Genomic DNA, 67,648 nt, shown 5'->3' with positions numbered 1-67,648 from the left:
ATTCGAATAGCGAATTTGAGGTGTTATGCGAGGGTTTAGGGTCTGATAATGTGTAGCAGAATTTTCAGTTTAGCTAAGCGCACAGACTGGGTGCGCTGAGCGAATGGACTTTAGCTAAGCGCACAGGCTTGGTGCGCTGAGCGAATGTGAGTGAGTAAAATCCACTGTTTCTGTTATTCACACAGCGAGTTTGGTGCGCTGAGCGGCTTGCCCAGAACCTGTTTTTATTCTTTTTATTCCTATTTTCTGATAACCTTGAACTATGTTTTGATTATTAGAATGGTCTAGAAGTATCTATGATAGTGTATGATCAGTGAGATTATATGTTTGGATTCAATGTGATAGTATTATGGTATTTGGTTGTTCATGTCTTCAGTTAAGTTTCAAAGTGACAGTATAGTTGATGGACGTAATTCCATGGATCTCAAAGGGAGGTTACATGGTGGTGCCCTTAGTAAGTTTAGAATGAATGCAAGAGCTTAGTCTTGGGGAGTATCCTGAAACTCCAATGGTCTTTCATTCTCAAGTAGAGAGGATTGATCCATGTCGTGAGGAGTAGCAGGAAGTCCTAGTCTTGGGTGCTTCCAGTATGACCCAAGGTGAGTGATAACGGACTAACCTCGTGAGTGTGGTAGGGTGAAACCCATTGGCAATGGCTTTGCAAAGCAGTAGAAGCCACCACGAGTGCACGACCCGCCGACAATCATTCTAAGTCCGGACGAGTCAAGTTTAAAGTATAACATGTTATGATGTGTGATCCAGATTACTTGAATTAAACATGAATGTTGTGTTATTGTAATAGTATGATCTTTGTATATCTAGCTCACCCTTGCTTTTGTGTTTGTCTGTGTGTATATTGTTTCCTCTTTTGCAATGATCACATTAATGGTTTGAGCTTAGGGATGCAATCTTTTCAGTTGGCTAAACGGGAAGTTAGATGAGAAGTTTGAAGTGTAGGTTGTGCTTTTGGTCCTTCAGGTGAAGAATTTTATTCTTTGCAAATCTATAGTTTGTTGTATCATTATCTATGTAATGTTCATTTTAGTAGTTTCATATTACTAAATTGGAATGTTACAAATATAAAGATATATTCACCATATATACTTGTAGTCTTATTAAATTAAAGTAATTATTATAATATTTAAAAGAATTAGTTTTACTAAAATTTTCTTAAGTATGGAATGAATAGATTTGAAGCATGTTTAGTTTTATAAAATGTGGAATACTAAAGATCATTATATTTAAATTTCAGTTATTATATAAAATTATTTTTCTTTTAATATGTTTAAAATATTGATATACTTATTTTAATTCTACATATGTATAGATGATTATATTTATTTTAATATTATTTAAATCATTCTTACTTTTTAAATATTATTTTAGTAAATCATAATATACTTTTATCCTTTAACTTTGATTAGTAATCCAATTTATCCTCCAATTAGATATTTTGTTCTGAATGAATTTATGTACGTTATTAATTTATTAATTCATTAGTACGTTCCTTAATCATCTAGTATATATTCTCCAAATACCAGATATACTGGTGTCATTATGTTTTTTTGAGAATAGGGTCATTAATAGCATATAAAAACAATATTAGTGAAGAAAATTAAAGTTAGTGTAGATGATTAAAGTAACTTTGGGAAAAGAAAGAGATAATTAATCAAAGCTAAAACATAACATGATTAAATTATATCACATCAGTGTCAACAAATACTTATGTTATATTTTATATATAGTTTTGAAAGATTTGTTTATATTTTTACAGAATTAATTATACATTTCTTTGACTAATTTATATTTACATATAAAAGTAATGTGAAAAAAAAATTTAATAGAAATTTAAAGGGTTCAAATGATTGTAATAATTTGTAGACTTACCATTCTATTTTTATTATTTCTATTTTTTTATTAAATATAACTTTTTTATTATTTATTATCTTTTTTTTACTTCGTTTCAATGGTCTCTTATCTACTTTCGAAGTAATGAGAAGACAGCCAATAATAAAATAATATAGATTGAACCAAAATTTTTTAAATTTCTATGTTGTACTTTTTTTTTTAAATTAAAAAAAAACGTAACTTGTTTTTTTTTAGAAAAAGAATAAAGTAAATCTAATTTTTGCTTATTTTTTACACTTAAATGAATATATATTTTTTGTTGAGTAATGTATTTAACTAGAGTTAAAATTTATCCGATGTATTTAACTTTAGTTAATTTAAATTTAAAAATTGTTTAACATAATGAACATTATGAAATTCAAGATCTTATCACTATTATGAAAAAAACTTAATCAATTATTCTTTGAACTTTACCTTGTTATCATCAAAGATACCAATCAACACAGGCCACATACTTCCACAAGCTTCAAAAATAATTTTAGGTCAAACAAGATTTTGTCAAGAAGAGAATATGATCACCTTTTGTTTTGTGGGATAAGACCATTTTCTCTACACAATTTATAACAAAACAAAAAGTGCAATAATTCTCAATCAACCACAACATAATTTCTTGTATTTAAAAAAATTACAAGCTTCCAAAACATGATTTTTAAGTTTGTAGGAGCCTTTAGTCCAATCTGCTGCACAAAACAGAAGAAAAAGATAGACCAAACACATAAAAATTAGATAAAATGATAATTGAGTTAAAATGGGATTGGCCCAACAGTGGTCACAACAAGATCGAGGGTTCAAAAGCCCAACAACACAAACTGAACATGTGAAGAGAATTTGTGTAGATATATTATTTGTTATTAATATTTATAATGAGAAAAATATATTTTGACATACATAAAATTTTTAAATTCATTTAATATATTTTTTTTAATATAAAAATTTATTTTTTATAATTATTTTATATTTATATTCTGTGAAATGAATGTAAAAATGAAAAATATTTCATTTTATTATTTTATAGTAAAATCTGAGTGTGAAATAGGTGTAGAAGCATGAGGTTTGAAAAAATTCATGGCAGACATAAGTAGGTCCTAAAGATCCCAACTTACATAGCTTTTGGAAAAAAGTTTATTTATGGCAGCCATTCATGGCAAACATAATAAGCTTGTGCTTCTATCACCATTTTTTAATTATATATATATATATATATATATATATATATATATATATATATATATATATATATATATGCATACATAATGTTATGCCCAACTAGGTTTTCTTTTTCCAAAACACCTTTTATATGTTTTCTTGTTACATAAATCTTTATATTTAGTTCATGGTTTTTTAGGAGAGATTACAGATGTTTTATATTAAATGTAATAAAAAAATTTAATGTAATTATCTCTAATAAAGTCTATTTTTTAGACATTACAAGATAAAACCAAGATGACAGCAGTTATTAATTCACGTGGTTAATTTAGAGCAATTAATAATTGACGAACAAACCAAAGTGACTCTCCCTTTCAATGGAACAATTTTTATTTTTGTTTTCCTTTTCAAACTTCAATTCCTTAGTTGTTATGATTACAAGAAATAAAATATTGGAGTCAATCTTTTCATGGATGCTGTTCTGCACACATAGGTTAGGCTCGCCGTCCAACTTATTTGCCATCATTAACAATATTTTTTTTTCTATTTATATATTTTTATTGTATACATTTTTTCTTTTCTTTTTCATCCTTCTCAATTATTTAATTTTAAATTAATTCTAAAATTAGTTGTCCACTATCGACTTTGCTGTGGTTCAATTCTATTCTACTCAAATTCATCATTCTTAATGTTTGTTTAAGAAGCTGGTTTTGAGAGATAGATTTGAGGAAAAAAATATATGAAAATAAATTTGTTTGGGTTAAGAAAGAAAATAATGAAAATTTTGAAAGTTTATAAAAGTTCACAAATGATGGAGAGAGTTTAATAGATTAAAAATAAATATTTTAGTTCATGATTGAAAATTTTACGTACACTACGTAAAAAGATAAAGTTAAAAGAATATTATAATTGATAGATTGGAAATTTTATGTAAATTAAAAATAAAATTAATTTAAAATATATAAATGAGTATAGATTTTATTTTATAGTAGGATTGAGTTAAGTTTAATTTTTTTTTAAAGATTATTTATTTTTTATTATAGAGAAAATTAAAAAAAAATATTATTATTATTATTATTATGATTATTGAAGTGTATTAGGATGATAAAAATATTTATGTTTTCGAGTATCTATGTATAAAAGTGTGGTGAATAGTTGACACTTGTAAATATTTATTATTTGTAGATAGTGAATAGTAAGTATTTTATGAGTCGAGTGTTTATCATATTATCCATATTTACATGTATATGCAAAAAAGTTAAAACAAAAATTTAATTTATATTTTATAAAGTTAAGTTTAATTAAAAATAAAATTAATTATATTTTATTAAATTTAATTTAATTAAAGTTAAATTTTAATTTATATTATATATATTTTTAAATATTCATAAATATTCATGTATATTTATAAGTTTTTAAATAGGTTTAAACTCTTTATTTATGTGGGGTTTTCCAATTGTGATCCCCTTTCTTATTAACATCTCCAATTGAATCATTATAAGTGGTAATTTGAATCAATTGAGCCATTGTCCTTAAATTGAATTAACGGGGTTAAACTTTAAACGTGACATGGATTAGGCCTTTATGTATGGAATTATGTAAAATGTAATAATGTAAAATTAGGGAATTCTGAAATGGGATTCAGGGTTCAATCAAATTGAATTTGGGATTCAATTTGGGAAGCAAAGAATGGCCCTGTGTGAAGGCACTGAGTCCTTGCTTAATGGTTTCACTTCCAATATCCACAACCTCACTGAGAAACGATTTCTTATCCTGAGAAGGAGCTTGATAATTGGTGTTTCCAAACCCTTCGATCCGTCTATTGAGATCAGCGGAAGCAGAAGCTGAAGATAGTCTCTTGAGCAGAGATAGTCTCTTGAGCAGTGTCTCTAACAGCCTTGTTGAGTGCATTGCCTTTCAGATGATTCAATTGATCCTTGTATTGTAACAATTGTCGAATTACCACTGAATGTCTTTGCATTTCCCTTCTAAGCTCTACACCACACTTTCCAACCGCATACTTGATCAATTTCAAAGCCTGTCAAATGCAAACCAACACAATGATCAGAATCTAATTTCAATATATTTTATATTCATATTCCAGGGAATAGTAATAACAATGATAAGTTAAAAGCTGCATGCTTCCCTTGTTTGACGAGGCTTTTATTGTCGAGGCGTTTATGGACGAATTCTGAGAGCTCCTTGACGATCCCAAATTCAATTTGATTGAACCCTAAATCCCATTTCAGAATTCCCTAATTTTATATTATTACATTTTTACATAATTTCACGCATAAAGGCCTAATTCATGTTACGTTTTAAGTTTTAACTACGTTTAAAGCTTAACTTCGTTAACTCAATTAAAGATTGTAATAAGAAAGAAATCAAAATGGGAAAACTAGACAAGAATTTAAACCTTTTAAATATTCACATATAATTTGTAAAGCAAATATCTAAAAAAAAAAACGGATAAGAGATTACATATCAGATGGAGTGATTGGCATCTCCATGTACACTCATATTTACCTAAAAGTGCACATAAAGTAATTTTGTAACCTCAACCATGTTAACGTGTGTATCTCACTTTTTTTTTCTCAAAAGAGGCTTCTTAATTTGCAAATTTCGTTTAAAACAAATGAACACGTCACTCACTTTCTTTGTTCGTATATAGAAAATCACGGGTAACAAAAGAGAGGCTAAAGATTCTTAAAAGGGATTGCCTGATAGTGTTTTATACTATTCAATATTTGAACCTTTATTTCCTATGACCTCAAAAAAAACTATTAATAATAATAATATTAATAATACTTTTCATTACCTGAAAATTTAGCTATTTCAATAATTATTGATTTTCACAAAGCTCAAATTTGAGTACAATTTTTTTTATTAGTCTAAACATGTCACTATGATTTTAGAGTAACAAAATTTCACTTATTAAACTACACATATAAACATGTCAATTATGGATGCGAAATGTTATTCTTACAAGCAATTTAAGTTGTATTTATTTGAAAAAATAAATTTAAGAAACTGAATGAATGAATTTGAAAAAATTTAAAAATAAATAAAAATTATATTTAATAAGTCTTTAAGGAAAAAATATAAAAAAAGAAAAAAAATATGAAAAATAAAATAAAAATAAAGATGGTTTAGTTGAAGAAATAAAAAATTGAAAAAAATATATGATAACTTCATCTATGGTTAATTTAGTGGAATCGGTTATAGCATAGGACTTGATGGAATCAAAATCTAAGCTTTTGGAATCAGTTACGATTTTGGTGAAATCGGTTACACATTTTTCATCTTCAACCTCATCGTTTTTTTTTACCGCCATAGAACCTGTATTAACACTTAACATCACTTTTGGGAAGCTCTAAATACTCGAAAGGAGGTTCTTCTTTGCAATATATGGAATCAATTACAGCAACATGAAATCGGTTCTTTCTATTCAGATTTTCTTCTGGCATGCATTCACCTCAACCAAAAATTCAGAATAAAAGTATATTTTCATTAAAAATACTCTCAAATCATCGTAGTTAAAGTAAGATACGAAAATGACTTATTTCTACAAATTATCACTTTCAAATCATTTAAAATAAACGCAAATTTATCTGCAAAATCTGTTTGTATCAATTTTTGTAAATGGTAATTTCCAGCCAAGGGAGTCTAAACGAAAATTTAATTGGATAAACATCTTCTGTTTTCTACTAGTTTTATTACTGTAAGTTTAAATCTTGATTTGAAAGGACGATTAATTGATAAATATTGAGAGAAAGAAAAAATATATTATTTTAAAGAAATAATAATTTTATGAAATGAAATTTGAATACCTATTTTTTATTTACAAAATTTTTAATTTAAGAATACAATCTGATTTGCGTTAATTATTTTAAGGCTACAAATTAAGGTACTATAAAACTATTAGAAAATTGTTCCTAACAGAAAAATTAGAAAATAGTCTGAAAAAATTGAAAAAAAATACTTATAAATAGTCTGAAAAAATTGAAAAAAAAAACTTATAAATAGTCCTCAATCTTTTAATTTTTCAAAAACTCTGACAAAGGTTAAATTATCTCTTTCTCATATTTTTTTAACCAGAACTTCATATAAATATGATTATGATGACGAATTTGAAACTTACCAACAAAATTACATTTAATAGTCACCTCGGATTCATACATTTTATTAACACATTTTAAAATATTATTATTGTTTATTCAAAATTACATAATTGATATTCAAATTCTAGAACCCCAACCAATTATGAAAATATTATGGAACAGTTAATTTCGTCATTATTTGTGAGTTAACGAATCACGCACGTTAATTACTCTAAATAGAATCCATACTTTTTAATTTTAAAAAAGTAGTTTTTGTTTTTTTAAATAAAGTGAAAAAGAACTTAATTTGGAAGATTCGTCTAGCTAGGAAATCTGATGTGCTTATCAAGATAAGATTTCCGGATAATTTTCTTGATAATTCCATATCCTGATCATCAACAAACTCAAAATTCATCTTATAATTTTAGAAAAATGCTAATGGAGTTCAGTATTTTAATGCCATTTTTAATTGAAAATAAGTAATTTTCTATATAACAAAAACCTTACTATAATTATCCATATCGCAAATTTAGGAAATTGTTAATAGAGTTCAATGTTTTAATCTTATTTTTGATTTGAAATAACTCTCTTTCTTCACTAAGAATAACAAGACTTTCTTAAAATTGTAACAAAATAATGAATAAATCATCCATGCAACCATGCTCATTTTTATAATATCATCATGATCTGTTGTTATAATTTTATTGTTAAACTTTACATAAACCTACTTTTAAAATTATATTAAAAACTTTGCCGTCTCCTCATAGTAAGTATCGCTTAACTTTTTTTTTTACGAAAAGACTAAACAAATTTACTAATTAATAAATAAAAGAGGATATTAGTTTTACGAATTAACTATATTGCTTTAAAAAAATCAAAATGAAACCTGTTAAAAGTATCAATAAAATTTAATTAACAACTTGGTGTGGGATGGAAGAAATATAATTTTTATTTAATCAAAAGCATAATAATTAAATAAGTCAAACTGGATATATTTGATTTGTTAACATTTCACAATAATATTACTATTTTATTAATTTATATATTTAAAATAAAACAATCACAAAGTATCACTTACTGTTGTAAAAAATGTTGTTGAGAAAAGATTTTTCTTTTTAACTTCTCTTCTTGTAACTCTTCTAACTATCTTCATGTAGTTACCTTTTTCAATCATGTTTATCTTTTTTTTTTCTCTTAATTTTCTCATCAGATTTCTTACTTTCTAACATGTTCCTTCCATAAACCACCAAAAGGGGTTTTTTCTGATCCTTTATTTTTCCAACTCAATCTCTTAAATATCCTCTTAATGGCCCCACAATGAGTTGCAGTCAGAGTCTAGCAAACTTGTTTCAGAAGAACACAATATGACCTTGCTTTTAAGGATAGCATAGTTTTACCTGAAAAAGAGTGAAGAGGTTTATGATGTTCTTGTTTTTGTTGCTGTAACATCTGAGATTTAACCCACTTTTAATCGTGATGCATACGTAGGACTCTTATACCTTCTGTTTTCTGTTGGAGATAGACACTGACATGACAAAACACGCTTCTTTCTTCCAAATCAACCCTCTTTGACTAACCACTTATGTAGTATAAATAAATTGCCGTATCCTTTGCTTCACTTCACTCTTTCTTTCTCTTGCTTCCTTTTCTTTTCTCCAAATGGAAAAGCTCCCTCATTTACTATCCATTTTCCTGTTCATTGCTTTACACTTTCATGGAGGAAAGGTTGTAGCTTTCAAAACCCAAGACGGATCAGAGGAATGGGGATACGTTCAAGTCAGACCCAGTAAGCCACTGCTTCACAATTTACCAATCTGAATTCATGGGGACATACCACATGATAACACACTGCAATTTTGTTTTGTTTTTTTTGTGTTTTCATGTACTTTTGGGTTGTTGCTGTTGTTATTTAGAGTGTGTGGAAAAGGAGTTTAGAGTGATATTGTATTAACAGTTGCAAATTGTTTTGCCTTGTTGTGTTGTTATTGTCATCACAGAAGCACACATGTTTTGGTGGCTTTACAGAAGTCCCTATAGAGTGGAAGATCCCTCTAAGCCATGGCCAATTGTTCTCTGGTTGCAAGGAGGACCTGTAAGTGTTACTGAATTTGATTCTGTGATATGAGCAAAAACATGATTTGAGGTTTTCAAACATTGAGCAGGGTGCTTCAGGGGTTGGAATTGGAAATTTTGAGGAGGTTGGGCCTTTGAACACAGACTTGAAGCCACGGAATTCCACATGGTTGAAAAAAGCAGATCTACTGTTTGTGGTAATAATCGTGAAAAGAGTTTCTATGAACGTTTTTACTCTGTGGCTCTCAATTGTGTTAACTCAATTTAATGCTTCTGATGCTGTGAACCATATAGGACAATCCAGTTGGAACCGGGTACAGTTTTGTGGAGGACAAAAAACTGTTTGTGAAAACAGATGTTGAAGCAGCCACCGACTTGACTACATTGTTGATTGAATTGTTCAACAAGGATGAGAAACTGCAAAAGAGCCCTCTGTTCATCGTGGCAGAGTCATATGGTGGCAAATTTGCTGTCACTCTTGGTTTATCTGCTGTGGAAGCTATAGAAGCTGGGAAATTGAAGCTTAGACTTGGAGGTAATCTTCTCTTGAATCGTGTGCATCTGTCTGATTCTAGATTGGTGTTTTTGGACGAACCTAAAAGACCAATCTCTCAAAACACTACAAATTTATTCAAGGAACTAGTTTCTTTCAATATATGCCTTTTCATATACAAATCTCTGATCATTTACATAAGGAGAAAGGTAATTTACCAACTTTACAGCTCATTATGTTGGTGGCTTTGTCTTCAGTTTATGATGATTGAAAACAGTTTTTACTTGTTACTTGGATTAAGAGTGAATTTCTCTTTTGTTAGTTAGGAAATGAATCAAATGATGAATCGTTTATAAATAATTTTAGAACAGAAGAAGCCCAAGAAATTGCTGATTTGGGGTAACTATTTTCCTTTTGTTTAGGTGTGGCATTAGGAGACAGTTGGATCTCCCCTGAAGATTTTGTGGTACTCACAATAAATAGAATTTATCTGTCCACCAGTTTTTGTTGAACTTTCAAAGTTCTCAACATTGAATTCACTATTGCAATTGCAGTTCTCATGGGGTCCTCTCCTTAAAGACCTCTCACGACTCGACGATAGTGGCCTGCAACAATCAAACAGGTAAAATCTGTTTTCCATCTTCTCAAGTAGAAACAAGTATGCACATTACACAGATAAGAAGAAAAAATGAAAACTGAAGTAACATTCTATGGAATGGTGATTTTCTGTGTTATCTAACAAACCCGTTTTAGAGATCAGTATTGCTGAGAGGATCAAGCAGCAACTTGAGGATGGTAAATTTGTTGAAGCCACCAACTCATGGAGTGAACTTGAGTCTGTGATTTCCATCAAAAGCAACCATGTGGTAGGTACCATGATGTCTTCATTCAACATTTTATTTATCCTTGTTTCCTGTCTAACCGACATTGTGCTTTATTCTCTACTTACCATTACTCCTAAAAAGTTCTATAACTCTTTGTTCACTTCAGGACTTCTACAATTTTTTGGAGGATGCAGGAAGTGACGATGTTGCAACATTGGAGTTAGCGTTATATAAAAAAATATCAATGAAGAGGTACTCCAGGTATCTCACTTCCTTGAGGTCAAGGTCAAGAACTCCTGGTGGTGCTGATGATCTTGATACATTACTAAACGGTGTCATAAAGAAAAGGTTAAAGATCATCCCAGAGAATGTCACGTAAGTTTTCAGTTCTTTGACAACAAAAGGGTTCTCCAAATTTCACTGCAAACCAATCAAATGATCACTCACTTGGCTTCTGTGCTGACAGATGGGGAGGGCAATCCGGTGCTGTTTTCGATTCCCTTGCAGGTGATTTTATGAAACCAAGAATCAATGAGGTAAGAAGAAAATATAAACATTAAAACAAGCAGAGAACTATGGTTTTAACCTTCAATACAAGTAGATGTTATCATGTTCACAATCATACCATAAACCCATTTGAGCATAAAATGAGTTTGAATCTCATTTTATAATATGATTTTCTGATATTGAATTAGTCCAATTTACATTATATAACCAAACAATTCTCATTTTACAAACTAATTTTATAGGTTTAGATTAGGTTTAAAGTATAAGTGGGTAGTTTTTTTCATTTTCTTTAATAAATATTTAATGTTCTTGGATTTAAAATCTCCAGGTTGATGAACTGCTGGCCAAAGGGGTCAACGTCACAGTGTACAATGGGCAAGTAAGGTTCCTTTCCACAACTTTCATTGATAGTTTCTATGATAATTAATAAGAATTGATGATATTCATGATTGGATGATATATAAAACAGGTCACCCTAATTATTTAATTTAGCACTTGTTCCAAATTAATCAGATTATTGTGTATGATTGATTGTTTTAGCAACTTTGTTTTATCCTTGAAGTTTATCCAAATCATGTGCTAGTTTTTGTGTTTTAATATAGTTAACATCATATTGTGTCATTATTGCAGATTGATCTGATTTGTTCAACCAAAGGGACTGATGCTTGGGTTCATAAACTGAAGTATATTATGCATCTCTTTCTCTCCTAATTTATCTATCCTTCAAGATTGTCAAGATTCATAACAAACATGGAAGTTTTTTAATGTTTTTTCTTTCTTTGATCATTGTTCTTGTTATAGGTGGGAAGGGCTTAAAAATTTCTTGGCCAAAGATAGAACACCCCTCTACTGTGGAAGTGACAAATCAACAACCAAAGGCTTTCTTCAATCATATAAAAATCTATTCTTCTATTGGATCCTCAAAGCTGGCCATTTTGTAAGTCAACCACAATTACCTTTTCCTCATACTTTTTCATAAATGTTTCTGAAAAAAATAAAAAATAAAAAGCAAGTTTTGCAGAAAATTATAATTAATTATACATTAATTTAAAAATTATTTTATTTATTTTCCTCTAATTAATTGTACTTTTTCTTCTTTGTGGTTGACGTAAAGATATAATATAAGGAAAATGCTACTTGGATTTTTTTTTTGTGTTTGAATTTTAGTTTGTGTAGTTTCTTCATGTATTAGTTTTCTTGAATTTTTATTCATCTTGGACTTCATTATTATTATGGCATAATTAATTCTTAAAGAACCAAAATTGGAGTGAAAATATATGGATAAAAATTAATGTAAAAAGAAAAAACTAACTTTAAAGTCTAAAATCCAATTCCTTGTAATATTAGAGGTTCACTTTGATATTCACATTGACTAATAAATTTTAATTTACCATAACTTTCTTTGCTCAATTGTTATCTTGAAAAACAAGTAATATGTAAGAAAATCAAAGTAGGATTTATTGGAATTAATAATTTATTCTAACCATAGATATATACATATATAATCATCGCAAAAAGTCAGAACAATCAGTGTCATGTTTTGTACATACAATTGGAATTGTGAAACCCTAATTTACTTGAAATGTGTGTTTTTTCTAAAAAACAAATAGCTTCTTTGCTTTCAATGAGAATCATCTTAGGATCACAATTTCTTTTTTAAGAATCAATTCATCTGTAGCTGTCAACGCAATAAATTTGCTCCCCAAGATTCCTTATTCTTTTTTCTTTCTTTATCTTTTAAAAAAATTTAATTATTTTTCACGTGTGTGATGTCAGAAAATTGAGGTATCATCTTCCTTATGCTTTTGCTTTACTTAAAAACACAATCTCATTAAAATAACAATCAAATTTGCCAAAATTAGTGTTTTTGTTACTTCATCTGTCTTTATCATAAAAAAAAAACATTAACATTTTTTAGTTTTTATTCTTTTCTTTGCTTTAAAAAGTTACCTTCCATACCTTTTTGTTTGATGTTTTAGTTAAAAAAATTATCACATTAATTGTTAGTTTGCACAATCAATGAAGCATTAAATTTTCCTTTTCCTGATCACTAGTATAGACATTAAGCATTTATTACTGAGAGAAAATAGAAAAGAAAATTCTCTCGCATGTACTTGATATTAATCACTTGAATTAATTTGGTTTTGCTGAATTTTTAATCGAAAAGTATCCTTAACAGAGTATTTGTAGTTTTTTATTTTCGTTTTCCTTTTTACATCACAAGAAAAATATATATATATATATATATAATTGAAGATAAGGTGAAAATGAAAATTAAAGTGATAGAAGAGAACTAATATTCTCTTTCATTTATATCTTCTCGAAAAAAAGTATCCAAGTGATTCTTTTATTGGAAATTTTGAATATAAATTAGTTAGGTTTTTTATAATATATTTTTATTCTTTCTGTTTCTTTAGCCTTTGTAATAAAGGGGTATTTTTTGTGTTTCATTTTAAAAATATGAAGATAGTATAATATTCTCCTAGTTATATTTTTCTTTTCTTTTTTATTACGTTTTGCAAATTGTTTGAATATTAATTAAAAAATTAAAAATTTATAATCTATCACTTATTTAAAATTACATTACAAGTATTTTCCTTTAATAATATTTTCACGTAATAGTAAATGAAAATTGTTTTTTAGAAGTATCAATTTAGGTGAGATATCAAATAAATTATATAATGATACTTAATATAATTTTAAAAAATGTAATCGATGTTTTGAAATTTGAAATTGTAATTTGTGATCAACATATACTATACAGGTATGAATATTCTTTTAGAAAACCCAAAATATTTGATAAAAACAAGTTATAAAAATAATAGATAAAAATTAAATTTGTAGCAGATACATTTATGATAGTTCAGGATGAGATTAAATGGGATGGTGAGCATTTTATTACAACTTTTTGTGGGAAACAGTAGTGTCAGATTGTTGAGTTATGAGATCCAATGACATTGTCTGTTCTGAAAAAACGAGATATGTGTCTATGCTTCACTTATTTTGTCTCAAAAAGAGTACAGTGGTTTTTAATTTGTTTGCATATTGCTTCAGGTACCCACTGATCAACCTTGTGTGGCACTAGAAATGGTGGGTGCAATTACACAGTCACCAGCCACTTGACATTTCCATGGAAAATAAATAATAAGATTACAGTTTGGAAGATGGAGCAGGGTACAAAAAAGACCCAACAAACAAACAAACTAGAATAGGATCAAGCATTGGATTGCAATAAAGAAATCAACTCATTACACTGATGCTATTTATTGTTAATTTGCTTTACCATATATCTCTTTGTCTAATGTCTTTTATTTTTCATCTAATCATATCTATAAGATCTAATTGCGTAATTAATTTAATTGATACTGATAATTTTTTAAAACTTATCCTTGCTCTTATTATATTTGTAAAATGTCATCCTTTACTATTTTAAATATTAATAAATAATTTAAACAAAAAATAAAAGTCATATAAAAAATATAATATTATTAAATATTCAGAATTATATATATATATATATATTTAATATAAAATATTAATAAAGAAATTATAATTATATAAATATCAAGCAAAAATACAAAATAATAATTGAATAAATGTTAAATGATTATTAAAAAGAGTATAAATGAATAAGTTACCAAAATAAAGATGAAAGAAAAATTAATATAAGTTTTTAAGTTATCAAAGATGTTTTAATAATTTAAAATAAATTTATTATTTTATCTATTATTAGGCTATTATAGGATTATTTATTAATCTTTAGTACTTTGAGATTTATATAGTTCGGGGTGAGAAAGATGTGATGAAAGTTTCATATCCATCATGAATAAAGTTAATTTACTGAGTGATAACCTATTTTAAAGTTTAATTCAATTTATTAAATTGAATTTTAAAGTAAAATTTACATTCATTTATATATTATAAATGATAAATAGTTGACGTGAGACTTTCAATACACTCTTTCATTACTGTTTAACGCCTGAGCGCCACCGCGGAGCGTCAATTTAGAGGTGCAATCACGTTTGTGTGCCTCCGACGACGTGAGTTTGGACCTGTTTTATGTTATTTTTATGAACTATTTAAGGTTTTGGACGACCTAGGCTTCAGATCTTTTGACAGAAAAAGGCGTAGAAACACTCCTTTCATCCCTCGGAGGTAGATTTTGGATGCGGAAGCTCCGATCTTCAACTTTTAGGGTTTTATCTTCCATTATTTTCCATATTTTCATCTAGTTTCACGATGTCTATGGTGAAGAGACTTTAATGAGTGATCATAATAGTATGATAACGGTTGAAATAATAGATCTAAAAACAATAAATTTTGTCGTGATACTTTAACACATGAATTTAATACAATATTAAAAAATAAATTTTAAACTTAACTCAATTTCATAAAACAATCTTATAAAATAAAATAAAACTTACATCTATTTTATGCATTATAATCTAGACCTATAATATGTTAATATTGCAAATATTCGTGAATATTTTCATCTTCATTTCTAATTTTAAAAAATTAAATATTATTTATATTCATTATTGAAAAGAAATTATCAATAAGACGAATTCATAAAGGAAATATATGTAAAAAAATAAATTTATTTGTCATCTCTATGAAGCTCGGGCTTTACTTTGAACATCCTGAAAGGAACTAGACAGATATATGGTATCTAATATCTCACGAATTCCAAAAACAAGAACAAAGGTTTTTTCTGTCAAGGGACATAGTCAGGACCACTCTTATTGATTGAGGCCAATTTACGCTACCTGTCTTTTATTTTCTTATCTATTTCTTATAAGAAGTATCTCACCATTTACCTCTACCAACTTATATACATGTGTCCATAAACAATTACTTACTCTAAAAGTTGTTATAAAGGTATAGATAACACTCTGACTTTTTTTAGCATAATGCAATGTCTTAGATTATCCAATTCACCATTTTTCTATTTGGGATCAATTCATTATATAAATACGCATCATCCTTTCAAGTCGAGCTAGGTCACACTTAGTAAAATGCCTAACTCTATACAGAATGATCTTGAGTCCATGACTAGCTATACCACCAATCTCATGACATTATGAATCACACTCTTTCAATTCCTTTTCTATTCGTGTTATAATAACTCCTTTTTTATTTCATAACAACAATGAGTAGTTAAATAATTTTTTAAAAAAGAAGGGACATAAATGCTATTAATTAACGTTTTTATAAAACTATACCATTAGGATATTTCATTATTGTGAATCATTTCATGATATTGATATGACTAGAAAACAAAGTATACAAGTAAAGAGATAATATTTACTTCAGAAATTGATTTTGTAAACTTAAGTAAACGTAAATCGGTATTAGAATTTATCTTCACAGCTATGATTAGGTCACTCGCTTCTGCATCGAATTTAGACTTTTGTGCAACTTCCTTGTTCTTTATCTATTATCGGGTTATACACGATGATATCCTTTCAGAACAGTATTGTGTAAGTTTAACTCCTTGGCGCAACCAAGGAAGTTGAAGTTGAAGTTAGCAGTATAAGAAAGTTCAAGTAGCTCTTCTTTTATCCCTTTCATTCTCTGTGGCCTATGGGCCACTAGCTCTTTGCTTATCTTTTGTTCCCTCTCACTCTGTATGGCAAAATTTCTTGAAGAAGAATAAAGCACCCATCTATTGTGAAAATGACAAGACCACCATGGAATTTGAGATTGTCTCCTCTGTGTAAGTGGGGTGCTTTTATATCTTAATTATTTATTTTATGTCGAAACTGGAGTCAACAAACAAGTTAGAACAGGATGACACAGAGAGAAACAACAACTCAGTGGAAAGAGATAACAGTGTTTCTTACTTAACAAATAAGACTCCTTAATATTTTCATATTAACTAATTTTTTGAAAAACCAATATAGTTACTTGATGTTACTTTTTAAAGAGTGTAACATTACGTTGGAAAAAAAACCAATTTAATGTATTCAAATTGGTATCTTTCTTTTTTGTTAACGTTTCGTCCTTGTTTGTCGTTTATCATGCAGGGTCATTCTTCTTTTACATCCGCAAAATCATATATAACTTTTTAAACTCGAACGTACATTTGTCTTTCGGTTTTCTTCCTAAATAAGAAAAACAATTACTTGTGATCGGATTCGTCTTGAAATAATAGTGTATTCCTTCAAATGTAAAACGTTCCGTTAACGTCTTTTGTTAAGAAAATGTTTTAGGAATATTTTATTTTTAATTTTAATTGAGTTAAAGTTTGTTCCTTATTTTTAGGATTTAGTTAATTTTTTAATTATGGGTTAGAGTAGTGGATTAAAATTAGGATAAAAATATTAGTGGGTAATTACTTTTAAGTTTTGAATATTGCACCAGTTTCTTATTATTTTGAATTAATAATACAGAAGCATTTTAGCTTCAAGCGTGTTACTGTTTTTATTCTAAAAAAACCAACAATTGGTATCAGAGCTTTTTTCTCACAAGACCTTTAGAATGGATTCTAAAACAAGCTTCTCCCAAGCAATTCTTCCAATTTTCAATGAGGAAAACTATGATCTTTGGGCAGTTAAAATGGAGGCTTACCTAGAAGCTTTAGATCTTTGGGAAGTCATAGAAGAAGATTATGAAATCCTTCCACTGCCTGACAATCCCACTATGGCCCAGATAAAAAATCATAAAGAGAAGAAAACTCGGAAAGCAAAAGCAAAGTCATGTCTTTAAGCTGGTGAGGGAAGATTATACTATTGAAGTGATACATGCCTTCCAGGCCTAAGAGCAACAAAAATTGGTGAGGGAAGATTATACTATTGAAGGTGCTCTTCTAGCCGTGAGCCAACAAGCAAAAAACTACAAGAAGAATCATCCCGCCAGCAATCAAAGCAGTGCAAATAATTATAACAAAGGAAAGGGTGAAAAGAAAAATTACCCTCCTTGTCAACACTGTGGCAAAATGGGTCACCCTCCATTCAGATGTTGGAGGAGACCAGATGCTAAATGCATAAAGTGAAATCAACTGGGACATGAAGCTGTCATTTGTAAGAACCAAAATCAGTAGCAGGAAGAAGATGCTCAAATTGCAAATGAAGAGGAGGAAGATCAACTTTTTGTTGCAACTTGTTTTTCAACCAATGTTTCAAGTGAATCTTGGTTAATTGATAGTGGTTGTACTAACCACATGACCTTTGACAAGACACTCTTTAGAGATATGAAACCAATTGATGTCACCAAAGTCAGAATAGGCAATGGTGATTATATCTCAGTCAAAGGAAAGGGGACAGTTGCAATTACAAGTTGTGTAGGCACAAAATTTATTTTCGTTCCAGAAATTACAAAAATATTTTCTATGATGGGCAGGCATCAAGGGGTTGTTTAACACTGTTAAAATGTATTAAGTTTATGTTGTTGTTTGATGTTGTTTTGTGTGTGTACCCAACTTGAGAAGTGGGTTATATTGTGTCATTGTGTTCTGTAATGGTATTCTATATATATATATATATATATATATATATATATATATATATATATATATATATATATATAATACCATAACCTTGTAACTTACACTTTTCATATATGAATAAAATGTTTTAGTGTTTCAACATGGTATCAAGAGCCAGACCCAGTGTGCCACGACTGTCGCCGCCAGTTTCCGCCGCCGTCGATGCTATCATTGCCGCCGTCCACCGTCGCTGTTTGTCAGGCAAAGTTGAGGGTTCGATTCACCTAGAGAAGCGCGACCCAACCCTGGTGGCCGCTTCCTCAGAAACCTCCACACGTTCCTCCATGCGCAGCTTCTCTCTGATCTACGCCGGCCACCGTCCGGCCACCGTCACGGTTTTGACCGGTGACCAACGGATCTGGATCGTCTTCTCGAGCGACGACCAACCTCGTCGGAGTCAAGAGCAGACTCCTCTTCACGCGCCGCCACACGCCACCTATCTCCAGCAAGTTCCCGGCGCGTGGTCCTCACGCGCCGCCTGTTTCTGGCGAATCTCCGGCGCGTGTTCCTCACACGCCGTCTTCTCTGTACTGGGTCGACACTGCGCCATTGCAGACAGTTTCGTCGTAGCTTCCTCAGTGTGTTTTGGCTCTTGCTTCACTGGTTTGGTAGTTGTTGTTTGCACCTAGGATTTTCTCCCTTAAATTTCACACTGATGAGCTTCATTTCTTAGTATGGTTGAAGAGGGATTCTGATTTCCCATAGCCATAAGAACTTGATTCTTTTTGGATCCTACTCACAAATCTAAAATGACATCGTCTACTAAAACTAATGTCTCCTTATCTCTGCCACTTCAAGGAACGAAACTAATGGAGGATGTCATGGTAGTCGAAGTGGGTATGTGCAATGTTCAAATGAAGAGTATCAAGAATTTTTGAGATACAAGTCTGACAAATCCACTGGCCATTGTCAGTTTCCTTTAGTGCCAAGTGTGTCAAGTGCACGTATCTCACAATCTGCGGAATGTCAAGGTTCATGGATTCTTGATTCAAGTGCCTCAAATCATTTGTCTGGTAACACTCGTTTGTTTTCCTCCATTACCTCTCAAAAAGTTCCTCAGTTAGTTACTATTGCCAATGGATCCAAATTGACATCTCAAGGAATCAGCAAAGTGTCTTTATCTCCCTCACTGAACTTAAATTATGTTTTGTATATTCCTCATTGTCCTTATAACTTAATGTCCGTGAGTCAATTGACACGTTCATTAAATTGTTCTATAACCTTTATTGCTACTTCCTTTGTCATACAGGAACATGGTACGGGTCGTCGAATTGGAGAAGGATATGAGTCAGGAGGATTGTATTTCCTAAAACCTACCTCTTTTGTTTCTTGCATTTCAACTTCATCTCCTAAAATTTTACATGATCGTTTGGGTCACCCAAATTTGTCTAAGCTGAAGTTGATGGTTCCAAGTCTTAAACACATTCCTGTCTTAGATTGTGAGTCTTGTCAGTTAGGAAAACATGTTAGATCTTCTTATCCAAAGAAATCTAAGACACGATGTAAGTCTATTTTTTCTACCATTCACTCTGATATTTGGGGACCGAGTCGAGTTACTTCCTTTGGTTTTAACTATTTTGTAACCTTCATTGATGAATTTTCTCGATGTACGTGGGTTTATCTTATGAAAGAGAGATCTGAACTTTTAGCCATTTTTATGTCCTTTGTTAATGAAATTCAGAATCAATTTGGAAAGACAATTAAAATTCTCAGAAGTGATAATGCTAAGGAATATTTTTCTGCTGCATTTTCTTCATTTTTATCTTCCAAAGGAATTTTACATCAGTCAACATGTCCTCACACTCCACAACAAAATGGCATAGTTGAGAGAAAGAATAGACATCTCATTGAAACAGCATGTTCCCTGATGTTAAATACTAATGTTCCTGTTCATCATTGGGGGGATGCAATCCTCACTGCCTGTTTTCAAATCAATAGGATGTCGTCTTCCTCTCTTGAGAATAAAGTTCCTTATTTTGTTAATTTTCCAAATGACGCCCTATATCATATTCCCCCACGTGTATTTGGGTGTACATGTTTTGTCCATAATGTTTCTCCTGGTCTTGATAAACTTTCTCCCAAGTCTATTAAATGTGTCTTTTTGGGATATTCTCACATTCAGAAAGGATATAGATGTTATTCTCCCTCCACAAGAAGGTATTATATGTCTTCTGATGTCACCTTTTTTAGGATACACCCTTCTTCTTGTCTTCCAAGGAAGAGATGCTTCCTATACCATTATGTGATCCCTTGGTCATTCCCGCTTCTCCATCTTCAGCTCAAACTCAGAATGCACAAGATATTGTTGAACCACCTTCCTCCTTGCCTGAAGGTCCTCGAGACTCAGCTCCTTCTCCATCAGATTCCTAGACCATGGATCCTTCAAGTTCATCCTCCTCGTCCTCTCTTGACTCAAATCCGGCTTGGCCTATTGCTCTTCTAAAAAGTATTCGATCTACTCGAAATCCTTATCCTATTTATAATTTTTGAAGTTACCATCGTCTGTCTCCTACATATTTCTCCTTTGTTTCCTCCCTTTCTAACATCAAAATTCCTAATAATGTTCATGAGGCACTTGATCACCCTGGATGGCGACAAGCCATGATTGATGAAATGTAGGCATTTGACAAAAGTGGCACTTGGGAACTTGTACCTCTTCCTCCTAATAAGAAACCCGTGGGATGCAGATGGGTATATGCTATTAAAGTTGGTCCTACTGGTGCCATTGATCGTCTTAAAGCTCGTCTAGTCGCAAAGGGATATACTCAGGTTTATGGTCTCGACTATTGTGATACTTTTTCTCCGGTGGCCAAAATCAGTAGTGTTCGTCTATTTCTTGCCATGGCTGCCATTAGACAGTGGCCACTTCACCAATTGGATATTAAAAATGCCTTTCTTCATGGTGATCTGGAAGAGGAGATATACATGGAGCAACCTCCTGGATTTAGTTGTGTTGCTCAGGGGGAGTCTAAGTTAGTTTGTAAATTACGTCGTTCACTCTACGGTTTGAAACAATCACCTCGAGCTTGGTTTGGTAAATTTAGCCATGTTGTGCAACAATTCGGATTAAAACGATGTGGGCATTCTACTCCTGATAAATGTGTTTATCTTATGGTTTATGTTGATGATATTGTAATTACAGGAAATGATGTTGCGAGAATTGCTCAATTAAAGGATCATTTGTTCAACCACTTTCAAACCAAAGACTTAGGTCGGTTGAAATATTTCCTTGGTATTGAAGTGGCACAATCAAAAGAAGGAGTCATCATTTCACAAAGAAAATATGCCCTGGATATTTTGGAGGAAACAGGTCTGACAGATTGCAAGCCCATTGATAATCCTATGGACTCAAATAAAAAGTTAATGAAAGACCATGGTGAACCTTTCTCAAATCCAGAAAGATACAGAAGGTTGGTTGGAAAACTAATATATCTCACCATAACAAGACCTGATCTTTCTTATCTAGTGGGAGTTGTGAGCCAATTTATGCAAAATCCTCATATTGATCATTGGAATGCCGTGGTACGCATCCTTAGATATGTAAAAGGGAATCCAGGTCATGGACTGTTGTATGAGAACAAGGGAAGTACTGAGTTAGAAGGATATTGTGATGTAGATTGGGCTGGTTGTCCGAATGATCGAAGATCTACCACATGATATTGTGTACTCCTTGGAGGGAACCTTGTATCATGGAAAAGCAAGAAACAAAGTGTTGTTGCTCGATCTAGTGCAGAAGCTGAATACCGATCTATGGCCATAGCTACATATGAACTTATGTGGATCAAACAACTCCTTCAAGAATTAAAATTCTGTGAAAACAAGCCTATGAAGTTGTATTGTGATAACCAAGCAGCTCTTCACATTGCCTCCAATCCAGTGTTCCATGAGAGAACAAAACATATAGAAATTGATTGTGATTTCATCAGAAAGAAGTTATTGTCCAAGGATCTCATTACAGAATTTGTCAATTCTAATGAACAATTTGCAGATATTTTTACTAAGTCTTTAAGAGGGCCTAGGATTCAGTTTATATGTTCCAAGCTTGGTGCATATGATTTATATGCTCCAGCTTGAGGGGGAGTGTTAAAATGTATTAAGTTTATGTTGTTGTTTGATGTTGTTTTGTGTGTGTACCCAACTTGAGAAGTGGGTTATATTGTGTCATTGTGTTCTGTAATGGTATTCTATATATATATATATATATATATATATATATATATATATATATATATATATATATATATATATATATATATATATATATATATATAATACCATAACCTTGTAACTTACACTTTTCATATATGAATAAAATGTCTTAGTGTTTCAACAAACACAACCCTTCACTTTGTGACCATGTATGAAAAAAAATTAATACAATACTCGTGAAAAGTGTGATAGAAAAATTATTTAAAAAAAATAGAAATAAACTATTTGTGTATAGCACTAGATTTGCGACTCAATATGTAATCTATCCTACCTGATGAAACAAGTTATCGTCATTGATTTACTTCTTTTATAATGTAGCATGTATTTGAATCGACCTACTAGAAGATAATTACTTCTTTCCAGTTTTCTACTATTTAGTTGAAAATAATTTAAATTTTCTGAAATATACGTACATCTAAGAACAAAAAATTGATCTGTAAAACAACACAACTGTCCTAAGAATATTGATTATAGGTTTCAGTTTTGTTGATTTGAATATACTAAGATTTAGAGATATCCTAATCAATTGTAAAGTTATTTTGACTTTAAAGTTTAATTATTAGTTTGTATCTCTATTTGCACCTTTTTTACGTTTTTTTGTATATCTTAGGGATGAACTGTTTTAGTTCTTACACGTGCACTCTCAGTCATTTTAATCCTAGAAGTCAAGTGTCTTAGCTCTTACACGTGCACTCTCAGTCAGTTTAATTCTAGAAGTCAAGCATCGCAATTTTTCAACAATTGTTATGTTTTCACAAATTACAACAAAAGCGAGAGCAAGAGAAGAGAAGTTGGCTGTAGGTGGCTAACAATATTATAACAGGTTCAGTTTTGTGAGATTCACCAGTAACAAAAGGAAGTTAAAGAAGGAACTAGACACTGTCATGACATCCCAAGGTTTAGAAACAAAGATAAAAAAGGGAGTCTACAACACAAAATGGTGGCTAGATCTTGGAAAATAACATCTCTACGCAGTTTGGGAAAGGAAAGGCCAAGGGCAAGTTTAACAAAAGAAAAACTAAGCAAAAGCCACAAGGAGAAGGTCCAGACTTGCACGACGAGGAGTAGTGTTAAGGAGGAAAGGTGGAAGGGGCAGATACGAGTGTTCAAGTGAAAGCCAATGTTGATCTCATCAATGGATGATGGGTCTCAAAAGGTTGTAATCATACCTGTCTCTTTTAGGATATGTAGAGCATATTTCTTTTAAAAGATTGCAACACCTTTTGACTGAGCTTACTTCAATACTTAATAAGTACATAAGACTTCTAAGATCCTTAGTTTGAAAATGTTTACACAAGTGATCCTTTAGCTGAGATATTTGGTTAGCATAATTTTCTATAATGACTATATCTTCAACGGATACTATTTCGTAGACACATTCTCCAAGAGGTGTGACACTAAAAGACTAAATGATTTGTTTCACAAGATTTCAGTCCAAAGGTTTGAACAATGTAGCTAAATTGTCCAGACCAAGCTCATGGTAATTGCTTGAGATCATAGCGAGAGCAGTGCAACTTACAAACCAAACTAAACTCCCTTTGAGCAACAAACTCAAGAAACTGCTCCAAGTAAACATTCTCCTCCAAATGACCATGGAGAAAAGCGTTTTTAATACCTAATTGATGAAGTGGTCAAATACGCATAACTGCCAGGACAAAGAAAAGATGAATAATAGTCATTACAGCCACGGGAGAAAATTATCATATAATCAAAGTCATAAATCTGAATGTATCCTTTGACAACTAAGTGTGCTTTAAGACCCTAAACTTCACCATCGGGGCAAAATTTAAGAATATAAACTCAGATTTTAAGCCTAACTCAACGCACAAAATCAACTTGTAAGAAAATGTTTACACTAATTTATATACTATGAAATTACCTTATCTCTTGCCAGTGATGAACTTCCAACACATCCTCCTCACATCGAGAAATATATATATATATATATATATATATATATATATATATATATATATATATATATATATATATATGAAACATGAGACTAGACATTAATGAATAGTCTAATAGTGGTCCAATAATTGGTGGAATAATAGACTCAACAAATAACAAATCTTGCTAGGATAGACTTTAACGCATGACTTTGATACCATATTAAGAAGTTGAATTTTAGTCTAACTCAACCCTACAAAACTGGCTTGTAACGTGAGATTTGCACCCACTTATATACTATGAAATCATCCAACTGTCTTCTTCCCAAGTGGAAGGTGAACAAACTCCCATGTGTTATTCTAGTCAAGGTCTTCCCAAGTGGAAGGTGAACAAACTCCCATGTGTTATTCTAGTCAAGAACCTGCAATTATGAATTGTTGCCATCCAAAATAATCAAGTGTTTATTTCGCATTTTTGGGAATAGTAATAGAAGACACAAATGATATAAAAGACCAATAGGAAGGAAACAATCCTATGATATCCAAGAAAACTATAAATGGGATGTGGACTACAATACAAACGAGTACCTTTTGGAAAGACAATGGGCCAAGATGAATCATCGGAGCTAGGACTCATGGTATTGAGTGACGACAGAGAAGAACGTAATGAAGAGGATTCACATTAGAGTAATGGATTAGTCATTTGGGTCTACGTTAGTAGCAAATAAGAGTAGGTGATGATGGTTCAAGAGGACTTTGAACATGATTGGAATTTTAAGGAGTGTGAGGCACAAAAGATTCAACTAACAAAATGGGGAGGCCTGCTGGACAGAGGAAGCATTTTGAACAGACAAAGAGAAGGACTTTGTTCAAAGAAAGTGACATTAACAAACATGTAATACTTCATGGTTTTTAGGAGAGTAACAACTGTTAAAAAGTGGACTTTAAGCCTAACTCAACCCTACAAAATCGGCTTGTAAGGTGAGGTTTGCACCCACTTATATATTCTAAATTAGCTTTATCTTTAGTCGATGTGGGACTTCCAACACCCCCCACGCCAAGGTATATATATATCGAGCGTGAGACTAGACATTAATGGATGATCCGATAGCGGCCCGATAGCGGGTGGAACAATATGTCCAACAAACAACAAATATCACTAGAATAGGTTCTAATCATAGCTCTGACACCATGTTAAGAAGTAAACTTTAAGCCTAACTCAACCCCACAAAACCGGCTTGTAAGGTGAGGTTTGCACCCACTTATATATTTTAAATTGGTCTTATCTCTAGTCGATGTAGGACTTCCAACAGCAACAATATCTTTTTTTGAAGCCAATAATAGCCCAAGAAGACAAACTTGATAGCACAGGCAGAGAGTTTGTTGAAACTTGGAGACAAAACATACACAACCAAACATGTGGGGAGAAACATGAAAGAGAGGACCATTTGGAAAAAGAATGGAATAAGGAACTTCATTGTTGAGAGAAGAGGGCAACATTTTGATAATAAGAAAACAAGTAGTTAAGATAGCATCGTCCAGAGTGGATAAGTATATTGGCACCAAGCAATAAGGTATGGACAATCTCAACCAAATGCCTATTTTTTTTTCTGCAATATCATTTTGCTGAGTTGTGTGAGGAAAGGTAAACAAATGCCGTGTGAACTTAAAACTGCAGAGAAATTAGAGAAGTACTCTTTTGGCATTGTCACTCAGTAAAATGTTAAGATAAATAAAAGACTATATTTGAGAGAACTTGAGAGAGCTAATCAATCTACTCATTTTTATACTATTTATATTGATAGAATTCTGATACAAAGAATATAGGGAAGAGTAAAGATCAAACTAGAGTCCTAGGTACAGAGATGGGTACAACTCATGGGTACAATACATTGCAGCTTTCCAATACAACTGCTTCCTACTTATATTTAACACATATTCTAACAGTGTGGTTAGTTGGTGGGTTACTTTTTCAGTTTGGTATGTGGTTGTATATTGTTTGTGGTATGTCTTTTACCACATCGCCTTTCTAATATAATATATCTTGATTTGATGATCAAAATAAATAGCCACAAATTTGTTATCAAAGAGACCACTTACGGTAGTAGTTTTGTCACAATTTTACTTAGTAGAATCAAAACAGAAATAAAAATGCAAATAACATGGTAAAAAAAAAACGAGCTGTTGTCTTCCCTAACTTTCTCTCTATCTAGCCAGTCTCCTTATGTTCTCTAGCGTCTTGTCCTGTCTTTGGCCATTCTTGCAAATCTAACATTCACATCCTAACTTGAAATAGTTCATCACAGGTATAGACCGGATATAATATGGGAGAACCAACAATTAAATGGATATTACTTCATTTTCTGGTAACTAAAGTTTATACTACTGACCCAAAAAATATAATGAGGCCCAAAATATAAAAAAACCAAGAATGGATACATTCAAGTTGTGTTTCAACATTAGTACATCACTCTGCAATCTTCATAGGCATAAATCATGCTAAAATTTATTAATAGTTAGAAAGAAAATGATAGATACAAGATTTTTGTATGATAATTCACTCACATTACGTTCCACTAAAATAGGAATATGTGCAAATTGTGCGCCTTTGATAGAAGAGGATGCGAATAATCTAGAAGGTGGTGATCAGTTACCCCAATTACCAGAAAGAAAAAAAAATATTTATATATATATATATATATATATTAAAGTAAAATTATGGTACAATTACATCTTATTTTCAGAGGACTATCTACAAGACACCAAAGTACAGATTTGGAAAATACTCCATAATTAATAGGGGATCATATGCCAAGTAATGCAATACCTTTATACGGAGCTCTGCCAAAAATGAAAGACAAATGGGAAAAGGAGCAGAAGATTCTATATGCCTTACTTGCACGATAGAAGACAGCTACTCATTCAATCTTTTCCAGTATATCCAACCTGGTTTTCCTCTTCCAACCTTTCATAGTGGCAACAAGGTTGATCAGTCCAATAATCTGGCTTTTAGTGTATTCCTGCAAGAGTTGGAATGCTTAGTTAAAACCTCAAGGCAATCAGATGTGTATCGATGCTGCGGAAAGGGGATATCCTTACTGGGTGTGCTCGAGCCCAGTGCACATATTCTGTCTCGGGAAGGTAGTAAGCCTGGTTTAAAAGTCCAAGACGTGTATTAGTAATAAATGCATATCGCGTACAATGGAAGTTTCAAACATGTGAGATCCCAACTTATTTGTATAACAGGTAGGCAACAAAACCCAACCAATTCCGCAATGTGGAAAAATTCATCTGTATATATGCAACAAAATAGTGGGAATGTGTTTCCTATTACTTCGTTTTACCTTGATGAAAGTTTCAACCATTTGAAGCTTGGGCTTCACATTCACTGACACAAAATGCTGTAATCCATTAATCAAAACCTGAAATGTCAAAAGACACAAATTCAAACCCAGCATATAAAAACTAAAACAGAATAAATGACAGGGTAAGAAGGTCGATCAATTTATAGATCATTGTCTGCAACTCTACGTTACAAAAGAATGAAGTCCCAAACAAATTTGACACATTAAGATTCAATTGCTAGTAAGGTCTAAAAATAATTTAAACAGTGGCAAAATATGTCTCATAACTTAATAGTTTATTAAGATTAAATTATGTTTGCATAACTATTTAACATAATAATCGACTACATTAAATCAAAATCCAAACAAACATTGAAAGGACTTGAAAATGATCATATATTTAAGGAATAACCTGAAGATCTAATGACATAAGAGCTCGTCCTTCATCACTGCATCTCTTCACCCTTGAAAGTCCTTCAACAAGAGTTTCTGCCACAATTTCAAGCCCATAATCCAATAATAGGCCTTGAATCTACACATACAGATGCAAATTTTGTGGATAAAAACTAATGTTTAAACACAAGGGATTACTTTTCTGTTTTATTCTTTTCAACGATATAAAAGTGGACATTTCAAATAGAAGTCTTTATTCATTTAGTAAGCTGATTTGTTTGCACTTAATAACTGTCTCCCAAGATAATGAATAACAACAATACCTCTATACGAATTCCTCCATGAGCAAGTCTTGTTTTATAGTGCTTAAACTCCCCCAGCAACAAATCAACATATCTATCAATACAATCTACAAGTCAGAAGTGCAGAAATGACGCACCATAATTCCAAGAATAAAATTCAGGCAAAATAGAAACGTTTACCTCTATAGCCTATAACTATATTTGCAGCTAAATAACACTTGCAACAACAACCTAGCCTTTTCCTAATAAGTGGGAGGGACCATTTGCATGGATAAGATGGTTCGAGATTTTACATCAACTAGAAATATATCTAAATTAAGGTACACAAGAGTAGGACAATCCCATCTCATAAACTGGTTTTGTGGAGTTAAGGTATATTCTAACCAAAATTCTAAAAGAAGTGATTCCATAATGTTCCATTTTAATCATGTCTATAAACTATTCATTGACCTCTTAATCTTAATGGTTTTACCTTTTTAATCTCTTTCTGTTTTCAATGATAGGTCTACCCTCCATTTGATTTATTTCTCCACAAAAGCACAAACAATGCCAACATCCTACTATTATTTTACAATTTCGGTGCTACCTCAACTTTTCCCAAATGCATTCATTGCTATTCATAGCATGTCTAGCACACCATCTCATTCAACATAGGATTCTCTCCATCACATTGACATTATTTTCTTTTTGAAATTTTTTTCTCCCAACACTCAGTTTGATGTAACATTGCAAGTTGAATAGCTATACAGTAAATTTTTTCCTTAAGCTTGAACATTACCTTTTTGTCACTGATGGAAATAGGGATGGGAAAGAAGAGAAAAAAAATTATTGAATAGAGTGAAAAGAACATGGAATAAGAGAAAAATCTCGCCTTCAAGGGTTTCTCATTTACAACGAGCTAACACTCAATATAAAAATGACAAGACATCTGAATCTATGCTTATATCTTTCTTCTCCTATTTATATCTGTTAGTTCCTCTAATTAACTAACTATTGTTCTAAACTCCCATTCTCCTTATATCTTAACAGTAACACTCAAGGCACTCATCCGTTTACCCACTCCACTTAAATCCTTTGATTTTCCACATTACTCTCAATTACTCCATCTTGTCACTGATGGACCTAAGAAAGATGCATAAGCTTCGAAAGCTTGTCTCTGTAAAGAAGTGAACTTTAAGCCTAACTCAACCCTACAAAACTGGCTTGTAAGGTGAGGTTTGCATCCACTTATATATTATAAATTGACCTTATCTCTAGTCGACGTGAGATTTCCAACACACCCCTCTCACACTGAGGTATAGACATCATCTCAAGCGTGAGACTAGACATTAATGGGTAGTCTAATAACGGCCCGATAGCAGGTGAAACAACATGTCCAACAAACAACAAATATCGCTAGGATAGACTCTAACCATAGCTTTGATACCATGTTAAGAAGTGAACTTTAAGCCTAACTCAACCCTACAAAATCGGCTTGTAAGGTGAGGTTTGCATCCACTTATATATTATAAATTAGCCTTATCTCTAGTCGACATGAGATTTCTATCCGTCTCCATACATGTAACTTGTCATTTATTTATTCTCAATACTCTACAACTAGGAACTATATCAACTACAAAAAATGCATTGTGGAACTACCACATAGTTTGATGCAAACCTATAATTATAGGGGATCTGTTGTGACCCCTGGCTCAGGTTCTCAGGCCTTTCATGTCATACATTCTTGCTCTTTCGCTCTCCGAAAAACATCTCCTAGCACTCGAATATGGTTACATTTCAATAACACCAACAGAATCAATTGCAGAAGTTAAACTATTTTTTCCAAGGACTCAAATATCAAAGACTTTTATGAGATAAAAACACCTTTCTGCACCTCCAGTACCATTTGTAGTTGTATATTGAAGATATCTTGACAAGGAACAAAACCGTGCACTTTCAATCAGCAATTTATGTTTTTGGAATGATTTGTTCATGACATGGTACCAAAGCCTCTAGGACCAAGTGAACTGAATTTTGCTCCCTGTTGCCCTCATTTTACTTGTGTGGTGTGTGGTTTGCGCATTCACCTAAATGGCTCTTACGGGGTGTTAGATATTAAACCAACCATTTTGTTTCCATCTATCTTTACGTTTTTAGATTGGATGTTTGTCGAAGTTTTTCTCCCAAAATTCATTAACATACAAAAAAAAATGTTGATAATGAAAAACTTCATTAGAAAAATATCCCAATTGTGCAAATAAATCTTTACACGTACATTAACTCCTGTGTGCAGTAGTTGCTTACCTTTGATATAAAATAGCAACTACAAGTAATATACCAAGAGGAAAAAAAAGACCTGGAATTCAAATATAAAGATGATTCGAAAAATACAAACCCATTATGCTCCATGCCAAGCTCTTTTAATTCCCATTTACAATTGGCAACACGATCAACATATCTGTAAAAGAATGTATAAAAATTAAAAGAACAATAAGATTTAAACTAGCTACAATGACCTCGCAATATGAAAACATTATAAGTTAGGTTGAATTTGTTCTTCCACTACTTATAATAAAAGACTTGGGGGCCTGCAATTAAACAGAAGCATAAAAGTAACATTTTAGGATAAATTCCAAAGCACAACTGTCACCAGATACAATCCTTTCATTGGACAACAGCTTTGAGATATTTAAACAACATGCAAAAATAATTGTTACGGCAAAACATTTTTAAATAAAATTTTTCCTTTAATATAAAGGAATCCTAAAATTGAATGATTTATATATGTAACCAAAACAAGAGAGTATCATTAGACATTTGGATTTTTCATTTTCTGCACAGAAATTGTTGGTCAAACTATGCAGTAGAAAATATTAATTAAATTGAATTTAATTTGGTATAATAATATAGCTTCCCCTCCCAATGGTTTGTCAAAAACCAAAAGCCTCACATTGAGGATGTCAATTTGATAGCACAAAAGTCATATATAATAGCAACACTTCGGAAGCAACCTTGCGGACTTCTATTGACAATACATTTGTCTTACCCATTAATGTGCAACAATAGTCTCACTGTAGTCCGATGAATATGTTCTGTAAGATCTGGTACAGCATCCACCTAAAGAAATCCTTACGTATTAGATAGCTGTTATCCATACTTAATCCTTTCCATATAAAAATACACAAGAACAACTGAATCAAGTAGAAGTAAACTATCAGATGAAAATGATACATCCTAAATATAAAATCCAAACATAATCATCCATTACAAGTCAACAACCTGATGTTATATATAAAGGTATGATTACAAAACAAAAAGCTTTAACAAAAGGTGGATTTCTACAATGTCAAAGGGTCAGAACTCCAAGAAAGTGCATAGAGGGGCAACCACAATACCCTTAGTTAGAATTAATCTAATATGCTTTGGATATGGGAGGAGTTCACCACTTCCTAACTCTTTCCGATGCCATGATAAATAGTTTGTTAAACTAGAAAGCCACCAATGCATGCATTTTCAAAATGAAAGCATTGTTACTCTTCGTGTAAGTATAATAAGGCCTTCGAATTTGTTTTACAGTGAAACTCTATTCTTGCATCATGTTTTTAGCAACATAACATTGGTCTATTTCCATTAACTTCTTTCCAAATCCTCCCAGAAACGGAACATAACAGGTTTTCAACTTAATCTAATCCACGACATAAATTTTACAATAATTTTGATGAATAGTCAACAAAGCATTGGAAAGTCAGTCGATATCAATTTCCATAATGGTGTAATCCACTAAGTTAAATATTAAGATTCCCCGTACCAGATGAACGTAGAAATCCTCAAGTATAGTTGAATTACTTTGCAAGAGCATTGATTGGAGATGAGCTTTAGATCTATTCAGTATTCGAGCAACAAGTGATATAGTGTCAACAGCCACACATCTTTCCTGAAACAATTAAAAAGATTTATAGAGACAAACATATCTTACACAACTTCCTCATTGATCCAAGATCAAAAGTACATAAATGAAGAAAATTATCTTAATAAGCCACCACAGAATGCAATACCATAAATTCATGAGAGGGCGAAATCTTTGATGAAAAAACAAAGTTTCGTTGATAATATGCCAGTGTGCACTTGGAGTGAAACCAAGACTACAAACCCCACACCAGATTCACATACCAATGTGGAACTTGTTAATCTAACAGGTATATAAAAGAGGTAGGATGGTTGGAGAGACAAAACACACAAACTTATCATTCAAATAATAAAAATAGGCCATTTATAGTCATTTACACTGAAGCAAAATGGTTTGGATCACACATTAGAGTATGATCCCTAATTTATTGGAACTATCCTACATAATAGAAGAAAGATCTGAAACAACCAAAAACATAACAAATAAACAGAGAAAAAACCCTTTAAAAAAACCTGACAGAACTCATGTTAGACAAGGGTTTTGAACATAAATCAACCCTAAATGATTGCTCATAGGTTGAGGGTTGCCCCTATTAAGAAGGAACTTTAAACCTAACTCGATCCTATAAAATTGACTTGTAAAGTGATATTTGCACCCACTTATATACTACCAATTCGTCTTATCTTAGTCAATGTGAGATCTCCAACAACGAGACGTATACCTCTTGAACATGGAACTAGCATTAATGAGTGGTCAAATAGTAACCTAATAGTGAGTGGCACGATAGACCTAATAAATAACAAATCTCGTTAGAATAAGTTCTTAATGGTTTTGATACCAAGTTAAGAAGTAAACTTTAAGTACAACTTAACCCTACAAAACAAATTTGTAAAGTGAGATTTGCATCCACTTATATATTATAAATTGGCCTTATCTATAATCAATGTCTAATCTCCAACACCCCCCACTTATATATTGTACATCAGCACTATCTTTAACAATTTGGGACTTGCAGTTTTCACTATACACCCATAACACTAAATACAATCTTAGTAGATAATACGGTGGATAGCATGTTTATAAATATAGAATAAGCTTTAATTTGGAATATCAAAACGGATGGCCCAACATTAGTGTTGGCATTAGGCAATTTAGCCAGCTTAAAAATAATAAGTAAATATGTATTTTTAAAATTTAGGTAACATTAGTAAACTAATTTTAATTTTTAGATTAGGTGATTTTCTATATAAAGTATAACACATCTATATGCTTTAATAAAATAATATTAATTTTCTTTTTTAAATATAAACTAACCCATTAACTATTATTTTAAACACAAACCGATCCATTAACTGATAAGACTTTTAAGGTGTATGTTAGGAGAAAGGTTCAAAACTAGAAGTTACAAAACAGTTAACAGTAGTTGGACAGTTTATGGGTGGTTAGAGGAAGTTATTTAGTCTAGTAGGGGTTATCTTTCAAGGAGAAAACGGTTCCTCCTGGAGGTGTGTATTTTTTGTTTCAGAACACGGCTTGTCCTGTGTAGAAGGGAATTTCTTCCCTTGGAAGCTGTTGGATGTTTTCTGTATTATGCTTTTCCTAATTAAAATGTGATCATACATTGTGCAGTTAGATTTATGTGAAATTGTTAGCACTGCTCATATGATAGCTAAATGTACTAACGTGGTGGACAAGATACTTGAAGTCTAGGTTCTAGTTCCTCTAAAATGAGGGCGTGTACTTTATAAGATAAAGTGCATTTCAATGTGGTATTGGATTGCAATTAAATAAAAGAATATGTATAACAAACTCATTAAACTTGTCAAAATCTTAAATATTGATTTTTAACTATACAACTATTAGTACATTTTGTCCTCTAGATAGTATTCTCCTCAATTTTGAGAATCCAAATCAACATATCTGCTCAATCAAACTTGAGTATAATATTAGTTTTAAGCCAAATTTCAGAAAACAATAATTCCCACCTCATATCCTTATGGAATCTTCTAAACATTCATAGCAGAAAATTTTCAATCAATAATGCCATGTAGTTAATAAACATTGAAAGAAATTCATAGTAGAAGGTATCACAATTCTAGCCATGTGAAAAAGAAATACAAAGCTCATGAGAATTGGTTTTCCCTAAAATAAAACTTCAAACAATTACCGTGAGACCAAAAGAGGTGCCTGAGGAATGACCAAGATTTGCATTGGGCGGGTTTGTAGGTGTCAATTCTGCATGTGCAAATGAAGAGGTCAAAGATGTTGGTGAAGACGATTGAGGCTTAATCCACTCTTCACAATCTTGGTTTATTCTAGACAAAGCTGTTCTCAAGCGATCTGCATGTCACAATTGAACTCAATCACTAATAGTTAATCAACTAAAAAATTGGAGTTAGCTACCGATGCTTTCAGTATTTAATTCACTATGTCACTTACAATTAAGAGAGTTAGTTGAGCTTTTTCCACTTGAGCTAGTGTTTTGCTGACCAAATGTTTCATATATATTATAGAAAAATATTTCAAACAATTGGCATATTCCCTGCATCAATATACTGAATCAGGAAAAAAGAATTTAGAGGAAAAAAAACACCCCCAAGCATGTTTCTGTAATGTGTAAAGAAAAGAGGGAGGTTGGGCAATCTACAGCAAGCTCATTTAAGGAAGAAATGACTAACCTTAAAGAACTCAACATTTACCAATTCCAATTTCTGCATAAGCCTTGCATATTTATCCATAGACCTTACATTTTAACACATTCATTAATCCATTGATAGTGATAATAAAACTAATAAAGCTGAATGGTGGAAGGTAACCAATTCCTCTAATGCAAAATGTATAGCGACTCACTTTAAAAGACAGAGAGAAGATCCAGTTTGTGTTGTATTCTCGTCATCATTACCATGTGAAGAAAGAGTTCTTGAATGAAAGGGTTTAGAACTTCGACTTGGTAGTTGGCTGTCTTCATCAATAAAGTCAGCAAGAAGATCTTCATCTTCATCTTCTGAAAGAGAATTGGCACCATTTATGTGATTGGAATCGTTGTTTCTGGGTGTTCTATCATCATAAAAGTATTTGGTTGAACTTCCATCAGATTCACCATGAACTAATCCATTAGGTTGGGAGTAACCATGACCTTCATTGGAGTTAGGTAATTTTTGCAAGAAAGGGTTTCCACTTTTGATCCACTGGGAAAACCCATTTTTCCTTGCACCAGTATGAACCATATTCACTGATTTATGAGAATGGAATGCACTGGCATTAATTGATTTGCCACTGGATAAAGAAATCAAGGGTGCGCCATCACCAATAAGTCCTGCAAAACTGATCATTTGTACTGTTTCTAGAGGTAATTTTAGCCAAGTCTCTCTCTCCATAACCATTTTTAGTGCCTAAAATGAGAAAAACAATCATTTAATCCTTTATCCGAGACTATATAGAATTAAGACATTGGTCAGATGCAAAGCCTGGCATATCAACAAGCCCAAAAAACGATTTAGCAATTAGATAGGTAATTATTCTGCACCATAAATTTGGAAGGCCAAAAGAAAAAAAAAATACAATGATTTACTTAATTTATTCGGGAATTATTTAGCTTCTGCATTTTGCAATAGTTTCAGCAAACTAAAGCATTCTTACTTTTCCAAACAACAATAGCAAAGCAATTTTAACTTTCAAGGAGAGTAGATGTCAACAGAACCAAAAATGACATAGCTGACGTGGTTACATGTCAAAACAAAATAATATAGTGGATGTTTCTGGGTTTAGGCATACAAAACATTTATATGATTCAGATTATATTCTGTTACAAGATTAATTAGACATGCACCTAGACATCAATAAATTTAAGATTTATGGAAAAAAAAATATTACATCAATGTTAATCTTAATGATAGCAGGAACACCATCACCATGCACACATAGGACACAAGAAATGACAATGCATTTTACGTTTCATACAAGACTCAAAGGAACAATCAACATTATATGACTCTAGCAACATGAAGTACGGGAAGCCTTAAAGGGCACTTACATGCACATTTTGTCGATGAAAAGCTGTGAAATAGTTTTCACACACAGCCTTTAGCTTCTGCCTAAATTCAACTGCTTCGATTCCACAAAAGGCTTCCCCAGTCAAAATAAACACACTGAGTTCTTCATAATTTTTCAAGAATTGATATATACTAGCGGTACAAACTGCAGCAGAAGAAAGCAAAACAGACACTCGACTTGCAGTGAGATGCCACAAATTCCTTCGCCCTCTTTGAAGGGTCTGTGACACAAAGGTTGTAGCTTCTTTACGAAGATGGTACCAAGGGGATTCAATGTTTAACGTTGCACTGTCCTCCTTCCCAGTCTCCTTAATTGGATCGTGATAATCACTGTATGGTGAACCACTAGTTTCAGTCAGAGAGCTCATTGTTGCAGATTCCTCCCTAGAAGATGAACCATGTAATATATCTCCTGAACTGGACAAAGAATTGTTGGAGGCTCTTACATCTGAATCAACTTCCTGAGCGCCTGGACTACAGGAAATCTCTTCATTGCACTTATTTGAATTTTGTACTATGTCCTGAAATTTAAATCAATCATTCGTATGAGATTGAGGACCACATATAAATTTTTCCCCAGCCTCTAGATAGAATTCGTATTGAAATACTAAATCTTTGTGAGAAGCGTACTCTCTATCAAAAACTTGTGATTTACTCAATCCAAAAGCAAATAAAGTATCTCTCCAACTTACACGTTAACTTGTTGAATGAGATCTTTCATGATAGTAAGAAATTAAAAACTAGGGACTAAGCAATTGAGTGGAAAACAAAGAATGACTTCTCCAATGCAAAGAAAATAATAAAAATTTGAAAGTCATGATTGACCTAATAGTAGTCCGTGTGACTTTTCATTAGATGAACAAGTCCACGTGAATACTTCAATGCACAAAGCACGGGGGAAGGCGCAATAAATGGAAAAAGATATGCGTTTAAGAGCTTAAGAGGAACCAGAAATTACCTTTCTTTCCAGCTCGAAATCCATAATTTCATGGTATGAACACATAAGGTCAAATAGAACAGCCAGCGTTCTTAATAAGCATTGCCTGAACTTTGAATCAGGTATTCTGAGGCATAGATCGCTGTAAGTGAGCCTGGAATTGAAATGACAACTATGAAGCCAATCCAACATAAAAATAATTATACTAATGATCATCAAAGGATGATAAATATGCTTGTAAAAGAAGAAGTACCTACTATTTTGCAAAATATCCTCCTCGTCCTACGAAAAAAAAAAGTCAACAGACTAATTAAATGAGCTCTTCAAAATTTTGGCTGGCTAGAAGAGAGAAATAGCAGTCCTTAAAATCAACCAAACTAGTATTTAACATGAATCAATTGCTACGATCAACATTTTGTTGTAAATAGAAGATTATTATGATAAAAATATCCTCAATATCTCCATATTGATTAGAAGAAAATATATTCAGAATCTTCCCATTTATTTCAGCATATGTTAATTTCCTTATTTTAAATAGTTCGATTTAGAGGTGATGAAAATGTATAGTGTCATTTTTATCAATATAATGTTGTACTTCCCTACATAATTCAAGTTAGTATTAGAGCCCTCAATCTTGGAGCTCTGTTTTTGTTGTCACATAAACAGTTGTCTCTGCTGCTATCCACTGCCATTGGGGTCAGTGGTGGGTCAAAAAGGTGCACCCCACGCCAGTGATCATAGTTGGCAATTGGTTCGCCAATAGAATTGCCATACTCCATCATACACCACCACCAACATTGGCTTTGTAGCCCACACGCATAGCTCCGGTGAAGTTCACTAACCACCATAGACAAGGTCATTGGAACCTCTTGAGCCCATTCCAAAAGGTGGTGACATCCCATTTGGATTCAATTCCACTAAGCTTTGACTTCTATTATTCTTTTGCCAAATGGGTTCTCTTTCTTTTTGTATTTTTTTTCAATGGTGGCTCCCTACTACTTTGACGGTAGGAATTAAATGCAGCAGAGCCAACACATTTGGAGAATTCTCAAGTGACGATCAAGATTTGACCATATCAATGGTGAAGGACCCGAGTCAAACTATTGGGACAGTGACGATTCATTGGTCATGACCTAGTTGTTGCATTCCATGGTTCTTGACGATGTTGTTAAGATCACAATTTACAACAATTGTACGATTCTATGAGCTTGTACAACGTCTCTGATTCAAATCCCACGTGAGATTGTGGCACAACGTAATCACGTGGATCATTGAGCAAAATCAAGGAATAGTGCAGGCCATTCACCTTCTTGTTTTGTGTTTTCCACCATGCTGATTCACCTTCTTGTTCCATGTCTTTTCCACTGTACCAGTTCACTTTCTTGGGTCAATGGGTTTTCAGTTAAAATAAAACCCAAACCCAATTAAAAATTAAGGCATAACGTAAGTGTTAGATGTTAAGATGTGTGTTTCTGTTATTTGGGCTTAGTCTATTCTGTATTAAGGGCATTGGCCTGTATCTTACAATATAAATAAACAACCCTATGTGTAGGCTAAACACACAAGGGATATTTTCTCCCAATCTTCTCTATTTCTCACATGGTATCTAGAGCACAGGAATAGTTCCAGTGAACTCCACGGTCTCCGACACCCATCACTGCCGCTGTCGCTGCCATCGCCTCCGCCGCCGCCGCCGTCACCGGAGTTCCAGAATCGACCGGCGACCACACCATCGGAATCGTCTCGGCCAGGCGACCACCGTGGTACGAAGATCGCAGCGAATGGACCACCCACGTGCCTCCACGCGCCGCCGCAAGAGTCACCGCTGCCGCCGCGCGTGCCGGCGCGTCGCTGGAGCTTTCCGCCGCCGATCAGCACCGCCGTGATCGCCTCCTCGCCCTCTTTCTGGATCTGTGGTCGTTGCGTCAATTGGAGCACTTTGAATTTTTAGGGTTTCTCCCTCTCCATGGCGTCTTCCTCGTCTACAAACATCTCTATTGGTGGCTCATCTTCTGATCCCTCAATATATACCAATTATGTGAATGTACACTTGTCCATTGACAAGTTAGATGGCACAAATTATGCAACCTGGGCGTCCGACATCAAACTTTGGTTGAAGAGTCAGGGGTACTTAGATCATCTTACTCAAAATGTGACTACTGCTCCCATAGATGACACTTCCCGCTGGATGAAAATTGATGCTCAGTTATGCATTGTTATAAAGTCCACCATTCACTCCTCACTGAAACAAATGTTTCGATCCTATGAAACATGTTCAGAAGTATGGGCACAAACGAAGTTGTTATACACAAATGACACTCAGCGTCTTTATGGTGTTTGTCAGGACCTATTAACTGTTATTGGTCCGCGCAATCTTGGTCCCATGGCAGAATATTTGGGTAAAATTCATGCCCTTCTTCATGACTTTAATGATATATTACCTCCTGCTTCCACTCCTGCTGAAGAATTGGAACAACGATCAAAGTTCTTCATGTTGTTGGCATTATACGGACTCTCTGATGATGTTTCTCATGTCCGTGATCAGATATTGGGTTCTCCTGTCATACCCAACTTTACTTCTACTTGTTCTGCTCTTTTGCGTATACCGAGCAAACCCATCACTGAGACATCCCCTCATACTGATGATTCCTCTGTTATGGCTGCTCAACGTGATGATCGAAGTCGGTCTCGCAAGCAAAGTAAAGGACGTCCAAAATGTGACCATTGTGGCAAGTTAGGCCACAAGATTGATAGATGTTATGCTCTCCATGGACGTCCTCCTCGACCTGTAGCAATGGCAAATTCTGATCCACCTCCCCGATCACCGTCTGCAGACCATCCTTCTTCATCTAATATCATAGACAAACCTGCAATCTTTAACGAATTTCTCAGATGGTATGAGGATCATCAGCACTCTAGTTCCACTACATCTGCATTTGTTGCACGTACAGGTACACCTTTTGTTGGTCTAACTCACTCCCTTGGACCTTGGGTCCTTGACTCAGGCGCCACCGATCATATCACTGGTAACAAGTCCTTGTTTTCTTCCTTGTCATGTCCGGATAATTTACCCTCGGTAACAATGGCTGATGGGTCTAGAGTCTCATCTCATGGTATTGGTACTGTTAATATTTTTCCATCCATATCCATTGATCATGTACTTTATGTCCCTGGGTCTCCCTTCAACTTATTGTCCATTAGTCGTTTAACTCGTACTCTTAATTGTGTTATTTCCTTTACTAAAGATTCTGTTTGGTTGCAGGACCGGAGTTCGAAACACATGATTGGCACAGGATGTGAGTCTCATGGCCTTTATCATCTCCGCCCTTCTCCACATGTTGGCGTAGTCATGGAGTCACCATCCCTTCTTCATGCTCAGTTCGGTCATCCTAGTCTTGCCAAACTACAACAACTTGTCCCGAGGTTGTCCACATTATCAAGTTTGTCGTGTGAGTCTTGTCAGTTAGGGAAGCATACTTGTAGTTCCTTTCCTCATAGTGTCTCACAACGGGTGTCGTCCCCCTTTTCATTGGTCCATTCTGACATTTGGGGACCTAGTCGTGTTAAGTCCATTTTAGCTTTTCAGTATTTTGTTACCTTTATTGATAACTATTCCAGATGTACTTGGTTGTTTTTAATGAAGAATCGTTCCGAATTATTTTCTATTTTTCAATCTTTTTTCAATGAAATAAAAACACAGTTTAGGGTGTCTATTCGAAATTTACGTAGTAATAATGGCCGTGAATACCTTTCTCAACCGTTTAAACAGTTTATGGCTTCTCATGGCATTCTTCACCAAACCTCATGTACTTATACCCCTCAACAAAATGGGGTGGCTGAGCGCAAGAATAGACACCTTATTGAAACAACTCGTACACTTCTGATTCATGGTCAGGTACCCTCACGTTTTTGGGGTGATGCAGTTCTCACAGCATGTTATCTTATCAACCGCATGCCATCTTCCGTCCTAGATAACAAAATCCCTCATTCTATCTTATTTCCTCAAGACCCTTTGCATCCATTACCTCTTCGAGTTTTTGGGTCTACATGTTTTGTTCATGATTTTAGTCCTGGTCTTGATAAGTTATCTCCTAGGTCTCACAAATGTGTCTTCTAGGATTTCCACGGTCACAAAAGGGCTATAAGTGTTTTTCCCCTTCCCTCAATCGTCATTTTATCTCTGCTGATGTCACTTTTGATGAGTCTTCTTTTTACTTTTCACATCTATCTTCTAGTTTTGTACCTCTCCCTGTTACTGTTGATATTCCTCTTATCTGTGATCCTCTTGGTGATGCTCCACCCATTTTGTCTTCTCCTTCTTTAGACTCTCATTCACCACAGGATCATCCTTCACCTCCACCCCTTCAGATTTATAGTCGTCGTAATTGTCTCCCTCATGACTCACTTCCGGTGCCGCCTCATGTGTCTCCTCTGGCTCCAGCAACTGAGTCTGACTTGCCTATTGCCCTCCGTACAGGTATACGCTCTACCCGTAACCCTTCCCCCCATTATACTGTTCTTAATTACCACAGATTATCTCCATCTTTTTATACTTGTCTCTCATCTATTTCTTCTGTGTCAATTCCCAAATCTGTGGGTGATGCCTTAACTCATCCTGGTTGGCGTCAAGCTATGATGGATGAATTAAGTGCTTTACAGGAAAGTGGAACTTGGGAGCTTGTCCAATTACCATCTGGAAAGTCTGTTGTTGGTTGCAGGTGGGTGTATGCTATCAAGGTTGGTCCTGATGGCACAATTGATCGTCTGAAAGCTCGACTGGTTGCCAAAGGCTACACACAGATTTTTGGTTTGGATTATGGTGATACTTTTTCTCCAGTGGCAAAAATGACCTCTGTTCGCCTATTCATTGCCATGGCCGCTCTTCGACAATGGCCTCTTTACCAACTTGATGTCAAAAATGCTTTCCTCAATGGTGATTTGCAGGAAGAAATTTATATGGAGCAACCGCCTGGCTTTGTTGCTCAGGGGGAGTCCTCTGGATTGGTATGTCGTCTTCACAAATCCTTATATGGCCTAAAACAGTCTCCTTGGGCCTGGTTTGGTAAATTCAGTTGTGTTGTTCAACAATTTGGTATGTCTCGCAGTGAAGCGGATCATTCAGTGTTCTATCGCCACTCGAGTGCTGGATGTATCTACTTAATAGTGTATGTCGATGATATTGTTCTCACAGGAAGCGACTATCTTGGCGTCTCTCAGATGAAACAACACCTTTGTCATCATTTTCAAACCAAAGATCTTGGCAAACTCCGGTACTTTTTGGGTATTGAAGTAGCACAATCCAATGATGGTATTGTCATATCTCAGAGGAAGTATGCGTTAGACATCTTGGAGGAAACAGGGTTAATGAACTGTAAATCTGTTGAGACACCTGTGGACCCTAACATCAAACTCCTACCAAATCAGGGGGAGCCTTTCTCAGATCCTGAACGGTACAGAAGACTAGTTGGTAAATTAAACTATCTTACTGTTACGCGTCCTGACATTTCCTTCGCAGTTAGTGTGGTGAGTCAATTTCTAAACTCCCCATGTGAAGACCATTGGGATGCAGTTGTTCGTATACTGAAATATATTAAAAGATCACCTGGAAAAGGTTTGCTATATGGCCCTAACAACGATACAAAAATCGTTTGCTATTCAGATGCTGATTGGGCTGGTTCCCCTTCTGATAGGAGGTCTACTTCTGGATATTGTGTCTCTATTGGTAGCAACCTGATATCTTGGAAAAGTAAGAAGCAAAGTGTTGTGGCAAGGTCGAGTGGAGAAGCAGAATATAGAGCTATGGCATCAGCTACTTGCGAGCTTGTGTGGCTTAAACAATTGCTTAGTGAATTGAAATTTGGAGATGTCACTCACATGATACTTATATGTGATAATCAAGCTGCTCTCCATATTAGCTCTAATCCTGTCTTCCATGAGAGAACCAAACACATTGAAGTTGATTGTCATTTCATTCGAGAAAAAATCATATCTGAAGATATCAAGACTGAGTTTGTTAACTCAAGCAACCAGTTGGCAGACATATTCACTAAGTCCTTACGAGGACCTAGAATTGATTATCTTTGTAACAAGCTTGGAACATATGATTTATATGCTCCAGCTTGAAGGGGAGTGTTAGATGTTAAGATGTGTGTTTCTGTTATTTGGGCTTTAGTCTATTCTGTATTAAGGGCATTGGCCTGTATCTTACAATATAAATAAACAACCCTATGTGTAGGCTAAACACACAAGGGATATTTTCTCCCAATCTTCTCTATTTCTCACAGTAAGTTTTTATTGAAATACAAAATTAAGATATTTAGAAACCTGCATTGCTTCATATAACTTAAGTCGTCTCTTCTCCTTCTTACAAAAAATATCAAAGGAAAAAACTCACTTTGTGCATATCTCTTCTCTTCCTCCTGTTGGAGATCTAATATCGACTAGAGATAAGGAAGTAAATCTCACCTTACAAGGCAGTTTTTTGAAGTTGAATTAGACTTAAAGTCCACTTCTTAACAAGATATCAAAGCCATTGTTAGAATTTAACCTAACGACATTTGTTGTTTGTTGTACATAGTCCACTTCTTAGCACCTCCTTACAAAAAAATCAGAGAAGAAAATTCATATTGGCATCGGAGTAAGAAGAGTTGCCTACGATGGAAGTGAGAACCCCTGGAGATAATTTGAGGAGGTAAGTGTTATTGAGCACTTGCTAGCTATTGCATTGAGAAAATCATTGTGTTAAATATTTTATTTGAGTATGGTTGCATTGACAATCTCTCTAATAAACATCGAAGGTATTATTATCATTCATGTCCCGGGAATTCTCACATCGGTCCAGGAAGTCATGAAAAATGAGCATTGGACTCAAGCCATGAGAGAGCATATGAATGCATTAGAAAGAAACACAACATGGAAGATTGTTGACAAACCAAAAGAAAAAAGGGTTGAGAGTTGAAATGGATAGTTGCAGTGGAATATAAGACATATGGGACTATAGACACACATAAAGTCAGATTTGGTTCCAAAGGGATACATTGAAGCTTATGGAATTGACACAGAGAAGACATTTACTCTAGTGGCAAAGATAAATACAATTTGCGTGATTCTTACTTTGACAACTCATTTTGGTTAGGACATACATAAGTTGGATGTGAATAATGTCTTTCTTCACAGAACTGTAGAAGAAGAAGTGCACATGGAGACCACTCTGAGAATTAACACTCAGTGGATAAAACAAGGTATGCCTCTTAAAAGAAGGCTTCATATAGTTGTAAGCAATCTCCAAGAACATGGTTTGGGAGATTTACAAGATTTCCTAGGCAGGAAGAGAGAAATAATAGTCATTCAAGTCAACTGAACTAATATTTAAGGTGAATCAAGTGCTATGATCAGTATTATTGTCTTGTGCCCTCAATTATCAATAAATATGGGCACCTGTCCTACTCTTAACCCGTTTCCAGGAATTACTGTTAATCCTCCCTTGGACCAATATAAGTAAACAGAGAATAACACGACTAAGCTTAAGTAGCCAATACATATGCATATGCTTATATAAAATTGAAAGTGGTAGTACCACAATGTCAATTTCAGACATCGATTGCATAGAATAACGAACAGAAGTTCCAAACTTTTATTTGCATGTCAAATGGGGAAAATATACCATTAACTCACTCAACTCCTAAACAATTTCTAATCCAGATAGTACTGAACATGAGTTAGGCAAGAAAACGTATTACATACCTCATGCATGACACCCTTTAATACAGAGTGTGTTTCTGATATAACTTCTTGCATGAAGAAACTCTGTATCTTTTCAGCAAGACCAGCAGTATCCCCTATTAATGCATATGCATCAATTACCTGCATCACGTCGTTAGATTAGCATCATTTATAATATATTTCTAATACCAAATGTCTGCATGATCATAGACAATAAAGTGGGGACAGCAGGTCATATCAAATATTGGTGATACTTTTTATAAAATTGGAAAAGAAGAAATACACAAAAGCCAAACCAAGAAAGAATGGTGGAAAACTACAAGAAAAAAGGGGGAAAAACTAAAAATATGATTATGAAACATCATGCCGATTTGTTTGTAGATCTACACGAGCCTCAGTTCAACACGCAAAGAAGCTTTGTAACAAACTACTTGATACCAAATGAACTCCAAAGACAACTCTTGACCAATGAAAATCCTAGCGTTTCTTCCAAGCCGCATGCAACAAATAACCACAAATTGAAAATACCACCAAAGGCTTTTAGTATCTCCGGTACCAAAACCTCATAAATTAACACGTAAAAGAACTTCGGGAGAACCACGTGGCAAACCCAATCTTCACCAACAACATCAAACAAATCATTACAAAGATGGGAAATTGCTGAGAGTTGTAAACATAATACGGCAAGCAATTTTAAAGCATGATCTTCAGAAATGAATTTCCGAATACTGGTAGCAATTAAAAGCATTAAATAAAAGCTTAAAAACTAGCTAAGTTGAGCCTTCAAATATCAATAAACCACAGATGGAAACTATGACCATATATATCTTTGAGCAAATGCTAACATACTCAAGTACAACAACATTCATTTAATAAAAAGTAAACAGCAATATATAGAAGATTAACTGTGAAACTCAATATCTGGAAAACCAGGCACCCCAGGGAAATTTTAAAGTTCTGTCTGAAAAAAAACAGCAAAAGACTAAAAACTAGAAAATTAGGAAAAACACCTTAGGTCAAATCAGTGTTTAAGTCAAAAGTGGATCGATAAAAATCTCAAACATAATTGGTTTTATTTAATTAATTTTTGCTGGATAAAGCTTACATCATCTCTCTTCCCTTCATTCTATTTATTTGAATTTCATACCAAAAAAAAAAAAAGATTAAACATCACCAGCATTCACCAAACAAACTATAAACATTAAACTAGCTCATTTACTGGGTTTAATTTAAACTAGTTCAACTTGACAGAGATTCGTGAAATTAGTTTTTCATAAGTAGTTTTTAATTGCCATGTACCCCCTCAAAACAGAAACAAAACAAACAAGTGTGTATGCTCATAACCCATTGTAGACACTGAATCACCTGCAACATATGAATAGAAAGCAAAGAAACTAATACAAACTTACTGTTATATAGCCATCTTCCTTGAATTCTTGACATACTCCCAATAAAAGAGCATCCAGCTTTTGCAACGTTCTTCCCAGCCAAACCTGGCATTAATAATGCAATAAAGAAACTTTAAACAGTTAAATACACAAGTACTTGCATTGTCATCAGGATTATATTGGATAACATGCGAAATAATAAATTTAATAAAATTAGACAAATTCTTAACATGCAAGAAAAATTTCCAGAATAAATTATCTTAATCCTTCCTAGAAGTTATTCAAGTTCACCTCCACACCACGACTCATTTCTTGTATTGCTGAAAGCTCTGACAAACTATCTAAGAGTTGCAAATACTCAGATAGAACTTGAAAGGCCTGCATAATGATAAAAAAAAAATGAGCTTCTTAGAAGATACCATAGGTCTAAGAACAAAAGAACAAAAATTACAAACATGAGTAAGTCGTGATTAATTGACCACAATATATATGTTAATATATTATTAGAGATGTATTTAGCTATACTGTATAAGAAATGTACTAGTAGTCAGAGCTGTTAACTATTGCCAACAGCTACCTCATGTAACCTTTTCAGTAAAGGCAATTAGCTATCTCTTTTGTTGTAAGTAGTTAGCTATAAGTACTTCTGTACATTTCCGTTTTCAATAGGTTCATAAAATGAATAGCATTCAGTTTGTTAAATATCTCTCTCTTTTTCAGTTCATTTTACATGTGACTCTTCTCTCTGTGACATCAATCTCAAGTTGTTTATTTTCTGGTATTTGTTGGTGATATCATAATCATTGGGAGCTCTAGTGCTCTAATTCAACAGCTTACTACTAATCTTCATGCAGCTTTTTCTCTCAAACAAATTGGTTCTCTTTATTATTTTCTCACAAACCTCTCTCTTCGGCTCGTTTTGCTTTTCTTAGAGGCAAGCTCAATGTAAAGATTTTTTTTTCCAGAAAAATCTTCTCATTGAGTTTGAGGGGGCATAATTAGAGTATGAAATTAGCTATATTGTGTGTAAAAATTGTACTACGTAGTCAGAGTTGTTAGCAATAACAACTTCGTCATGTAACCATTTCAGTGAAGGCTGTTTGGCTCTCTCTTATGTTGTAAGTAGTTAGCTATAGATACTTGTGTATAATTCTCTTTTCAATAGTCTAATAAAACGAATACCAGTCAATTTGTTATACAGTTGTCTATTGTTATGTTCATTTTACACACACATACATATATAGAGAGAGGTTCACCTTCCAGTAATTCCCTTCCTCTACTAGGGATTCAAGTGTTGATTGCATGTTCAGAGCCCGTTGAAGTTCAATCAAGGTTGGAAGCATGTCCTATGAATAAAAATGGATGAATTTACAACAAGTATTAAAGCCTTAGTGTAAGCAGGTATTACATACCGCCCCTACCCCAAAAGAATTGAGGAGTTATGTATCCAATCCAAGACTAAACTACGTTACATGCCAATTGCCAATAGCAATAAATTAATTTTCAGAAGAATCAAATAAAATCATGAGAAGTATAAAGGCATTACAAGAAAGTAACGCTAGTTTGTACTCAGAGAGACGGAAATACCAGAAGAGCTTGTTTCTTTTTGGAATAAGAATTCACAATCAGATCCCTTGAAACCTCATTCATAGACGATGTCAAATGTCTCCTTCCATTCTGCACAGAATCAAAAGAAGGTGGTAAGAGCTAGCAAACAGTAAGTATCAGCTCCTTATGAGTTATGATCTTACCATACAGATGACATTTGCAATTCTTAAGTCTTTTTCCAATTCTCTGACCAAATTCATCCCCTTCACTGGCCAAAAGTAAGTATCAGTTCCTAATTCTAAAAATCCTTTTACAAATAAATAAATATAAAAGTGATCCAGAATTTGAAGTTGGCAATAGCAGTAAAGTTGCATCAACCAAACTTTTCAGTATCTCAACGAATTGAAACCTAAATTATTTATTATTTAAACTAAAACTAACACTGCATTCTTCTGATAACACCAAAGAGAAACTTATTCTAATTAGTATTGAGAAATTATAAATATTTTATAATAATAGTAATTAGACCTATCAATTTGACCCACTCACATGGCTTGACACTAACTCATATGGACCAGGGCCAAAAAGCCCACTAGACAAAACGCCCACATGAGAAAAGGCCCATAGGGCAAAAATTGCCACAAAGCCCCATGCGCCATTTCTTAAAAGTAAAAAATATTGTTTAAAAATGAAAATGAAAAATAAAAACATTTACCTAAAAATTCTTTACCCCAATGAAAAACATTTACTCAATCCAAACCCAATCAAAATGGACAGGGTCGGGTCAGCTTAGGTAAAGTTAGACCAAGCTGGGACCATGTCAAGCTGGTCGAAATGAATTTAAGTCAGGTTGAGTTGGATTGAGACATGACAAGTTGGTCTAGATTGGCCTAAGTCAAGCCAAATCAAGTTGAAACTCGGTCAAGCAACACCGGATTGAGTTAGCTTGAGCCCAACTAAAGCCAAGTCAAATTCGAGTCGAGTCAGGTATGGTCGAGATGAGCCTGACTCATGCCAGGCCAAGTTAGGTTAGACCATGTCTAGCCAGGTCAGGTCAAGCTTAAGTCAAGTGAAGGTGGGCCAAGCTTAAATTAGTATTGACAAAGTTGGATTCGGCCTAGTTCAACTTAGACCAAGTCGAGTCAGGACCATTTCAAGCTACATTGTGCTAAGTCGAGTTGGGCCCAGTTTAATTAAACCATGTCAAGTTGGGTCGATCCAAAGTCAATTTGAATCACATCAACCTTTGGTTGAGTTGGGTTGGGCCAATCAAGTTGGACCAAGGTTAGACCAAGACGGTCTATGTCAAGTTACACCGAGTCGGGGTTGCGACCAGGTCAAATTAGTCAAAAAAGGTTAGGTCGAGTTGGGCCCAAGTCATGCAAGCAACTTTGGGTCGAGCACAAGCTGGGTTTGGTTGGGCCCAAATTAGGTTGAGTTAGGCTAGGCCCACATAAAGTTGAACTCGGTTGGATCCAACTTAGGTCAAGATGGCATTGAATTAGGTCAAGCCCAGGTCAAATTTGGGTTGGACCCGGTTAAGAAGTGGACTTTAAGCCTAATTCAATCTCACAAAACTGGCTTATAAAGTGAGGTTTGCACTTACTTATATACTATAAATTGGTCTTATCTCTAATCGATGTGGGACTTCCAACACACACCCCTCACACCAAGGTATATACATCTCGAGTATGGGACTAGACATTAATGGGTGGTCCGATAGCGGCCTGGTAATGGGTGAAACAATATGCCCAACAACACAGATCTCGCTAGGATAGGCTCTAACCCAGCTCTGATACCATCTTGAATATAGTGAAAACTATGTATGAAATTAATCTCCCTTGTGTTGAATACAAATAAGGTCCTCTATTTATAATAGAAAAAATATGGGCTAATCTAAAAATACAAATAAGAAATAATAAAAAATTAACTAAAAATAAAAGATAAAAATAATATATCTAACTGGTCCAAACAAGCCCGTGTTAGACTGGGTTAAGCCTAGCCCAGGTCAACATGAGTCAAACTGAGTTGAGCCAAAGTAAAGCTTGGTCAAGTTGGGATAACTCAAGTTAGGTCGTAGTAGTCAAACTGGGTTGGCTTGAGCCAAGGTTAAGCCAAGTTGTGTCAAGCTCAGGTTAAGATGAATCCAAGTTAGGAAAGATCAAGTTGAGCCTTAAGTCAAGTTGGATCAAGCTATGCCTAAGCAAGTTGGGTTGCGCCACATCTTTGCAATTAAGTTGTAAATAAGAAAAATTAATTAATGATCAATTTATAGATTCTAAGGAATTGGACAATTCTGAAAAGTATTTAGTATTTAATTGAAGTTTTATTTTAATGTTGTAGTGGGTCAAACCCACTTTGCCCCAAACCCCAACTTTAGTGGGTCAATCCCCAAACCCACTCTAAAAAGGCCAAGGCTTTCTTAACCCACTCATTTAGTAGGTCAATAAAAGAGGACTTATTTTAGGAGTGGGTTGGGATTAATCCATAAGTCATGAATCAATTGGATAACTCTAATAATAATAGAACAAATCATGCAAATACCCCTATAGTTTTTCAATATACACACAATATCCTCACCTTATTAAGTTTAGAATAGCCCCATCGTGGATACAAAGTGTACCGTATTTATTGGTTAACAGGGTGCATCAATGTCAGATATTAAGGGGTTACTAAAAGGGGAAAAGGGGAGGTATAGTACGAATTTGAAAGAAACCACAAGGGGTGCTAGTGTAATTTTATCATAACAATAATGTTGACCTGGCAATAAAAAATAGACAACCTTGTAAAAAGCGGGGAAAAGCTGTGCACAGCAGAAAAATTTTCTAAACAAAATATCTAACATACACGACCTCGTGCACTAAAACCTGCACAGAGGAGGTATAGCCAATTCTCTCCGTTCACCTCTTCAACTTACCCATTACTTCATGATGCTCCATAACATGGCGAGATAAATGTTCAGCCACTTTATCCAGTTGTACCAATCTAAGGGCAGCCTACATAACAAATTCCAAGACCAAATATCTTATATACGAGTATTTATAGCATGTAGCAGGATATTATAAACCTGATTCAATCAACTAACAAAATTCAAACAGTTAAGATAATAATGAGATTTGTTGGGACAACAACGAAACCTATATTATTTCAATAATTGATAATAATCAGAATCAGTTTTCCGTTTAGATAAGTTTAGTGAAAGTGATTATAAGATAATTTTCTTTGGATGCAAAGTAAAAATCAGCTTTTACATAAGAAAAACAGTGTGTATAAAGTTGAAAAGAAAAAAATGTTAAAAAATAATCACAAGCTATAAACTTTCAGATTCAAAGAAACAATTTATTTTATCCAAAATAAAAGTTTCTTTACAAATTTATGTTATTATCAGAAACATACAGATTATTCTACAAACCACACTTTTAAAAGAAAAACAGCTAAATATAAGATTTCCGCTGTCCAAAACATGCTATAATTGGTTTGTAGTTATTGATTAAATAAGCAATTCCTTGCTATGTAGCACAGACACCGACATGGCGACACACACACACATATATTTATATTGAACATCATTGTGAACTATTTAAACTAACAATCAAGATTTATATTTTCAAAATCATCTATAAAGGGGTTAGTCAAATATAACAATCTCAACACACACACACATATATAAATGAAAAGAGGATCTAATTCATCTAAACATTTCACCCCTTCTTGATCATTATCATTAAAACAACATTACAGTCAAGATTCACTTAAGACACATTAACAATTTCAAAAAAATCCAAATCATATGAAGATATGATAAAAGAATATATGAAAACATTCCTAATAATACATATATAATCTAAATATCCCTAATTATGTAGAATTTGTTTCTTATTTTGATTAATTATAATATAAATTTACACAATAAGTTTCTAAATTTTTAACTTATAAGAAAGATCATTGTGCCTGCCCTCACTAACACTGTGCTAGAGCCATGTCAGAAACCCAAAAACACATTTTTTAAATTGAACACTTCAACAGAATGTCCGATAAATGTCGGACATAGGGACATGCCACTGAAGAGGCATCTCCAAGCTAGCTGGCTGCCAAGTCACAGCACTTCACTGATGGAATATTATTTTAGTCCCATTCCTCAATTTTGAAGTAACTTCAACAACGGCATTGGAGCTGCTCTTAATGCAAGAGATGAAAATTTGCAATGAATGTTATGAAACACCAATACTTTAATTTATTTCATGTATTTGTATGATAATAATACTCTTGAATACTACACCATACTTATTGGAAAAATAACCAATCCTTAAAATTATGAAAATTTATTACAACTCAATGAGACATATAAGCATGTATAATAATATAGAAAAGTGGAACCATTGATGAACAAAAATGGAAAATTGTTCCCTTCATATATAATATAAAGAAAAAAATGAGATTAATAGAATTGAAATTCATAGATAATTCAGATGAAAGCTTGAGTGTGTGTATTCACTCAGCAAAAAAGGATGTATATATATAAATAAAGATGTTACAGATGAAAAGATAAAAAGAAGTTAAAGTAAGTACAAAATACATACAGATAGAGTCAGCTTCTAGAAGCTAGAAATCAGATAACATTGTAATTTCTTTCAGATAGAACTGTTCCTATTAGTAAATAATAGGAAGTAATTTATGATGCAATAATTTATAAAAAAATTTAAATTGGTACGATAAGTATGTTCTTAATTTAGATTTGCATAATTGCAACTATATTTTTCTTTGAAATATATGTATTTATCATACTTTATGAAATTTTTTCCATATCAAGATATTCATTTATATGCTTTATATTCTATATACTTTTAAATTATTAAATAGTCCCATCAGATACTACTGTATTCAACACACATTTCATATCTGTACATCATAGAATAGGTGCAAGAGATGAGCACCAAAGCTAATGACATTTTTACTTTTAAAAAATAAAAAGGAATCTTAAAAGATGATAAACTGCATCATTTATAAGTATAGAAAACTTAAATGAGTTTCTACTTTCTTTACGCTCATAAATAATACAATGGATACAACTATTTTTCGTTAAGTAGAACAATGGCTAAGTAGAGGACTAAGAAAATTTTAATTTTAAAGATAACAAAAATTAAAAAATATTTTATTTGTCAGCCAGATTGAGACACATGAACCACACCTGTTTTTCAAAATATGTTAGCTCATTCTCATCAGCTGGAACATGCTCTAAAATATGCTTAATTGGATCAAAGTCCTGCATAAAGACATTCAAAAGAGTCCATTCAACTCCACAATTCACGGTGATCAAATATGGGGTAATACAAATAAAATTTCATTGAAGTTAGTAAGTTGAGGCATTTAAGCTCAAAAACTTGCTATAAATACATGTATACCTTGATATCAATCAACAATAACAGATTTTCTCTATTCCATTCCTTTAAGTCTTGAGTTCACTAGATTAGAGGGCACAAAAAATAGTTTTTCCTCTGTATATTTGTAGCACATTGTTAATGTTATTGAATTTTTCCTTCTTATTTTTCATACTAGTTGACATTGGGCAAGAAAAATTTAGATTATAGGAATATTTTTAATAATCAGGTGAATTTTTATAATTAGTGGTACTATTTTTCTTGCTGGATTTTATCACTGGCCTATTCCTATAATCAGTAGAAACATTAAATATTAAAAATATAGTTGTTTTTAAATAGTAGTATACTAAAGAAGAAGCTGTATAAGAAAAAAAAAAAGAGTAAGAGGAGAAAAGAGTGGATAGATTGTCTCTTCTGAGAATGAGCCAAAATACCAAAACAACAAAAAAAAAACAGAAACATTGATCTCTAAGGGATATGGACTCGCATCACCCAAAGTTCAAGTTATAAATAAATGGATACTCAAATATTAATTAAAAAAAATCAAGGAACAAGTTCGTACGTATAAAAACTTCCTAATATGAAGAGTTATATTAGTGATCTGTCTAAGGATACAAAACTAATCCTTAATAAGAAGTTATGTGCTCTCAACTGTTAGCATCCATCTCAAGGTCCCCTGGTACAAGCAATTATTTGGAAACTTACAAAAGATAAAATTTTCTGCCATCTCTCAATAAACATAAACAAACAAAAATATTTCTCCTCAGATTGAGCAACAGAACCTCCATATGAAATAGTTTTTATCATTCAACACAATGGAGGTTGCAAGAAAAATAAGTATGAAATTGAAAGAGGAGTGATATAGAAAGTAACACCTCTTCATAAAACTCATCCTCCAGCTCCTCGACTACTTGGCCTTGAGGTCTGCTTCCATATATTGAACTCAATTCTTCTGAACTTGAAGAAAAACTATATCTCTGATGAGGAGGTAACCCTGCAAGAGCACGAGCTACGGCAGCAGCTGCTGAAGCTCGAGCTGGAACCTGTTCAACAACATTTATAAAACATGAAAATACAACTCAAACTATATGACCATAAGGACAACAACAAGGAGAATCAACTGTTAGGCTCGCAGGTAGGTGGGCCTAGGAATGAAACTACAAAAGACAATTTAAAAACTTATAGACTACCAAGTGTGTTTGGTTTGCAGTTGAAAACCACAGTATTCCTGGAATGTTAAGGATCGCGGAGAAGACACAACCGCGATCCAAAACCATGGTATTCCCTACAACCATAAACATCTAAACATCTATGGCTTTTCGCAAGTCCACTTACAGAACCCATATTCTTGACAAAACTCATTTCATGATTTCATAAATTATCCAAATCAAACTCGCAATCGCTAGTTCTATAAAAAAGTCTTGATCAGTGTTATTTCGCAACCAAATAGCATGCGCAGAGCAACGGTACATCATCAAATCCAAAACTCGCATAAAATGCATCAAAAGCAACATAGTTAACGCTTCAGACTGACTTAGCCACAATCACAGAACACGTTTTAGCAATCCAATCGCACGGCATTATCTAAAACTAAAACCACGCATCTAAAGTTTCGAAATTAAAAATCAAATTCAGCATAACGAGTGTAGCAGTGGTGACCATGCAATTCTACACGACAATGATCCAGTGGATTTACCTCGGGACGATCAGGAACGGGAGGGAGCAATCCGATAGATCTCGCGGACCTAACGGAGCTCAAGAATTTTTCCCCAACCTTGGACAAATCCATTGCTCCTCCCTGGGAGAGCAAGAAGAACGGGAGCAAGAAGAAAACCCTAGAGCTCTCGATCCCTCCCTCACTCAAATCACCATTGAAAATAAACGGATTCCCCAGCACACTTCCAAAGGGAAACAAGTTCGGCTGCATCTCAACTTAAGACGCCGAGATCCACCACTCACAGCCGCGTTTCATAGCGAAACGGCTGCGTTCACTCTCGGCGAGATCTGAACGTTGTGGCATGAAAATGAGAGTTCCGAACTGGAAACTTATGGCGATGACGTGGTTATTTATTTGCGTTGAAGAGTTTCGGGTTTTACTTTTACTTCACTGGCCACAGTACAGTGCATGAACGTGATCGTTGCTCCCTCGCTTGGTACGCTCGTTGACGAAAAGTGGATTAGAATTTGGGATCAGACACTGACTTTGCGCGCATCTGGTTTTGTTTGTCGTTGCCTTACCAAAAAATTAAGTCGGGTGGTATGGGATTTGGGTTCAGTACTTGGAAAAGATTACTTGCTTCTTAAATTTACGCTAATCAAGCAACTAAATTAGATCAAACTTGCTTGTGTATATGGAATGTAAGACCCCTAGTAATCAAGTAATTAACAGTTAAATGAGTATAAATAAGATAAAATCTTCACCTTTCTTTTCCTACGAACATTAGCCTCTTAAATAAATAGATAATTAATACCTTCATCACTCTCTCACCAAAAAAAAAATGTGATTATTTAATTAATTTCTGAAAAACAGTGGTATAGAAAAACTGCTGAAATTTATCTTTATGAAGAATCAATAGTGATAAAATTAATTGGTGCCTACTGATTGGAAGACAGTACTTTTGAAATAATAAAATAAAAAATACAGCTTAAAATTTTTGAGAAAATTGGATTAAGGATTTTGCCAATCATTGATAGTAAGGTTTAAATAATTTGAAGTTTAAGGTATTTAGTATATTTTTTGGCACAGAGATATTTAATACGTAAAATCGTACGCTCTAAATATGTAATTCGTGGTTTTAAGTTAAATTTTAAAATATAAATATTCAAAATATAAAAAAAATGTTAGTGTTCATAGATATTCTACCCAAATTGATCAAAATATATTCTATAAATATTGGTATAGTTTGTGGTTTTTGTTTTCTCCCTTGGTGTGTTTCTTTGCATAATTTTCACAAGCACTTGATGATGCACTATTTTTCTTGACAGTAATATTTACTTTGTCAATATTGTATTGTGCATGCATACCTTATTGAGATTCTTCTTTATAATTAGTGCATCAATTATGTTATATTTATCTTCTCTTTTAGTATGGGAAATAGAGTTATGAAAATAAACAATCTAGTTCCACCTTTTTTACCAAGTAGAAAATGTACTGAATTCCTAACAAATTGAAATTGTTGGGTTAAACCAATACTAGACCAAAGCATTTTGACCGGATTCAAGAGAGAGAGAAAAAAATCCAAATATGAATATCCATTTATATTTAAGTCGAGTCGCTTATTGAATTCAATTTGTTTATATAATAATTTGAGTGTAATTTTCAACATGTCATGTATTTTAATAAAAATTAATATTCTAAAAACTCGGTAAACTAATGATCGTGTTTTTTAATAAATTATGAAATCAATTTAATTGAGAGTAAAATTGTTTGATTAAAAGTGACAGAAAAAACAATTATAAAAATTTTGTATCCCATTATTTAAAAATATAAAACATATCAATTTTGTAAAGTCAATAGTTGTGAAGTTATATTGCTATTTTCAAAAGGTTGTGGAGTTAGTTTTAGGTGGAGAAGTTATACAGTTATAACTTGCCATACTAATAAAAATATTTCAATTAATAAAAGATAAACTTGTGTGATTAAAAATAACATCAAAACCAGTTATGAAAATTGTATATATTTATACTAACATTTTAACCTTTGCAAGCATATGCAACTTCAAAAAATTAATTCGCAATGTTGTTTTAAATTGAAACCTAATTTTGTTATTCATGATTTGTATTATAAGGGTTTAGTAATTGTATTGGGTGAGCAAGCCAACTACTTTGATGCATATTTTTACTCTAGCAAATAGATTTAGTGTGGTTCAGGTATTTTGGGTGCATGGTAAACAACATTTTCTTGTAGGTTTAATTGAATTTTATGTTATTTTAAATTTTTAATCTTTTTTATTGAGTTTTTCTTTTATCTTATAATTTCTATTTGAGTTGTTATTTTCTAATATTTATGGTGTGAGGTTGATGTATGATAATATAATTATTATTGTATTTTCTTTTCTCATTATTACTTTATTGAAAGTATAATGGAAAACGAAAATATTAAAACTTTACCATAATTTAAACTCAAATTTAAAAATACTTATATTGAATCAAATACATATATTAGTCAAACACTTAACACTATTATAATAAAATACAACCATTACTTCTCCTATTTCAAACATATAACCATTGTAGAATAATATGAAGGTGAGTTTATTTCCATCATTTAAGTAAATGTAAGATTTCATACTGATGCCACCTACTCGAATGAACATTATATTATCTCCACAGATAATTCATCCCCACTGTTTGTTTCTTTCGAATGAACATTATTTTGATTACTTAAAATAAAAAGCAGTTGCTTGAAGAACATTGGAGATACTCTAACTGAGTATCCCGATTAACCAATTGAAAATTAGTCAGTGCAATAAAAACATAAAAATATTATCGTAGGATGCACAAATACGGTGTATAATATATAAGAAAATCAATCTTTGACTGTTTTAAGTTTTTATAATAGATTGATTTCAATTTTAGTTTCATTTCCCAGTAGTGTTGCTTTGTTTTAATCTTCACATTCAATGAAATACATGTTTTCTTATATTATAAATAACTTAATCATACCATTTTATCAATATAAATTAAAAACATATTATATTTTATAATAAACAAAATTTATGATATTTTAATAACTAAAATAAATTTAATCCAAACTCATGGATACTGAGTTACAACCTCACAATTATTGGGACTATGACCCATGTGTCCACGACCAGGTTATAGGTTTTTGCATCTCACAAATACTAATTGCATCTCCATAATAGAAGAAAATCATTCGAACTTTTAGGTACTGCATTACGCTATCATAGCTGTCACCGTCGTTACCGCTATCACTTGTTCGAGAGGAAAAAGGAAGAAGAGTGAGAGAACACTGCAAGAAAGAAGAACAAAGAAAACGCATAGTAAAACTTATTCCACAACTTTTCTAAAATATATTTAATGTATTTTGAAGCATTATTTTTGGAACATATTTCATGTGGCATTATTTCAAAAAATATATTTTGAAATAGATCATATACATTTTAGAAAGTTTCTTCTGAAAATTTCATTAAAACTTGTTTCAAAATATATTTAATGTATTTTGAAAATTCTGTTATTAAAATAGAATATTAGAGTAGATAGTCAAGTGTTTTAAAGTAATGAGATTGATTATTTTATTTTAAAATAAGTCGATAAAATAAATAGAATTTAAGTCTATCGTTTCATTTCTTAAAACATATTTCATCTCTTTAAAACTTGTTCTTTAAATTCTCTTTACCTTCTTTCTACATTGTTTTATTCTTTAGGTTTTTGTTTGAAGATCAAAAAGTTCCTAGAGATCACGGTGAAGTACTCTTCACTTTCATCTGATTGATTCTCTGTTCAGAGGAAGCTTTCTCCTAGAATTTTAAGGTAAGGAAAGCTAATTTGATTTTCATAAGTGTAGTAAGATGGTTGAAATCTATTAATTTTTGTGTATATAATTATATAAAAGTTGGTGATGTTGAATTGGGGAAAAATGTTGAGTGATTGTAATTTTAGGATGTGTTTTGATATTGTTGAATGTATGATTGTTGGGAGTTATTATATGATGAATTTAATATATTGTTGAGATAAAATGACAATAATAATGGTGGTTGTGAATGTATGAAATTATAGTCTAGTTTGTAGCTAGAATTAATGATTTAGGTATGTTAATTTTTTGAATAATGATCACAATGTGAAATTTGCAGTTTGGTATTTGTTTTGGAGTGTTTTATGGTTGATTAACATCATAAGATAGTCAAGTTAAGAAGGTTAAGGAAAGAAGATAAAATGAGTTCAAATATTACTTGTTTTGGAGTGAAAATTTAGGAGTTTTGGTAGTTGAGTTTTTGAGTAAGCAATTGGTTGGGTAAACGAGAAGTTTAAGGACTTTGTTTGAAGTCCATTAGAACTTGAGAGTGTGGTTAAACTATAAAAAAATCTGGTTTGTAATGCAGAAAAGAGTCAGTGAGGATTGATTGAAGTGATTTCGAGTTCATTTAGGGGGTTTTGAGTATTGAATCTTTAAAGCAACAATTATGTGAAGTATGAGTTGGTTTAGGGTCTATGAGTCAATTTAAACTTGTTTGTGCAGTACAACTAGTGTCATGAGTGGTAAAAAAGGTAGAAATGATATTGGGTAGTTTATAGAGCTTAATTTGGTTTGGAGTGGCAAATTTGAGTATAGTGGTGTTTCCAAGGATTTCATAATGTTTATAAGGTCTTAAGAAGTATTAAAAGTTGAGGGTGAAGGGTGTAAGGTCAAAGAAAAAGAGAAAATGGGATATGTTATGGCGTTGAGTGCCCCTTTTTGGGCGTCAGCTCTCGGGTAACAGGATGTTGAGCACCAGCCTAGGCGTCAGCTAGCAAAGTGAATTGTTGAGTTGTTTTGGGTGTTTTGGGACACTGATCTGAGTTATTTTATTTCTTTTATTGATGTTTCATGGTTTAAAATGTGTGGATGAAATGTGGAATGAGGTTATCAATGTATGACTGAATATTATGAATGAGAATTCTAAGGAGGAAATATCTTGTGAGTGGTTTATGGGAAATTAGTATAAATTGTAAGAAGTTGATATGGAGGTTATCCTGACACTCTAATGATCATCCATGCTCAATCAAAGAGCGATGAGTCATGTTGTGAGAGAAGCAGGAGGTCCTAGTATGAGGGTTTCTTCATGTTGACAAATGGCGTTTTAAGGACTAACCATGTGTGTCAACTTTGAGTGAGTCAGTTGTTTCACCATACAAGTGCATAATCTTCCATGACTTAACAATTGTACTATATAATAAAGGGTTTAGCCAAGTCTGAGTCAGTAGATGTGAATGAGAATGATGTTCCACTTATTTTGTGTTTGAGATTTGTATGTTGTACTTACTTTAATATGAATAATTGTTTTACAATTAGCTTATCTTTTTTGTATGTTTCTCATTTGTTTTTTCTATGTGTTATTCTTTTTGCGATGATCATCTAGTGAATGTGAGTAGAGCTTGATGATGTGACGGTTGAGCAAGCGTTAGGCGAAGAAGGTGTTGATATGTAGTGATTTTAGTACTTTATTTTCTTAGTGTTTATTTTTCTTTGGTGATTTTTGATACACTATTATTGTACATAATTTTGATACTTGTACTTATTGTATATAGAGTTAGCTTTATGGTTATTTTAGATAAATGTAGAAATTATTTTATATTTCTTTCCATTAACTGGTTTATTTTATTGATTATGTGATGTTTCGTTTATGGTTTCAATATTGTATTTGAGATGTTACAAAAACTTAAAAAAATCTTAAACTAATATTTTCTATTAATTTCTACAAGGATATAATTAGAATTTTAGAAAGAACAGGGTTGCAGCAAAATTTCTTTGATTGCATCCCCTGCGCCCTTTGCATTTTTATTTATATTATAGGTTTAGTTGATTTTTTTTTTGTATAAGCCTTTGGTTATGTTTTAAGTCGTTTAAATTTGACTTTAGTATGAAACGTTTTTAAATTTTCAAAATTGAAAAAAAAAACTTCTTGATATTTTAAATTTATTATTTAAATTTAAAAACAATTTTAGAGTAACTAATTATTTTTCTCAAATGGAATAATTGCAAAAACATATATTTTTAAGACGTGATAAAGTAAAAGAATTTTAATTATTTATCCTGAAATTGACGAGGAATTAATTATAAAACATAATTAGAGTTTTTTCTGTCATATTTTTTGTTTTTCTTTTACATTAAGAATTTTGTTGGGTATACTCTCCTGGATCACAAATTAGAACCATTGGATTTCTGGGTAACGATCAATCAAGGCTTCTGATGTCACAAGGCGGTGGCCGAAAGCAAAACTGGACGTAGAAGATCAGAGTGCATCACTACTCTTAACTAATCAGTACCAAAAACCTCGATGTTTTTGTCGTCTACTTCATCATTTCCTTTGTCGAGGGACCGTTTGAACCTTTCCTCTTTCTTGAGAAATTTTGTAAAACCAAATTTCACTTTTAAAAAAAAGACGAACAAAGAAAGGAATAATAGTATTAATTAAATAAAAAAGATTTTTTTAGCGCAACCAAACAGATCTAATTTCTCGCCTTCGCTCATTTCGCATTTTCGCCAACTGAACATTCTGCCGGGACGAGGCCTCACGCGATAACTATCCGAATGGCTCCGTTTCCGTCTGAGAACGGCGTCGAAGGAGACGACGAGAGAGAAGAGGAAGATGAAGAGGAAGAAGAAGATGAAGAAGAAGTGGAAGATGAAGAAGACGAAGAGGAACCGAGGCTCAAGTACCAGAGAATGGGAGGTAGCATACCTTCGCTGCTAGCGAGTGACGCCGCGTCATGTATTGCCGTCGCCGAGCGGATGATCGCTCTCGGCACTCACGGCGGCACCGTTCACATCCTCGATTTTCTCGGTAATCAGGTTAGTTAACGTGTGATAATCTATTCGTTGCGTAATTCGACGTGGAGAATCTTCCGATTACTGTGTATCTGAGCTGTTATCACTCGAATTGGACCTGGTTAGATCAAATTTATGGAGTGGAATATTTCGCGTGATTGAGAACTTTCGTGCGTTGACGTTCTCTTCAAATGTATGCTAGGAATTGTGGATATTATTTGGTTTATGCTAGCGCTGTGCACTTTGAGATTTCGCATAGCTGCCGTTTAGTGATTGATAATTTCGCAATTTCTGTGAATTTGAACTGTTACTCGAATTAGAGCTGGGTAGATCAAATTTACGGAACGGAACAATCTGTATTATTGAGAAGTTCGTTCATTGATACTCTCTTCAAATGTATGGTAAGGATTATGGATGTAATTTGGTTTATGTTGAATCCGTGCGCTTTGAGATTACACGTAGCCTGGGGTCAGAATTTCGTAATTTCTGTGAATTTGAACTGTTATTTACTCAACTTGGAGCTGCCATGACTAAATTTATGGAAAGAAGTAATTCGTGTGGCTAATAAGTTGTTTTCGTGATATTCTCTTCAAAATCAGATTATGCATGGGTTTATGGATGTATTTTGGTTTATGTTGACATTGCGCTTTGAAATCTTTTGTGTAGCGTTTGTTGGCTCATGGTCAATTGCTTGCGTGCTGTGTTATTTATAGGAATCCGTTTCTAATTGAATTACCTTGTTGCAGGTTAAGGAATTCTCCGCACATGCTTCTGTTGTCAACGACCTTAGCTTTGACACAGAAGGTGAATATATTGGAAGCTGTTCTGATGATGGATCAGTTGTGATAAACAGCCTTTTCACTGATGAGAAATTAAAGTTTGATTACCATCGGCCGATGAAGGCAGTTGCCTTGGATCCAGATTATGCAAAGAAAATGTCCAGGAGATTTGTTGCTGGAGGTTTGGCTGGTCATTTATATTTGAATTCAAAGAAATGGCTGGGCTACCGTGATCAGGTTTGTCAGAATGTTTTAATACCTGAGATATCTATTCTGTACTCTACAGTACTTTTTGTTTGTTAACGATAAAACTACCCCACCCTACCATCCCCCAAAGGTTTTGCACTCTGGTGAAGGTTCAATACATGCTGTGAAATGGAGAGCAAGTCTTGTTGCTTGGGCTAATGATGCAGGAGTGAAGGTTTATGATACTGCCAATGACCAGCGTGTTACATTTATTGAAAAACCGCGAGGGAGCCCACGCCCTGAGCTTTTACTTCCTCACCTGGTCTGGCAGGTTAGTCAAATATTGATTTAGGCAAGCGCTCGAGTTATACCATTCTTTCATGCAGTCTCCGCTGCTATAATTGAAGGCTTATTCTGTTGCATTAGAATTTGAACAGTGGCAAGGCCATTATTTCTTATGTTCCTGTATATCTCTTGATAAACTGAGGAGCTTAATGCCTTTTATCACTGTAGGATGATACCCTTTTGGTAATTGGATGGGGAACATCTGTCAAAATTGCTTCAATAAGGACAATAAGGGCAGCGAATGGGTCGTTCAGGCAGGTTCCTCTGTCTGGTGTGGCCCAGGTGGATATTGTGGCATCTTTCCAAACCAGCTATTTCATCTCAGGGCTTGCTCCCTTTGGTGATGCTTTGGTTGTTCTTGCATATATCCCTGGAGAAGATGGAGATAAGGATTTTAGTAGCTCAGCTCCTTCACGGCAGGTATTTATGCTCATTGGTAATAATGAAATGAAATTCTTTAATTTTCACGCTGAACTTCTATCCTATTGTAAATTCCTCCCATTGTTTTTATGCTACAACTTGTTTTCTTTGTTCATTCTTCTGTCTTTTACTCATGTAATGGGAAATTCCTCTAAATATCATAACTTGAAGTAGTAATTTCCTGGTCTATAAGACATAGGCATGCTGAAAAATTTATTTATTTATTATTACATTTTGTGAAAGGTCAAACAATCAATTTGATCATTTGGATTTTTTAAATTGCTTCAGTGTTATATAAGCAATGGTACCAGATCAGCACCATGCTGCTTCCCACTAGTTAGACATTTTCATATATATTACAGACAGGCATGTGGCATGCGCATTATTTACTATTTAGTGCATGTTGGTTCTATTTATTTTCGGATAAACAATATTCTTATACCAGCTCCCAGAGAGAGCTTTTGGAAAAGAGAAAAAATAATTATTTACCTGAAAAATGATTTACCTAGCATGACCTAATGTGTTATGTCTCATTCAGGCTATATATCATTGTTATTTTTTGAGGGCACTATTTCTTATTGGGGGTGTAGAAAATAATGAACTCAAGCTGCATAACAAAGTCAGTATGGAAGCAATCAAATTTACATTGTATTTGCCAAAAATAAAGTGTATTATAATAGCAACGCCAATACTTCAATTTGCTTTACATACCTGATGTCGATGCTCCTGGATAGTTCTCCAATAAGTGTAAATGATGTATCAAGACCTGTGAAACACCAATACTTTTATTTGTTTCACTTCTCTTATACTGATATTGTTGAAGGTTCTACGGCTTTAAAACATTTATACATAATAAAACTACATGAAACATACATGTGTAATATATGAACATGTCTCTTTGTGAAGCTGACTAAAAAAATTGTCTCTATGAATTATTTAAAGGAAAAGAATGAAATAGATATTGTTATCCCTATATGTAATTTGTAAATAATAGGAAGTAATTTGTAAATAATAGGAAGTAATTTGTGATGACAATGATTTGTAATTTTTGATTTGTTTCGGCAATGCCTAAAAAATGTGTGCTTGATTTGTATCTGTAGAATTGCAATTATATATATTTATTTGTGAATTTTTGTACATTTTTAAATATGTATCTTGTACATACTATATCCTGTTATCTTTAAAATAACTGTATTGATGTATTGAAAACATATCTCTTACAAAGTGATTTATTCAATACATATATATATTAAAAAATTTGACTTTGTTATGAGCTTGAGTAAAATAATTTTGAACAGGGCAATGCTCAAAGACCAGAAGTAAGAATAGTAACATGGAATAATGATGAGCTTTCAACAGATGCTCTGCCAGTACATGGGTTCGAGCATTACAGAGCGAAAGACTACTCTCTTGCTCATGCTCCCTTCTCAGGTTAACATTTGGCTTACTTTGTTTGTGATGTTTTGAAGCATATTCAGCTATTTTGAATATGCTGTATTTCATTCCACTGATACAGACATTAATATGATATCACTGCCTGCATAAAGGATATTTATAGTGAGAGACGAAACAGCTGATAGAAAATAGGTGACATGTAATGTTCAAGGGATTGTGCACAACCCTACTCTTCATTTTTTCTTCTCCCGTCTTCTCATCCCTTTTCTTTTAATAGCCACACGTATGAATTTTTCCTCCCCCAGTTCCCCTTGGTTGCCTCAGTGGTAATCTGGCTGCATTTACCATTTTCTTCATGGGATCTTAATTCTCTTTATTGTTTCTCCCAAAATCTTTTCTTCATTCATTCCCTCCCTGAGAGACCTGAATCCTCTGAGCTCCTCCTTTCTAATATACACCTTAGTAACATATTGTTTCCTGAAATCTGCGTAATAATGTTTTTCATTCAAATGTAGGTAGCAGTTATGCTGGCGGTCAGTGGGCTGCAGGTGATGAACCACTTTACTATATTGTATCTCTGAAGGATGTAGTTATTGCCAAGCCAAGGTTGATTTCAATTTCTTTATCTATTTTACTGTTTTAATTTTTGGATGCATTTGTGTATGACTTGTGGCCATAAAAGTATTGAGGGGGATGTTGACAACATGTTTATTACCAATACATAATATGTGATGTTTCCTTTATTTATTATGCATTGAAAGATGATAATATTTGTAGTTTAAACTGTTCATCATGTCCACCCTCTAGGAAAGGGGAGGGATTTAGTAAGAAAAGAAATCATCTTATGATAAAAAGTTGTCTTGAACCTCATCATATCCACTTAGCATGATATATGCTGTCTTGTGTTTGTTTGTATTTTCTAAGACAAGATATGGTTGTTGTCAGTTGATTTCTTGCACGGACAAATGTTCTAATTCTAATTGGAGTAGCTTGATTTGGTTATCATCGTTGTCCAGTTTATTGATAGTTGTGTTATGTTTAATATTCCTATATTATTGATTTTCACACATAGATTATAGAATTTCAGAATCATATAGTCTAAGGAACGTACTTTTGTCACTCATTTTAGAGGGAAAATATTGATGTCTGAATGCTGTCATCTGTCCATGTTACCCTTCACACTTGTACACTTTGTTGTTGGAAATTTTAACCTCCCTTAATTTCCTCAGTAATGCATGCTGTTGTTGTGGTTGTAAGAAGCTATATCATTTGAAATAAAAACAAATAGGGTGTATTCTTCATCTAAAAGTTCTTGCTAAAACAATATGCTGGAATTTTTTTAATACATTTAAGATAGATGTTGAATATAGAGAAAAACTAGGTATAGGGTTAATTTCCCTTGTGTCTAAAATACACAGGATAATATATTTATAATGAAGAATGATACAAGTATATATGACAACCAAACATAAATATGGTAAATAGAAGATATTGTTACAAACAATATCAACAATATCTACCAATATCAAATGTCTAGGTCTCCCTAATTAACACAAAACGCAATATATCTATCAGACGTAATTGCCCTTTTTACCACTAAACTTTTTCACTTCCACGAATTTTGTCACTGAACTTTTTTTAGCCTATTGTACCATATAAGTTAAAAAATTAAACACATTTTACCAATCCCTCAATTGGCAAACAACTATGAATCATAATGTTGCCAATAAATAAAATAATTGATACAATTCCATGTCGGCATGATCATATGCACTAAATCTAAATATATATGGCTACCCTCCTCTCTCGAGCCTTAGCCCACACATCCTAAGGACTCCCACACCACCCATCCCTCCACTCTCAATTCTTTATTGCCACCCAAATCCCTACCTCAACTGGGACTGCCCTCCTTCCTTTACTCCAACCCCAACCTTTTGAGAATGTGGCTCTACTAATTCTTCCTCAAAAGGGTCTTCAGCAGTACCACTTCTCCTCATACCTCTTGGAGTTCCAAGTGCCCCTTCCACTAACTCCCATCCACATCGGATATTTCCTTTTGTGTGTTTGCCAACTTCTCCAACCCACTTAAGTCTCAAACCTTCATTTGTAAGCTCCCCCACCCACCCACCCTCTCCTAGCCCAAGTCCAACCCCCAGGATCCGACTCAAAACCTGACCACATAAACACAGACACACTCTCTCAACAAAAACCCTTCCCAGCTCTTCCACCTAAGACTCCAATGCAAAACCAAAAGAGTCAAAACCCTCAAAGTCCTCATCTTTCACCAAAATACCTTTTTCCTCCCCCTTTGTCACCACCTGGAGTCATCAAGATGCAATCGGTAAAACAGTAATTTCCAGTACTATTTTTCTTAGGGTGAGAGGTCATTCATGTTTAGCAATTTCTGAACAAAAATCCTCATGTTCCTATGTGCCTAAGTCCAATGC

The 67,648-nt window shown here is 33.3% G+C and overlaps 3 protein-coding genes across 4 annotated transcripts in view; 2 read left to right on the top strand and 1 right to left on the bottom strand.

The window, feature by feature from the left end:
* Nucleotides 1–8,479: 8,479 nt before the first annotated feature.
* LOC108338834 (serine carboxypeptidase-like 51) lies at nucleotides 8,480–14,338 on the top strand. Its single transcript, XM_017575874.2, has 13 exons — nucleotides 8,480–8,940; nucleotides 9,152–9,246; nucleotides 9,317–9,424; nucleotides 9,522–9,762; nucleotides 10,143–10,186; nucleotides 10,275–10,342; nucleotides 10,481–10,586; nucleotides 10,711–10,919; nucleotides 11,011–11,080; nucleotides 11,380–11,430; nucleotides 11,682–11,734; nucleotides 11,853–11,988; nucleotides 14,106–14,338. Exons 1-13 carry the CDS (start codon nucleotides 8,814–8,816, stop codon nucleotides 14,172–14,174), a joined length of 1,377 nt encoding a protein of 458 aa, XP_017431363.1. The 5' UTR covers nucleotides 8,480–8,813; the 3' UTR covers nucleotides 14,175–14,338.
* Nucleotides 14,339–27,307: 12,969 nt separating this feature from the next.
* LOC108340332 (uncharacterized) lies at nucleotides 27,308–55,899 on the bottom strand. 2 transcript variants are annotated; one of them, XM_017577631.2, is made up of 25 exons: nucleotides 55,285–55,899; nucleotides 54,464–54,631; nucleotides 53,399–53,473; nucleotides 51,128–51,206; nucleotides 48,414–48,478; nucleotides 48,250–48,339; nucleotides 47,919–48,008; nucleotides 46,954–47,040; nucleotides 46,684–46,767; nucleotides 45,296–45,415; nucleotides 37,806–37,834; nucleotides 37,574–37,706; nucleotides 36,597–37,136; nucleotides 35,414–35,955; nucleotides 35,242–35,305; nucleotides 35,003–35,105; nucleotides 34,731–34,903; nucleotides 32,465–32,590; nucleotides 31,703–31,773; nucleotides 31,052–31,114; nucleotides 28,699–28,771; nucleotides 28,395–28,514; nucleotides 27,983–28,060; nucleotides 27,738–27,788; nucleotides 27,308–27,658 (listed from the first exon to the last, which is right to left on the bottom strand). In XM_017577631.2, the coding sequence occupies exons 1-25, from the start codon at nucleotides 55,513–55,515 to the stop codon at nucleotides 27,557–27,559; spliced, it is 3,357 nt and encodes a 1,118-aa protein (XP_017433120.1). In that variant the 5' UTR covers nucleotides 55,516–55,899; the 3' UTR covers nucleotides 27,308–27,556. The 2 variants fall into 2 exon arrangements, with proteins under 2 accessions (XP_017433120.1, XP_017433122.1); XM_017577633.2 differs by lacking the exons at nucleotides 53,399–53,473; nucleotides 54,464–54,631; nucleotides 55,285–55,899 and having other exon boundaries at nucleotides 48,414–48,473.
* Nucleotides 55,900–61,614: 5,715 nt separating this feature from the next.
* LOC108340375 (vacuolar protein sorting-associated protein 41 homolog) overlaps nucleotides 61,615–67,648 on the top strand; it is a 12,685-nt gene continuing 6,651 nt past the window's right edge. The window contains exons 1-6 of the mRNA XM_017577712.2: nucleotides 61,615–62,100; nucleotides 62,823–63,092; nucleotides 63,193–63,372; nucleotides 63,555–63,806; nucleotides 65,105–65,237; nucleotides 65,717–65,807. Coding sequence (XP_017433201.1) covers nucleotides 61,840–62,100; nucleotides 62,823–63,092; nucleotides 63,193–63,372; nucleotides 63,555–63,806; nucleotides 65,105–65,237; nucleotides 65,717–65,807 — 1,187 coding nt within the window. The 5' untranslated portion in view covers nucleotides 61,615–61,839. The remainder of the gene's footprint in view (nucleotides 62,101–62,822; nucleotides 63,093–63,192; nucleotides 63,373–63,554; nucleotides 63,807–65,104; nucleotides 65,238–65,716; nucleotides 65,808–67,648) is intronic.

The sequence above is a fragment of the Vigna angularis genome, chromosome 5 (genome assembly GCF_016808095.1).
Source record: "Vigna angularis cultivar LongXiaoDou No.4 chromosome 5, ASM1680809v1, whole genome shotgun sequence".
NCBI classification, from domain to species: Eukaryota; Viridiplantae; Streptophyta; class Magnoliopsida; order Fabales; family Fabaceae; genus Vigna; species Vigna angularis.
This window is presented reverse-complemented; position numbering and strand designations above follow the sequence as displayed.

Excerpts from the sequence above, each read along its gene's own strand:
- LOC108338834 (XM_017575874.2), top strand. The coding sequence starts at position 8,814 with ATGGAAAAGCTCCCTCATTTACTATCCATTTTCCTGTTCATTGCTTTA. Across the intron at positions 9,763-10,142 it reads ATTGAAGCTTAGACTTGGAG|GTGTGGCATTAGGAGACAGT; the intron begins GTAATCTTCTCT and ends CCTTTTGTTTAG. Across the intron at positions 11,081-11,379 it reads TGAAACCAAGAATCAATGAG|GTTGATGAACTGCTGGCCAA; the intron begins GTAAGAAGAAAA and ends TAAAATCTCCAG.
- LOC108340332 (XM_017577631.2), bottom strand. The coding sequence starts at position 55,515 with ATGCAGCCGAACTTGTTTCCCTTTGGAAGTGTGCTGGGGAATCCGTTT. Across the intron at positions 47,041-47,918 it reads AGGAAGGGAATTACTGGAAG|GCCTTTCAAGTTCTATCTGA; the intron begins GTGAACCTCTCT and ends ATCATTATGCAG. Across the intron at positions 31,115-31,702 it reads CTATTGTTGCACATTAATGG|ATATGTTGATCGTGTTGCCA; the intron begins GTAAGACAAATG and ends ATTCTTTTACAG.